At 37.5% G+C, this 72,089-nt stretch overlaps 1 protein-coding gene and 1 non-coding gene across 2 annotated transcripts; both read right to left on the bottom strand.

Annotated features, from left to right (window-relative positions):
* Positions 1-8,334: 8,334 nt before the first annotated feature.
* On the bottom strand, positions 8,335-23,354 carry LOC104118031 (general transcription and DNA repair factor IIH helicase/translocase subunit XPB1-like). Its single transcript, XM_070182843.1, has 20 exons — positions 23,199-23,354; positions 23,043-23,086; positions 22,878-22,950; positions 22,285-22,453; positions 21,969-22,191; positions 21,799-21,855; positions 21,511-21,654; positions 20,703-20,783; positions 14,755-14,842; positions 12,746-13,083; positions 11,980-12,055; positions 11,693-11,886; positions 10,580-10,743; positions 10,399-10,471; positions 9,866-9,979; positions 9,432-9,512; positions 9,259-9,318; positions 9,070-9,153; positions 8,821-8,963; positions 8,335-8,615 (listed from the first exon to the last, which is right to left on the bottom strand). Exons 1-20 carry the CDS (start codon positions 23,212-23,214, stop codon positions 8,528-8,530), a joined length of 2,310 nt encoding a protein of 769 aa, XP_070038944.1. The 5' UTR covers positions 23,215-23,354; the 3' UTR covers positions 8,335-8,527.
* A 23,166-nt stretch (positions 23,355-46,520) lies between these two features.
* On the bottom strand, positions 46,521-46,676 carry LOC117276914 (5.8S ribosomal RNA). Its single transcript, XR_004507179.1, has one exon. It is a non-coding gene; the product is annotated as a 5.8S ribosomal RNA (ribosomal RNA).
* Positions 46,677-72,089: the final 25,413 nt, after the last annotated feature.

Raw genomic sequence — 72,089 nt, 5'->3', positions numbered from 1 at the left:
AGTCTGCTCTTACTATCTAGCTTTATAGCCCGTTTGGTCATGCTACAAAAATCAGCTTATTTTGAAAAGTATTTTTTTTCAAAAGTACTTTTGGTGAGAAGCAGTTTGTGTTTGGCTAATTAATTTAAAAAATACTTCTGAGTAGCAATTAGTGTTTGACCAAGCTTTAAAAAACTGCTTTTAAGTGTATTTTTCTCAAAAGTATTTTTCAAAAAAGTAATTTTTGAGAGAAGCTACTTTTTTCTGCTTCTCCTCAGAATTACTTTTTTCCTTTCAAAAGCTTGACCAAACACCTTAATTTTAGAAGAAGAAAAAAACACTTTTGACTAAAAAAGAGCGCTTTTGCCTCAAAAGAAGCTTGGCCAAACAGGCTATTAGTCTTCTTGAATTTAAGTTCTATGCACTTACGATATATATAAACTCTATTTATGAAATCAGATCACTTATAATATAAATTATAATTTAATATATTTAAGATAATCATTAATTAGTATTTTCATAAAATAATAACTACCTGTTATCACCAATTAAAATTCATTTATCTATATTATTATAAAAGCACGAATAATTTATGTTAAATATTGAATGACTAAAACATCTCCGAAATATTGATTGACTTTTATGCCCTTAAATATTTATATAATTTAAGAATCTAATTGTAAATTACTTAATGATGGAATTCTTTTTTGATTTAAACTATACATATGTTGGCCCTAAAAATTTGATCCAACTTGGATTAGAAAGACACGTCCATAATTTTCTCTCTTTTTTAATTACGTAAGATGCTACATATGCATATAATCAAGTAGCATGGATGGAGTTTTAACCTCTTTTTGTATTTCGTGATTTATTTTATTTTTATCCTTGTAATATTTGATTGATTTGGCAAAAATTCTTAATTTTTATTTATTTGTTGGAGATTATCTAGCTATTGAAAAATTTCGGTCTTTGCTTGAAGAACAATAATTTTAGTTATTTTTTTTAGTTTCTCTCCCTATCTAACACACGGTACAAGATAATCATAACTATATTTGATTATTTGCATCACACAACATATTTAATTAGCAATGATGCTAAACCAATAGTAAAAAATATCATTGCTTTTTTTTTTTCCCTGAGGCTAACCAAGAAAAGATTTTTCGATTCCTATTGTAGGAACAATGCCAAATATATTTTTACGGTAAGTGGCCTCCTATCGATCTCTAATTCTTATTTTCTGTCATTAAATATTATCTTTTATTGACAATGGAACTCAATTTCGGTCTAAATTATTAAACTTATCTGCCAACTTATCTCAACCTTCACTTGCCAAAATATTCAAATTTCAATACCAGGATTTCAAATCACGATACCCAATCAAGAAGTGCAAATATTTTGAGATTGACGGGGACAAGAAAAAGAAAAAGAAAAGGGGAACCTCTCTTATTAAATAGCATGTGCAGCAAAATGCAAAATATATTTTTCCTCTTGTGTTTTTACGCTATTTTGATAATATGGCTATTTGGGATTATATGTTGCTCACTAGAGTCTCTTTCTGAATAAATATATGAATAAACTTTTGTGCATTATTGTTATGGAGATTAAATGAATATCTAAATTTTTTGTCATTTTGTTGTTGTCTGACAAAAATTGAGCCATTATATGCTGAAATAAGAAGGAAAAAAGCTAAACAAAAAACGTAAAACTTTGACTAATCATAATTGGATTATTCATCTTCAGCCTAAAAGCTTACATAGAACTAATTATTTAGAATTCAAAGGTCGTTACATGCAGTAGAGTTATGGAGTTTTATATCTTTTTTAAAAATAAATCATCCCCTCGAGTAAGTAATAGGTGAGTTTTTCATGTACAAGAGACTTATTATATGTAAGTCTTTTCGGAATTTATAGTAGAAATAACTAAAGAGACATACTTCTATTTTTACAAGTCTTTCTAAAAATCAGTCGTATTCGGCCGAGAACAAAAATAAAAAGATACAAAAATAACGAACTATACCAAGTAAGGGAGCAAGCACATGCCTTCTGGCATTAATTTCATGAATGAAAGCAAATTAAAATTAATGCAGTTAGATTTCTACTACTTCAATTTTTATATCATAGTTCAACTAAATATGTTCTGAATATTAATGCAGTTAACAATATTACTATTTCTTACGTAAAGTTTTCACTAAATGAAATTAATTCTATAGACGACGTGGCAACGCACGTCTATAGAGACTAGTACTATATTAAAAGCACGAAGGCCCTTAGCGAAATATCGTTCGTCTTTTTTGCCCTTTAAAAATAGAGTTCACATTGGATAAGATTGTAATTTAATAAAAAAATTCTAATATTTAGAATTTTGAAATCAAATAAATTTTTTCTTATTAAACTTTTCCTTATTTGATCTACGTAGAACTCCTAATATTTTGGGATTCAAAATCAAATATAATTAAGACGATGGTTCTTATAGTTGGTAAGTTTTTATGTTTTTTCTCAACGCTTTTTCCTTGAAATCAAACACGATTTTATTTTTCAAAAGTTTCGTTCCTACTTAATGCTAGAAGAATCATAATTTCAATCATATTTGATTAAAATTTTGTTCCTACTTAATGCTAGAAGAATTATAATTTCAATCTTAATTAATAAAAGTTTCGTTCCTACTTATTGCTAGAAGAATCATAATTTCAATCTTATTTTGTAAGAACAACCACATACAGGTTTATCTTGTATTAAAATTTCAAGTTTATTTGGTAAAAAACAAGCACATATAGGTTTTCCTTGTATTGCAATTAGCCATAACTTTTAATTCAAATATATGCGGAATGTGAATATCAACGAAAGACGAGGTTAAGTTGCAAGTTGCCAGTACATTCAAACCTTCATGATCCCAATCTTCTACTCAATCCATTTCAATTTATGTGAACTCATTTGAGTGGGCACGGAGTTTAAGAAAAAAAAGAAGACTTTTGAACTTGTGGTGTAAAATAAGGCACATATATTTTGTGTGACTATAAATTATTGCATAAAGGTAAATTGTTTCCAAATAGGGAAAGAAGTTATTCTTTTTTATACGAACTAAAAAAGAAATAGGTTCACATAAATTGAAACGGATGAAATATATCTTTTGACAAAGATGAGCTCCAAAATAGTTGCTTGGAGAGTTATGTGTAGCAATTTTTGAGAGGACCGGGCCATTAAAAGTCCACTCAAATGGGGTGAAAATGTAAAAATATCATGTCTTGAAAATTTACACGTAAGAACATTCTTTATATATAAATATTCTTACGCGAGTGTTTATTATATGTTTGATTCTTTGGGTATACAATAGTATGTCATTACCCTTTAACCAAAATACATTTTCTATAAAATTTATATACCAAAATATAGGTACAAATTCAAAAAATTATAATTAGATAAAAGTTACAACAATATTCATAATAATTATACTCTTTAACTTAATATTAAATTTTAGAAATATTTCCTGACATTTAATAATGGCACGCCAAGTATACATAATTTAATAACATTTATATGATTTTCTAAAGTACTATACTTATTAATATGGGGTACGTGCGCAACGCGCGTACCTATATATTTATATTTATATCTATATCTATACTATATTAAAAGAACAAATGCCCTTAGCGAAATATCGTTCGTCTTTTTTACTTTTTAAAAATAATTTTTACATTAGATAAAATCGTAATTAAATTATTATCCTAATATTTAAAAACTTGAAATCTACTAAAATTTTGATTATTAAATTCTTTCCTTATTTGAAGCCATAATTATTTTCAAGTCTTTGCCTTTTTTATTTTGTTAGAAATGATTTAATCATATATTATAATCATTCCCGGCTCTATGTTTCGTTTTTGTATTCAGCCAAACAAATGACAAAAGTCTTACTATATTCTTTTGCATATTAAGTTATTTGACGTATAATATTAATTCAACACCTCTCATTTTTAGAATTTACATTATTATCAATTTTTCTGAGGCATATGGCTAATCTTTTTATTTTCAAATCTCTAAAAAATCAAAATATTCAAATTTAAAATTTGGCAAATCTTTGAAGAATTGTGCTAAAAGTATTTTTGTGTTTATTTTCAGAAGTAGTTTACAAATATAACATGAATTTTTATTATTCCAACCTAACTCCTCATAATAAAATCTTCTGTTGGACAAATCTTTATTTATTGAGAAATGGGAACAATATTCATCATTTTAAGAAATTTCTCTTTAATTTTTACTGTCTTATAATTTTATATAACTCAAAAATATAGTCTAATAATATTTACATTATTTCTTAAAATTATATACTTACTAATATTGCTACACGCGCAAAGCGCGTACCCTAAGACTAGTATATAGTAAAGATCGTTAAGCTGCTAAATTATAGTACTAACTTAAGTCCTTTACGGAATAACTGCAAGTTGTTAAAAAGAATGTAAATTGGTACTGTATTCTGTATTAATCATACCTTCTAACTTCTAAGCCACCAATATTACTTTCTTTGGGAAAATGATTATGTTCTTTTGTGTGACAGGGACCTTATGTCCACTGCTTTCTGAGTTTGTAACTAGCAATATTCTTATTTTAGGTAAAGTCAAGGAAAGTTTGAGACATATTATAGGTATATAGGTATAATAACAACTAAACTTGCCTTTTCAAGTGTGAGATCAGACATTATATACTTTGGCCTTTCATTTATGTTATGGCTGCTAATGAAGATCCAATTACTGCATGTTTTATTTTTAGTTTAATTAATTGAATGGACGGCTATTTAGATTAATTCTTCATAGTATTTTCACACTGCTACTGCTACTGCTACTACTATTAGAGTTCAATCAGTTACTAAAAATTACTTGGCTTATTTTTTAAGTTACTAGTTCCACTTATGATAAGTAATTACTTATAATAATATTTTAAATGATAGCTTGAGAGCATGGGCGGAGCCAAGGGTGGAAGGAAACTAACCCTTTCGACGGAGAATTACATTGTATATATTAACTCAGAATTATTTTCTATGTATATATATTAAATGTAATTTTTTTTTGATTTCTTCGTATATTTTTTTTATTTTATTTTGACCACCTTACTAAAATTCATGGCTCCGCCACTACTTGACAGTATAACAACTTTTACTTCCTCTATAGAAGTTAAACTCCCAACTAAATATATGGGATTCATCAACATCTTAATTTGTTTTTTTTTCAATACCGTTAAGTGTAAGTGATTCTTGGAGATTTTTCAATTGGTATATCTTTGCAATTATTAGAATACATACATGAGGCAGTTAATTTGTTTCATAATTTTCTTCTATGTGTGCAAAGCTCTAATTATTAGAACCGTCCATTCTTGGAAGTTCCAAGAAGAAAACCTTAAAAGACTTCATTTTTCTAGTAAAACTTAGGTCCCTACAACTTTCGAAAACCAATTTTAACATGTAGAGTTTCCATTACGCAGGTCATTATCTGTCCCTATTTCTTCCTTTTTCAAACCCTATGGTCTATGGTCACAAAGTTGATCTAGCTATTTCCAACTTGTAGAGAAGCCATTCAACCATCACCTTTCTATTTTCCTTAAGAAGCTTTTCTAATATGCTAGTTGTGTGTTTGCATAATTGTAGAATATTCATCCACTAGTTCGAATCCTGAAAATAGAAAATTTCTCGGTCAAAAATATTTTATTCTTTAGTTAGTTTATCCCGCTCCTCTCGATCCGAGGGTCATTCAGAAACAACCTCTCTACCTTCGTAAGGTAAGGTTAAGGTCTACGTACACACTACCCTCTCCAAACCCTACTTGTAGAATTTCAATGAATTTATTTTTGTTGTTGTATTTGATCTATCACGCGCGAATCTAATTTAATCGAGCTAGTATGTCTCAAATAGCAGATGCGGAAAAGGGGAAAAAATGTTTGTGGAATCTTGTTTTAAGCTGTGCTCGGAGCTGATATTTTCATTATCGAGAATTTTGAACTAACTCCAAGTTGATAAAAAGTAAACAGTCCTGTCAATAGGCATTAATCACTTTAAGCAGTGTCTTCTTTGTGTAGCAGCGACATTTTTAAGTACATATTCGGATAACAAAGAAATGCAAAGGAGACAAGGACTACTTGACTGCGTATAGTTTTTACAAACCAAACTATCATTTTCAGATGATACTTGGGAATAGAAACTCTACTTTGAAGATTGCCTTACTTTTCTAGTCGCTGCCAAAAGAATTTTTATTATTCATTGACATAGCAATCCAGAGTAAGTAGTAAAGAGTTTATTTTTCTTTTACTTTGTCTAAGCTGTCCTAGCAAAAAATAAATAAATGATGCAGTTAAAATTAATAAATTTTGCTGTTCTTTTTTCTTTACAACAATGAGGAAAATAGGACCTGTAGCTAGAGTGTACAAACCAAATCGATAAACCGCACCAAATCGATAATCCGAGTCAAACCGGAAAAAAAAAATCGACTGTGGTTTGGTTTGATTTGGTTTGATATTGAAAAAGAAAACCCGACCATAATTGGTTTGGTTTGGTTTGAACTAAAAAAAGTCAAATCGAAACCAAATCAACCCAACAGTATATTTATACAATTTTTAAAAATATTTTATACATATAATTATTTATTGTAATGTAATTTTTAAAACTTTTTCACAATTTTATCTTTTAACGTATTATTTCAAGTTTGGACTTAACATTCTTGAATGGTAAATAAATTTTATATCCCATAAATATAGTAACTCTTACAAGTTCAAATCAATACTAATGCTAACAAAAGAAACTAATTCAGTACTAGGAATGATGATAGTGTTGGATATCTATTTTTTAATTTTACATTGGTTTATAATGAAAATGCTTAACTTAGTTTATCTTTTTCTTTATTGCTTAGTTATGTAATTAATAGTACTTATTAGCTATACTTAGTTTAGCGTGACATATATAGTATATTTAGATTATATTAATTTTTATTATGTTTATTAATTAACAATATTTATTTTATGTAATTTTATTATCTTTGCTATTGAATATTTTAGGATAATGCTATGACTTATTTCATATTATTATATTATTTTCTTGAAAAACACATTATATAGTTATATCTTAATAGGACTAAAAAAATATTTGGTACACAAGTTACATATTTTGTTCTATGTAGACTTGACCGAGAAAAAAATCCAAAAATCCGAGAATACCCGAAAAAAACCGAGATTGAAAAACCCGAGTTTATTGGTTTGGTTTGGTTTATAGATTTAAAAACCCGACACCATTAGTTTGGTTTGGTAATTAAAAATTCCGAACCATGTATACCCCTACGAAATTCAAAAATATCCAGATTTACAGGTGGTAATTGAAAAATAGTCACAATTTCAAAAGTAATCGAAATTTAGCCACTTTTCATGTAAAGATAAATATGAACGAAAACATTGTTCAAAATCCAGAAAATATTCCAGCATAATATACTGGAGTTTCAGTATAATATACCGGCCAGCATTATGTGCTGGAAGTTCATACACAGTTGCTCCAATCTCCAGTATATTATGCTGGAACTTTCCGCATGTTGGACTTCCAGCATAATATACTGGAAGTTCATACACACGTGCATCAATCTCCAGTATATTATGATGGACCGGTCCGTGTTGCAGCAAAATAGTGGCTATTTTTCAATGACTTTGCAAACGCTGGCTATTTTTGAATTACCAATCCGAAAACTGACTAGCCCGTGCTATTTTTAGCTACCTGTTGCGAAGATTAATACGGAAAATATCAACATACAAGTAAAGATAGGAAGGCATTCGTATTTCAATGGTATTTGCACCTCGACATTAACTGTAAAGCCTATAGGCTGAAAACTGCAGAAGAAATGCTCAATATCATTGCTAAAACAAATTGGATCTTGCATTCACCTTTGTTAAATTAAAATAAGAAAAGAAAAAGTTTTGTTTCTCATAAATTGGATATTTGCTTACAATTCAAACGGCTTAACAGTGAGCTATCATAGCCAGTAAAATTGCAGATAAACGAAACAGACAGGGTTACAACCAGGCAAAATAAGTCATGATACAAAACATCCAGCCAGGTGATTAATGAGGTGGAGCGACACAACGGGAAAGCAACGTCTAGATACAAAAAAGAGAGAGTTACTCAATACATGTACATGTGAGAGGATGCAGGTAGCCATTGAGTTATGCGCAAACTATCCACCATTATCAGGAGTTGGGACCGTTCTCTCCAATCACATGACCAGATGAAACGGAATGGGAATAGAGGACTCATTTCGACCACCCACTACTGGTTTGAGATTAAGGTGATTGATCTATGATCATATTATGGCTAGAGTCAAAAGCAGAATCTAAGAAATAACCAAACAAGAAGTGGTTTTTGAATTTAATTTTATAAATATTTGTATGTTTGTTACATTCATATCCATGTCTCATGTACCTACCCTTCTTCCCAAGTACTAAACAAGCAGTTGCCTGGTTACTTGGTGAACTGGTACACAAATAGATAACAAGTAAATGGAGAAAGTATATCCGAAAACCTCGTGGATGAATCAACCAAAGCGTTTTTTGAATAACTGATGCCTCTTGGCTGGATCTTTAGGCTTGCTTTTAATAAGGCCTCCCTGCTTCTTTCCAGTACTGCATTGGACATACAGGTAGTGTCAAAAGAATTTCACTTTCTATACGGAAATTTGTATTTAATAATTTGCATTTGTAGCAAATCTTTCCCACAAACCAATATGCAAAAAACATGTAAATAAAGCGTCCATTCCAGTGGAAAATGCCAAGAGGTTCATTTGGTATATTGAAAGAAGAATCTGCAAGGTTTGAATAGTAACCATACTTGTACTCCATATAAACCATCCCTTTAGCTCCTGACATTGCACTCATAGAACCCACGTAGCGACGGGCTTTTTGAAGAGCTATATCATCTGCATCTTCGTCTAGCTGCTCCAAACCGACTGCATCATCACCAGCATTCAGTACCTATAGGTGAAGGTAAAGAGCACATAAGTTGGTTAACATCTTAAAATAAATTACGGAAAGAAAAAACTCTTTACTTGATGTACAGAAAAAAAGAAAGTAGAAGAACCTTTCCAAGAAGTTGAAGCTGGTCATCAAGACGGTGATAGCTTAACTCAGGCCCAGAATCAGGAGGTGGCAAGCTTGTGATCACCTAATACAAGAACAGGTCAGAAGAGCCACTACGAACGATCACTGTATCCAGATGAAAAGGTAGAACAACATGTATGCTATCAATGGCTTTGCCAAGAGGCAATACCTTAAAGCTATAACCTTGATCAATCAAGAATTGCTGCCTTTTGGTTGAGTAGTACATTTCCTGCATTTGAACATTGCAAATAAGGTCATACTACAAAAATTGTCATCACCAAATAGAGTATAAGAAGATATCATACATCAACAGAAACTAGCAAACAGGAAAGGATTCTGCACCTGGGTATCTGTTGACACGAGGGAGTAAAAGAACGCATTATACTCCTCTTTACCTCCTGCCACCCTATCTTGATGGCGCCCCTGTCAACCGAACAATGAATTAAAGAATGGTTGATTGGAAACATCAGTCGCCGAGGTAGAAGGGGCCCCCTCGTAAAAAGTAAGGTGATAATAAATAATATGATGTCGTTACTGTATTTTTTCAATTGTTCACTTCTTTAATGTCGACATCGCTTATGAAAAATCCTGTGAAAACCATGAAGACGACTACCATCTTTTGGTCAAATACATAGGGAACGCAATGATAACCTTGTTATTTGTACAAAGGATTTACCTGGAGCATGACTCACTAGAAAGATTTTATCAGATATCATACTTTTAGCATTTGAAATAAGAATCAAAAGAGGCAATTCTGAACGAGAAAACAGACAAACCTTGGCCCTGAGAATACGCCCTAGACGTTGAGCTTCTTGTCGTCTTGAACCAGCATGTGACGAAATTTGTATTATAACATTCGCCTCAGGAATATCAATGGAGTTATCACCGACCTGTAAATAAAAGCAGAAATCACATCATATTCGGAAAAGAAGAACTTGGAATGTAACATTTTTTGTTAGAAGGTTAAGAATAACTTCGAATATAACACTTATGAATAGGTCGCAAGAGATTATGTTTTTAACTGAAAACAAACAAAATGCAAATGAAATATGGCATTACAAATTTGAGATTCATGGTTCTGCACAAGTACAGATGCAAACGTCTACAGATCTTGAAGAATACACACACAGACATGCATATAACATATATATGCACACGCACGCACGCATGCGTGCGTGTGTAAGAAAGACCGCGAGCAATATTTGGTCCCAACTCCATAATCAAGCCATTATCATCAAATCAAGTAGTCACAAATAATTTTGACACTCTGGCACAACTGGTGATATAAAAATCTGCTTGAATACAATACCTTGGATAGGAATACGGTGTTAACTTCCTTGCTTGTTTTAAATGCCTCAAGAATTTTTGTTCTTTCAACATGGCTGCATAACAAGATAAATTGCCCATTAAGACATCTTAAATGACAAAACAACAAAAAGGCATCTAAAATAGCAAAACAATAAATCTTTGATATAACATCTTGTGTAAACCTGGTAGCACCATAGATCATAGGTTTGCGAAGCTTCATCGCATACTCGGTAAGTGCAAAAAGATTGTCCGCAAATACAATTATCTTGTCCCCACGCTGCTGCTCATGAAAACGGATAAGAAACTCGCAAGCCCTGAACTTGTTTGGGTTCATCACATAAAGTGCCTGGAACATCACATGGTTATAAGAGTTAAAGAAAGAATAGTAACAATATGCCAAAAGGAATGGGGTGAACTCAAGAATATTACTGAAAAATTGTCTTATAGAAGTCAAACAAACATGAATTTACAAAAGAGAAATTATGAATGATAAAACCATCATATCACAATATCCACGTATGGAACATATTAGTAGCTGGAAATTGCAAGTCCCATTACACTCGGATTTCAAATCAAGACGTTGGTAGTTCAAGTCATCACAGGAGCAAACTGGAAAAGGATCATAGTTGCCTCCTGAGCAGGGGGGTTTTGAGGGTGGGCTTTACCAAATGGGAAAAAATGCTGGTGAGTAATTACGGCAGTTACCTGGTTCGAATCTATTACTTCTGACACTTGTCCCCACAGAGCAGCCATTCAATCTCTAATGTAACTCAGGAGACTTGTCTCTTTGGAGTACAACACTGAAATCTCTCATATAATTCACCTAACTACGAAAAACAGAAATAGAAACCGACAAATTTGGGTTCTAACAATATGGGCAATACAAGAAGTCAGGAGAGGATAGAACAAGAAGAAAATTTTGGTACTCATTCATCTTTTAGGTTCCTGCCAGTCGAGGTCATTTCATTGTTTTTATTCAAAGAATTTTTGACAGAACAATGTCATTCTGTCAGGACTAATTCGTCATACTTCACAGATTTGCACTCAATCACATAAATAGTGAAATTATGATGTTTTTTCAGCTGTAAGATCTCTCATTACACTGTCCTGCAAGTTGATATCCATTTTAACAGACCTGTCACAAGAACAAAAGCCAAAATCTACTATGTTCTAAGGTCCAAACTGTGCTCGTCAATGAGATAAATGAATATAAATAAAATAAGAGTCATATGTAAAGTCATCAAACATTGCATTCTAAGCATTAAGCATGGAACAGTTTCAAAAAAAAAACATACTTGCCGCTTCTTTGAATTTTCTTTTTTCAGATATTCAGCAAAGAACTCCTTAGTCATTGGACACCACACCTCAGCACATTGCACATTTGCAATAAATCCTCCTTTCACTAAATCCAACCAATTTGCTTCATACAACTTTGGACCAATAAGAAAGTTCAAATCTGTAATTCTCTCGTCTTCTCTGACAAGCGTAGCTGTTAAGTAAGCCAATAAGTTCATTAGATTTTGTGAGATACCAAAGAAAGTTATCATTGCAATTTGCAAGAACTCTCTTTTGAAATACGTACCCGTAAGCCCAAGTTTGCAGTGTGATTTTGTGATACTAATGACCTTTCGAAACATATGTGCAGGTACCACGTGCACCTACATTAATACCAAGAATCAAACACCTATATGTATGCCAATATAAATTCAAATTTTACCTTTAATATCTATCCACAGTTAAAGGAAAATTTGTTAAACAATTTGGTGACATGCATTTCCCACAAGATACTTGTACTGACCCAGATTTTTTTTTTTTAAAAACATTCTTGTGTTAAACATAGCATGAACATTCAAATATAACAGAGTGAGAATATATATCTGGAACATTCAAATAAATGTAGATATATCACATTAGAATAAAACAGTTTTGACATATCAGCAATTACTATTTAATTCCAATAAAAAGAAAACAGTGAGACAATATTGTCTATTACTTATAGGTAAGAACTGAGTACAAGAGTGACACGGAAATGGGAAACTAAACCAACAAATACTAAATTGTTAATCACTTCTGTGAATATACCACCCCACCCCCACCCCCACCCCCCACACAGTATATGTTTTTCCATAAACCACGACACAGACAGATATGATAATAAGGATAGCTTTCAAAATAAATGATTGTTTTACATCGACCTCAAAAGACATACGTAAGGCACTAAATTTTTTACACCTGTCCATCGTTTGCAACATGCTTAATTTGTTTCCATATGTGCGCAAAGCATGACTCATATATTAGATGCATATTTGGATGGCAAAACTTGAAACATTGCAAGACAAAGCATTTACCTCGTCCATGAGGAGCAAACCCCACTCTCTATTTCTTATTTCTTCAATGATCTTCTCAGATTCTTCAGAACGCTTGCCACCAAAAGCAACCATGTTATATGTTGTCACCACCACACCAGCATTTCCACGGAATCTTTCTTTGCTGTCAGAAGTGAAACGACATATATGCTCTTCTCGGATAGTAGACCACAACTTAAACTGGAAAGCCCATTGATCCACAGACACAGCATTTGTTGCTAAACAAAGGCAGCTCTTTTTTATTCTGCTTGCTGCAGAGACACCTACTAAAGACTTTCCAGCACCACAAGGTAGCACAATAATACCAGATCTTGCTCTTCCTGAAGCATTTAACATAAATTTAACCAATGAGGCAATTGGATTACATGTAATTCTTGGAACACCCAAAAATTATGAACATCTTAAAATCCCTCTCATCACAGAAATTTAGATATGGTTCCATTGGAAAAACCAATATCAAGAAAGATGTCCAACTTTCATTACCACTTACTACCCAGCCATCTCCCCCTCAGGAAACACATGCCAAACAAAAATAGCAAGAAAGCGACAAGGGCAATGGACCCTGTGCTAAGAATATCTACACAATGTTTTCCCTTCTGTTTGTAACTTTTTGTTAAATGAAGTTCTACTGTAAAACTAACAGTAGTACGCTAAACAAATGAAAATGACACCTTAATTCTCCCTATTATAACAATGCACACACTCGAACGAAACGATACCATCTTTGCAAGCACAAGGATGCAGCTTTCTCACATCTTTATACCTTTCTATTGAGCATTCTTTTATCATAACTGTGGCATGACTGTGTTTCTCACTGTGTGAAGCTGAAGACTCCAATATACTGTGGCAATAATCAATCATCCCCCAGAATCCATCTTTTGCCCTTTTAACAACTACATCTTCACTCCTAAATTATCCCACTCACTATATTTCCGTGTGTGCTTGTGCGTGAAAGTAGATATCACTGAAGTTGATGTACGACAAATTGGTTAGCACTAGCCTATAATTGGCCGTAGAAAAACTAGGAATTCCGGGACAGACCTATAGCTCAAAATGGGGGCTGGCTGGAGTTTTAGAAAACATTTAACTCCACATTAGAATATTGGTCAAGGAATCAGATTGAAACAAGAATTCATCCAAAACGCCAAACCAATTGTTTTAATGAAGAGTCACTTCTCACATCAAACTGCTTTCTACTTGAGGTTGGAGCAACCCTTTCGCTGAAACTTCTTTGTGTCAGTGAAGTGAACAAAATAAACTTTGCACCCCTTTTGTTGTTTTATGCAATAACCAATTTGACCAGCAAGAAACAACTAAAATAAACCCTCAACGAATCAAGGCCTCTCAAAGCTCAAATATTTCTGTCTTGATTTGACCAGTACTCCATTGCGACAATTTATCCTGATCCGTATATTTTTCATTTTTGACACCTTGAAGCGGTACGTAATTGGGATTAACACAACAACTTTGCACTAACATATTCCTGACGTCCTAGATGCTTTGCGAGAAATGTTTATATCTACTAACTCTGCACACAAATGTAATAATCATTGGAAATTCCCCGTCAATCTGCTGCTAAACATAGAAACTATTTATCTAGTGTCTGATACCAGCAGGATTGAGCTGATAACCCTGAAAAGTATATTACAATATAAAATTACATCATTCCAACCCCAACCTTCTATCTTTTATCAACTTAAAATCACTACCTATTTTGAGCAATCAACCTAAGTAATTAATTATTGAAAAGGACGAAACCCAAAAGGATAACAAATACACACAAGCATAATAACTACACTAAGTTAACAGTAAAAATACAGAAGAGCACATAAAAAGTTTTAGCAAAACAAAATTCATTGACTATGACATTCTTATCAAAAAATCCACTGACTATGACAGCCGACGTTCAAATAGAGAACAAAACAAGAAGGAAGCACCACGTGTAAAAACTAAGTCCTTTGCTTGGTAAAATTTGGTTTCCACATCCTTACCATTTCCAAACATCTTACTAAGACTCTTCTCTTGATAAGGCCGTGGCTGTGCTTGAGGCTTCAACTCCATGTCAAGATCAGGATTAACCTGCAGTGTTAAGTAGGTATTAAGCAGAATTACTTAGCCATTGGTGGAACCAACAAATCACACCCTCAAACACCAAAACATTGATGCAAGATAATTTTTACTCAAACTTCTCATACTCAAGACCAAATGTTTGATTGGCCTATATGGATCACAAAAATGGCTCTCTAATCACATGGAGAAAATACTAGTCACACACCATTTTAGTTACTACCCTCAAGCAACTTATTCATTTCACCTGTGAATTTAAATTCTTGAAAGTTGAATAAAACTAGAATCATCGTCATCAACAACAACGAGTGGGGTCTGGGGAGGGTAGTATATACGCAGTCCTTACCCCTTGTGAAGGTAGAGAGACTATTTTCGGGGGAAAAAAACAACTAGAATCGTGTCAAACAATTGGGAACGTGCCCAAACGAAAAGCATCTTATAAATTGTGTCAAACAGACCATGTCGACAGCATATACATATTGAATGCTGAAGGTGGAATCCCTCTAGAGGGCCCCTCCCACCAAGTTCAATTTTAGCCAAAATACCAGGTCCTTTTTATCAACCACGATCCTTCCATCAATGCAAGTTCCTTGTCTAGTTGAAAAACAGAAGTTTCTGTTGATATTTTAATTACTGCTTTCTTATTCTTCTAGGCATATTAGTACTCCTATGAATTGTTAATTTACAGCATGTATATAGTGTAGTATTGTCCCACATTGGTAGAGGAGTAGAATGTCCTTGTATAGTATAGCTATAAATAAGGACCTCTTGTGTAGTATTAATTATTCATCCAATATCAATAATATATTTTCTCCCGTGCCTTCTCACATGGTATCAGAGCAATTGTGAGAGACTTATCGCTGTGCATAAATTCCAGCGATTCCGGGAAAGAGAAATCAGTATTTTTTAAGGTTGTTTTCTATCTGCTTCATTTCTGTCAGTGTTGTGCAAAATCCAACACTACCACAAGAGTCGTCACTGTCCGGCGACCAAACCCGAACAACTCCGGCAGAAGCAGCCTCACGCGCCTCCACGCACCACCAGAAGCTCACGCGCCGGCGCGTACGACCACTTCCGGCCATTTTTTTTAAATCTTCCTTCAGAACAGTTGGGTCGCCTGGTAATTCCGATCCTACCCCTACTGTTTTCATTTCATTCCGACAACTTTTGAGTTTTTTCCGGTAGCTACAGTACTATTCCGACAGCTACAGTAGATTCCGGCAGCAACAGTATTTCAGTATTCTGTTTCTGTGTTTCCGTACACTGTTTTAGTGGATTACAGTTGATTCTTTCTCCTATTTGGTAATAATTTGCAACAATGTCTTTGGGATTTGATGCTTTTGGGTCTAGAAACATGAGTTTTGGAAACTCTAGTGCTATTATTACCTCGGAACCTTTAATGGGAGGTTCAAACTACTTAGCTTGGGCTTAATCTGTCGAGTTATGGTGTAGAGGTCAAGGTGTTCAAGATCATCTAATCAAACAGTCTAGCGATGGAGATGAAAAGACAATAGCACTTTGGGCAAAAATCGATGCTCAGTTATGTAGCATCTTGTGGCGATCTATTGATTCCAAGTTGATGCCCTTGTTTCGTCCATTCCAGACATGTTATTTGGTTTGGGCAAAGGCACGCACCTTATACACTAATGACATATCTCGCTTCTATGATGTGATATCACGGATGACAAACTTAAAGAAGCAGGAATTGGATATGTCTACTTACTTGGGTCAAGTACAGGCAGTCATGGAGGAATTTGAGAAGTTGATGCCAGTTTCGGCTAGTGTGGAAAAACAACAAGAGCAGCGACAGAAGATGTTTCTCGTTCTTACCCTCGCTGGACTTCCTAATGATCTTGATTCAGTACGCGACCAGATTTTGGCTAGTCCGTCTGTCCCGACAGTTGATGAATTATTCTCTCGATTACTCCGCCTTGCTGCAGCACCAAGTCCACCAGTGAGCTCATCACAGATACTTGATTCCTCTGTTCTTGCATCCCAGACAATGGATGTTCGGGCATCTCAAACTATGGAGCATAGACGAGGAGGAGGTCGTTTTGGAAGATCTAGACCCAAGTGTTCTTATTGTCACAAACTTGGACACACTCGTGAAATGTGTTATTCCTTACATGGTCGTCCACCCAAAAATGCTTACATTGCTCAGAACCGAGACTCCAGGTAACCAAGGATTTTCTTTATCTAAAGAAGAATATAATGAGCTCCTTCAGTATCGAGCAAGTAAGCAGACATCTCCACAAGTAGCCTCAGTTGCTCAGACTGATACTTCTGTTTCTGGTAATTCTTTTGCTTGTGTTTCCCCGTCTAGCACTCTTGGCCCATGGGTCATGGACTCCGGCGCTTCTGATCACATCTCTGGTAATATATCACTTTTGTCAAATATTGTATATTCACAGTCTCTTCCCACTGTTACTTTAGCCAATGGATGTCAAACTAAGGCAAAAGGAGTTGGACAAGCTAATCCCTTGTCTTCTATCACCCTAGATTCCGTTCTTTATGTCCCTGGCTGTCCTTTTAGTCTTGCATCTGTTAGTCGTTTGACTCGTGCCCTCCATTGTGGTATATACTTTATTGACGATTCTTTTATTATGCAGGACCGCAGTACGGGACAGACAATTGGTACAGGACGTGAATCAGAAGGCCTTTACTACCTTAACTCACTCAGTCCTTCTACAACATGTCTAGTTACAGATCCTCCAGATCTAATCCACAGACGTTTAGGACATCCGAGTTTATCCAAACTTCAGAAGATGGTGCCTAGTTTATCTAGTTTGTCTACATTAGATTGTGAGTCGTGTCAACTTGGGAAACATACCCGAGCCTCCTTTTCGCGTAGTGTTGAGAGTCATGCAGAGTCTGTCTTCTCCTTAGTTCATTCTGATATATGGGGTCCTAGTAGAGTCAGTTCATCCTTGGGATTTCGTTACTTTGTCAGTTTCATTGATGATTATTCAAGATGTACTTGGCTTTTCTTAATGAAAGATCGTTCTGAGTTATTTTCTATATTCCAGAGTTTCTGTGCTGAAATCAAAAACCAATTTGGTGTTTCTATTCGCATTTTTCGCAGTGATAATGCCTTAGAATATTTATCTTCTCAATTTCAGCAATTTATGACTTCTCAGGGAATTATTCATCAGACATCTTGTCCTTATACCCCTCAGCAAAATGGGGTTGCTGAGAGAAAGAATAGGCACCTTATTGAGACTGCTCGCACACTTCTAATTGAATCTCGTGTTCCGTTGCATTTTTGGGGCGATGCAGTTCTCACAGCTTGTTATTTGATTAATCGGATGCCTTCATCTCCCATCAAGAATCAGATTCCGCATTCAGTATTGTTTTCCCAGTCACCCTTATACTCTCTTCCACCTCGTGTTTTTGGGAGCACATGTTTTGTTCATAACTTAGCCCCTGGGAAAGATAAGTTAGCTCCCCGTGCTCTCAAGTGTGTCTTCCTTGGTTATTCTCGTGTTCAGAAGGGATATCGTCGTTATTCTCCAGATCTTCGTAGGTACCTTATGTCAGCTGACGTCACATTTTTTGAGTCTAAACCTTTCTTTACCTCTGCTGACCACCATGATATATCTGAGGTCTTACCTATACCGACCTTTGAGGAGTTTACTATAGCTCCTCCTCCACCTTCGACCACAGAGTTTTCATCCATACCAACCGTTGAGGAGTCTAGTGTTGTTCCCCCTAGTTCCCCGGCCACAGGAACACCACTCTTGACTTATCATCGTCGTTTGCGTCCTCCATCAGGCCCAACTGGTTCTCGTCCTGCACCTGACCCTGCTCCTGCTGCGGACCCTGCTCCTAGTACACCGATTGCACTTCGGAAAGGTATAAGGACCACACTTAACCCTAATCCTCATTATGTCGGTTTGAGCTATCATCGTCTGTCATCTCCCTATTATGCTTTTATATCTTCTTTGTCCTCAGTTTCCATCCCTAAGTCTACAGGTGAAGCGTTGTCTCATCCAGGATGGCGCCAGGCTATGAGTGACGAGATGTCTGCTTTACATACAAGTGGTACTTGGGAGCTTGTTCCTCTTCCCTCAGGTAAATCTACTGTTGGTTGTCGTTGGGTTTATGCAGTCAAAGTTGGTCCCGATGGACAGATTGATCGACTTAAGGCCCGTCTTGTTGCCAAAGGATATACTCAGATATTTGGGCTCGATTACAGTGATACCTTCTCTCCCGTGGCTAAAGTGGCTTCAGTCCGCCTTTTTCTATCCATGGTTGCGGTTCGTCATTGGCCCCTCTATCAGCTGGACATTAAAAATGCCTTTCTTCACGGTGATCTTGAGGATGAGGTTTATATGGAGCAACCACCTAGTTTTGTTGCTCAGGGGGAGTCTCGTGGCCTTGTATGTCACTTGCGTCGGTCACTTTATGGTCTAAAGCAGTCTCCTCGAGCCTGGTTTGGTAAGTTCAGCACGGTTATCCAGGAGTTTGGCATGATTCGTAGTGAAGCTGATCACTCTGTGTTTTATCGGCACTCTGCTTCAAGTCTCTGTATTTATCTGGTAGTCTATGTTGATGATATTGTTATTACTGGCAATGATCAGGATGGTATTACCAACCTGAAACAGCATCTCTTCCAGCACTTCCAAACTAAGGATCTAGGCAGATTGAAGTACTTTCTGGGTATTGAGGTTGCTCAGTCTAGCTCAGGTATTGTTATTTCTCAAAGAAAATATGCTTTAGACATTCTTGAGGAGACGGGGATGATAGGTTGCAGACCTGTTGACACTCCGATGGATCCGAATTCTAAACTTATGTCAGGACAGGGGGAGCCGCTTAGCGATCCTGCAAGCTATAGGCGGTTGGTTGGAAAATTAAATTATCTCACAGTGACTAGACCCGACATTTCCTATCCTGTGAGTGTGGTAAGTCAGTTTATGAATTCTCCCTGTGATAGTCATTGGGATGCAGTTGTCCGCATTATTTGATATATAAAATCGGCTCCAGGCAAAGGGTTACTCTTTGAGGATCGAGGTCATGAGCAGATCATTGGATACTCAGATGCTGATTGGGCAGGATCACCTTCTGATAGACGTTCTACGTCTGGATATTGTGTTTTAGTAGGAGGAAATTTGGTGTCCTGGAAGAGCAAGAAACAGAATGTAGTTGCTCGGTCTAGTGCAGAAGCAGAATATCGAGCAATGGCTATGGCAACATGTGAGCTAGTCTGGACCAAACAATTGCTCAAGGAGTTGAAATTTGGTGAAATCAGTCGGATGGAACTTGTGTGCGATAATCAAGCTGCCATTCATATTGCATCAAATCCGGTGTTCCACGAGAGAACTAAACACATTGAGATTGATTGTCACTTCGTCAGAGAAAAGATACTTTCAGGAGAGATTGCTACAAAGTTTGTGAGGTCAAATGATCAACTTGCAGATATCTTCACCAAGTCTCTCACTGGTCCTCGTATTAGTTATATATGTAACAAGCTCGGTACATATGATTTGTATGCACCGGCTTGAGGGGGAGTGTTAATTTACAGCATGTATATAGTGTAGTATTGTCCCACATTGGTAGAGGAGTAGTATGTCCTTGTATAGTATAGCTATAAATAAGGACCTCTTGTGTAGTATTATTCATTCATTCAATATATCAATAACATATTTTCTCCCGTGCCTTCTCACATGGTATCAGAGCAATTGTGAGAGACACAATGTGATCTAATGTTGTTACACGTATGCCAAAACAAAATGGTTCCTTCAGCCAAAACTACTCATTATTCAACTAAGGGGGTGTGATTCCTATTTTTACAGTAGGAACGATTCTCCCTCAGATAAATTACTCACTATCCACTGCTCCACACAGATGCCAAAAAAAGGGAGAAGCAACTCACTGTATCATTCCTGAAGTCATACTCCTCCATCATGGGATAATTCAAAGCATTTGGCAGACACCGCTGCTTCACATTTTCAACCTGTCCGTATACAAATAGGTAAACAGTCAATTTCTAAGTAAAGTTGAAGTGTATTCACGCACAAAGATGTTCCTTTCACCAGGAAGATAAGTCTCCACACAACGAGATACAGCAAATCCATTGGGCAATTGTAGCTCCCTAAGAAGATACTTGGATGATACTGAAGCACAAATGTCCGAGTGGAAAACACAATGCAAAAATGAGCACAGTTAAGGCATATGCCACATTTCTCTATTAGGAGGTCTTCAAGTAAATGTTACTAATAAATAGTGAAATGAACTGTTGCATTAGAGTTTGGTCCTAGATTTACTTTAACCAATTGCCTAGTCAAACCACCACTAATTCATATTGCTAGAGAATCAATATCTAACAGTATAAGAACTGGTGTCGACTCAGCTCATATCTAACAGTTAACAGCCACATACTAAGTAAAGGGTACAGCAAAAACGAGACAAGCGAATCATCATCCTTAATAGGTGAAAGGACAGCGGTGCTTACATCTGGATAGGTTTATTTGATATAAGAAATTTAAATGCCATAAGAAATCTGGAAACCTAAAGAATTCAAAGACCAAGTGAATTTGGAGAACTGATGCGAATATAATCAGTGGTTATTTGTTTCATAAATGCTGCAACTTATTTCAATGCAGCATACGACACCACAAACCCCCACCTCTGCCAAAAGAGTGTAAAACGAGACCATCTTGCCACAAAGCATTAATTATTACCTGAGCAGGGTCTATTTCAAATGCGTGAGTTTCTTTTTCTTCAGCTGCAGCTGCCAAATCTGCTTCATTTATCAACTCATCATGTCTACCTTCAATTTCATTCACGGATTTGCTTACAGTAAACCCATCCCTTACATGCATCCCCTATTTCAGAGATAACCAAAAAAGATTAATTTTCTCTTAGTAGTATCTACTTGTAACAGAAAACAAAGCATCAAAATGAAGTTACTGGGTTTGATAACCATTACAGACAACAAAACAAGCAACTCAATCACATTGAACACAGACCTCAGACGAAATTCTAGCTTTTGCAATGGCTTCATCGCTGAGCAATCTTTTCAACACCTAGAAATAATCACATCAAATGAATCAATTAATTATTAGCAATCCGCAGTGAATCTTAAAGTTCAAGAAGATATCTCAAATAAAATCATTGTTACTATAGCTAATTATCTTGCCTCTGGAAATGGAGATTCTACAAAATACCGATTCTTCTTAAGTACGAGCTTCACTTTCCCATAATTAGCAGTAGAAGCATGAATAAAATCAATCATCTCCTTGGGAAGCTTGGTCTTTGACAATTTGTTCAAAACAGCTATTATAGTTTCTGTCTCAAGACCAACTGACACAGCTGCATACAACGAGTGAGGCGTCAAGTTGTACTCATGCATCGACTCCGGCCTACAAAAATAAAAGCAATTCCGTTAATCCTCTCCAAACATCCACAAACAAACAAAAATGTAGAGTGTATATCATCGACCACACAAAAGGTACCTGCAAACAGGCTCAGCAATGGCAATGAGAAAATCATAGGCTTGTTTATATAACGGAGAGAAGGTTTCAAGGAAAATTCTTCCATCAGCACAAGCCCACAATGGGCGATTGGCGTGATCGGGTTTGAGTTCCAGTTTAGTGAAATCCATCTTCTTCCCTTCCCTCTCGCCTAAATATAACAAAGTCATTCAATATTTCCACATCAATTGAGTTGAAACATGACATAAATTTACCTTATTAAAGCATCACTGAGTGTAACACTATAACGCATCGCAAAAGCATGTTCAGCATTTAAAGGCAATGGGTGCAGCTCTTAAAATATACATAATTATTTTGGATTTAAGTTATATAGTGTAATGATTTTTAACACTATTAGAGAATTTAAACTGTAATACCAGGTTAGTTACCATTTCTATCAAATTACCAATTAACACTTTATAAGAGATTTACACGTAATTACCACTTTTTGCACAGTAAGTGCATAGAACACAAACTCATATTTTTTAAATGATTCTTTATATGTTCTTTACACATATATAGTCTAGTAAGTTTATATTGTGGATCCACCTCTATTAATAAATGTAGAGTAATACCATCTTGAAAATCATCACCGCCTTCTTCTGGGTAGTACTGATCATCATCGGCAGCTGAAGACCGATAATCCTCCTTCATCATCAAAAAAAAATTTAAAAAGTAATAAAAATACAATCTTTATTTATACAATAAAACGCATGAAACTAGCTGGGAAACTGAATAACCTTAGAAGAAAACTTGATCTTTTTGCTGGGTCGACCTTTATCGCCTGAATTCATTCAATAATATTTCATCAAACTGTTTTCCAAAAACGTTTACTGATTTTTCGGGATCTTTTTTTTTCGTTAATGATGTAAAAGAGTTATTTGAATGCAATATACCATGTCCGTGACCCATTTTGCGAGAGGGTTCAATCTGCTTATTGTATCCGAAAATATGAGCTCTTGAGAGTTTCTGTTTTCACTTTGCTTGTTACAGTCGGTCCGTTGAAATGGCGGTTTTGAGGCAAATTGGTAAAATAGTATATTCTGGTTTCTCCGATGGAATACTTATATATTTTCTACAAATTTTTAGCCCCTGAACTATTACAAAGTTACAGTTAAACCCTGAAAACCTAAAAAGTAAAGGACCGTTTGGCCATGAGTTTTGCCAAAATAAATTTAGAATTTATTTGGCAAACACATGTTTGGCCATAGATTTTGCTCACATTTTGATAAGATCCCAAATTCCAAATCTCAAATCCCAAAATCACCTCAATTGCTGATTTTGGGCCAAAACATGACCATTACATTTTTTAAATTTTTTAAATATTACCCCAAACTTTTATAGTTTATAAAAGAGCCTACATTTAAATAATCACCTCAATTTCTGCTCTTGTTCCTGCTTCTTTCTTTGTATCTGCTCTCGAAAGAAATTGAGATTGATATCTACTCTAAGGAAGCTATGACTACCCACTTGCAATTTGTCTTGCAAAAACATGGTTTAGCTGGCGAAAAATTTTCACCAGCAGTGCCTTTCTTGCTTAACCCCAACTTTCGCAAGATATTCGTTCATATGACCGAAAAAAATCAAGTCGAATGGTTTAACGACTTAAAGAAAAATTGAGCTAACTGTTATTTTTATTTTGTTATGTTGTACTCTAATGCATGAAACGCTGATGCTAATTATTTTAGTTGTACGTTGTGGTGTAGGCATGATTGTAATCTGAGTAATGACTTCCTATGTGTAATATGAGTAATGACTTCCTATGTGTAATCTCAGTAACGAAGGTTATGTATATACAAGATAGCAAGTTTGTTTGTTTGGTACTATTGGGTATTTGTGATAGTTTTTGGAACTTGTGGGTATAAATCATGTTTTATGTTTTTTCAAATAAAAATTGAAATATATTTTGAAAAATCATGTCCAAACACATTTTCATCTTCAAATCAAACTTCACCCAAATCAGAATTTTCAAAACAAATTTGGGAATCTATGGCTAAACGCTAGCTAAAAACATATACAGACGAAAACAAATTATGATGATAAAGAACTTAAATGACTTATTTGCCCATGGAGAAATTAAATAAGTAGTCAATATAATACAGTCAAACCTCTTTATAACAGCCTCGTTTGTTCCGAATATTTTTGGATGTTATAGCGAAGTGCTGTTACAGAGAACATATATTATAACATAACATAAAAATTGGTTTCGGAAAAGCTTGGCTTTTATAGTAAAGTGTTGTTATATAAAGATGTTATAGAGAGGTCTTACTGTAGCATGTTTGGCCAATCTTCAAAAAAATCTTCTTTTGAGAAGTAGTTTTTTAAAAGTGTTTTTCTCAAAAGTACTTTTGATGAGAGCCAGAATTAATGTTTGGTAAGATTTTAAAAAGTATTTCTAAGTATATTTTTCTTAGAATTCCTTTAAAAAAAATGCTTTTGGGGAGAAGCTATTTTTGTGCTTTCCCAAAATTGCTTTTGCTTCTACTCAAAAGTATTTTTTTTTCTTCCAAAAACTTGGTCAAATAATTCAATTTTGAAACAAATATTTTTTTGGCATTGGAAAAGCTTGGCCAAACACTTCAATTTTGAAAAAAATATTTTTTTTTTACTTTGGAATTGGCCAAGGCTATAAGTTTTATTTGGAATGTCTCATCTCCGGTATTTCTTTTTTTCTTTGGTAACAAAATAAAAAGATTAAATTCTTATAAGCTACATTGCTTGAATTTGCCAGGCAGAGGCGAATCTAGAAATTCGGGACGATGGGTGCACCATTACTTTCAAGATTAACGTTTAGTTTGATAATATAAAATTTTACAATCACAACAACTTAGCGAGCAAAAAAATAATTAGTTTCATTATCACAAAAACAAATATTATCAATTTACAATTGTACTCGGTGAGTTTTCATACTTTGAAAACGATCAATAATAGCATCTTTACTTACATTTGTAAATACCTATGCTCTATATTGCAAACTAAACAACCATTCAAAAACTCTTCACTAATGTTATTACGTAGATCATTTTTTATGAGCTTCATTGAGGAGAATGCCCTTTCCACGCTTGCAATAGCAACAGGTAGAATCAAAGTCAACTTCACAAGTAAATAAATATGACACCAAGTTTGATTCAATTTCGCCTTTGCCATCACTATAGCAAGATCCTTCATTCCCTTTTCAAGTTGATAATTTGCTATGAGGCATTTCGAGCATAGACAATGAAACTATCAAGCTGAAAGCTGAGATCTCGAAGCTTGTTGTCATCAAACTCACTTGGATAATACTCGGCCAACTTCATTATTCTATCTTTGTCAAAATTAGCAAATAAATCAATCGGATTCAAACAAGCCATACCAAGGAGTAAGTCACTAGTCACTATATCAAAACGACTATTTAGCTCATGAATTTGCAAATCAATAACTGCATAAAATACTTCCACACTAAATTGGTGTGCATATGAAACTCCCAACTTCTTTCATTTCGATCTTGGATAGTCTTCATCCATGTAACGATCCGGCCGGTCGTTTTGAGTATTACAGCTCTGTTCCCCCATTTACTGCTCTATTTGTTATTTATAGTTGTATTATGACCTATCGGATTAGATAGTTCGGGTCCAGAGATATTTCGGAATGAATTGAGACACCTAGTCTCGTAATAGAAAGCTTAAGTTGGTAAAGTCGAACGGATGTCGACTTATGTGTAAATGACCTCGGATTTGAATTTTTATGACTCCAATAGCTCGTATGGTGATTTTGGACTTAGGAACGTGTCCAGAAAATTATTTGGAGGTCCGTAGTGGAATTAGCCTTGAAATGACGATAGTTGAATTTTTGGAAAGTTTGACCGAGGGGTTGACTTTTTAATATCGGGGTCAGAATATGATTATGGAAATTGAAATAGGTCCATAATGTGAAATGTGACTTGTGTGCAAAATTTGAGTTCAATCGGACGTGATTTGATAGGTTTCGACATCGGTTGTGGAAGTTGAAGTTTCAAAGTTCATAGATTTTGATTTGATATGCGATTCGTGTTTTTAGTGTTGTTGGATGTGATTTGAAAACTCGACTAAGTTCATATGATATTTTAGGACTTGTTGGTATATTTGGTTGAGGTCCCGGGGGCCTCGGGTGAGTTTCGGATGATTAACTAATCAAATTTGGACTTAAAACCTGTAACGATCCAGCCAGTCGTTTTGAATATTATAACACTTTTTTCCCATTTACTGCTCAATTTAATCTTTACAGTTGATTTATAACTTATCGGGTTAGTTGGTTTGGGTGCGGAAGGAATTCGGAGTGAAATGAGACATTTAGTCTCATAATTAAAAATTTAAGTTAGAAAAGTCGATCAGATGGGAACTTATATGTAAACGACCTCGGATTTGAATTCTGATAATTTCAATAGCTCCGTATGGTAATTTTGGACTTAGAAACGTATCCGAAAAAGTTTTTGGAGGTTCATAGTGGAATTAAGCTTGAAATGGCGAAAGTCGAATTTTTGAAAAGTTTGACTGAGGGGGTTAACTTTTTGATATCGAGGTTGAAATCCGATTCTGAAAATTTGAATATGTTCGTTATGTCATTTATGACCTGCATGCAAAATTTGAGGTCAATCGGACGTGATTTGTTAGGTTTCGGAGTCGTTTGTAGAAAATGGAAATTTCAAAGTACATTAGGCTTGAATTGGGGTGTAATTCATGGTTTTAGCATTGTTTGAGGTGATTTGAGGGTTCGACTAAGTTCGCATGATGTTTTAGGACTTGTTGGTATATTTGGTTAAGGTCCTGAGGGGCTCGAGTGAGTTTCGGATGGTGAACAGATCAAAATTTGGAGTTAAACAACTGCTGGAATTTTCTGATATCTGTATCTGATTTCCTTATACGCGATCGTGTGAATGCGTCTGCGATCGTGTAGGCTTGGTTGGTCAGTGGAGGTTTTTGTTCTACACGATTGTGTGGAGATATCTGCGATCGCGTAGGATTAATTTGAGGCAGTGATATTTTGTGCTTCGCGATCGCGTGAGGCGGGACGCGATCGCGTAGCGATGTGAGTTTGTTATTCGTGAACACGTGAAGAAGTTCGCGTTCGCGTAGAGGAAATGGGCAAAAATGGAAATCACACGTTTTTGCTTCGCGATCGTGTGGTTAGGTCTGCGATCACGTATGTCTTTGATGTTGTGCATCGCGATCGCGTGGGAAAGTTCGCGATCACGTAGAGTTAAATTTGGGCTGTGGCAAACTGTTCTTCGTGATCACGTGGGAATGTTCGCGATCGCGTAGAGCAAATGTCTGTGCAGAGAGTTTAAGTTTTGAAAATAGGACTTCGTCCCATTTTCCATTTTTGACGGATTTGAGCTCGGGAAGAGGCGATGTTTGGGAGATTTTCAGAGGAAACAACGGGGTAAGTATTCTTAACTCAATATTGGTTAAATTACCTGAATCTATGGTTGTTTTTATCAGTTAATGGGTGAATTAAGTTAGAAAAATTTAGAAAACCGTCTAGGTTTAAATTGAAGATTTGAAAGTCGAGTTGAGGTCGGATTTTGGTAAAATTGGTATGGTTAGACTCGTGGTTGAATGAACTTTCGAATTTTGTAAATTTTGTCGGGTTCCGAGACGTGGGTTTGAGCTAATTTTTGGATTTTTATGAAAAATTAGTATTTTCTCACAGAATTAATTCCAATAAATTTTATTGACTGAAACGAATTATTTGTGGCTAGATTCGAGGCGTTTGGAGGCCAATTCACGTGGCAAAGGCTTAGCAGAATAAGAATTTCACGATTTGAGGTAAGTAACAGCTTTAAATTTGGTCCTCAGGGTATGAAACCCCGGATTATGTGTTATGTGAGTGGTTTTGAGGTGACGCACATAGTAGGTGACGACCTTGTGAGCGTGCACCGTAGGAATTATGACTTGGTCAAATTCCTTGGAACTATGAAATTGAGTTGTCTGTTCATATTCGTACATTCTCTACGTGATAGGGAAAAATTAAGCTAAGACTCGTATTAAAAATCATGTTTAGACATATGTTGTTATTACTGTTACTCATTGGGGGTCATTTATGTGGTTGAATAATATGTTCAAATTGTAATTTTTCACTCAGTCATGTTTATTCATTTTATATCATACCTCACTATTTTTGGGCTGCTTATCATGATTTCTAGGAGCCCGAGAGACTGGAGAGGTTGATGACTGAGTGAGGCCGGGGGCCTAATTGTGAGGATATTTATGGATCGGGTTGCACGCCGCAACATATTTATTTATTTATTCCATGATTGGCTTGAAATAACACTTAGGCTGAAGGAGCCCCTCTGGAGTCTGTGCACACCCCCAGTGAGCGCAGGTACCTACTGAGTGCGAGTGCCAAGTGTCGAGTGATGAGTGACTGTGAGAAAAGAGTGACTGTGAGGAAAAAGTGACTGTGAGGACTGAGTGACTGCTACTCTGAGAGGATGCATTGATTTCTTTATTTGGTCCTCAGGGTATGAAACCCAGGATTATGTGTTATGTGAGTGGTTTTGAGGTAACGCACATGCTAGGTGACGGGCGTGTGAGCATGCACTGTAGGAATTGTGACTTGGTCAAATTCCTTGGAACTGTGAAATTGAGTTATCTATTGATATACATACATTCTCTGCGTGATAGGGAAATATTGAGCTGAGACTCGTATTAAAAATCATGTTTAGACATATGTTGTTATTATTGGTACCCACTAGGATCATTTATATAGTTGAATAATATGTTCAAATTGTAATTTTCCACTCAGTCATGTTTATTCATTTTATATCATACCCAAGTCTCTCTTATTATTATTGATGCATCATATCACTATTTTTTGACTGCTTATCATGATTTCTGAGAGCTCGAGAGACTGGAGAGGTTGATGATTGAGTAAGGCCGAGGGCCTAATTGTGAGGATATTTATGGATTGGGCTACATGCCGCATCATGTTTATTTATTTATGCCATGATTGGCTTGAAATAGCGCTTGGGCTAAAGGAGCCCCTCCGGAGTCTGTACACAACCCCAGTGAGCGCAGGTGCCGAGTGTGAGTGCCGAGTGCCGAGTGATGAGTGATTGTGAGGAAAGAGTGACTGCGAGGTTGGAGTGAATGAGAGGATTGAGTGACTGTTACTCTGAGAGGATGAATTGATTTCATTATTTGCTGCATTTCAGCTGTCATATATCATTATTTGGGGAGTTTCGGAAAAATATTATTTTCTGTTTCGGTCAAACTTGATATGAAATTTCAGTGAAATCTTAAATGTTGAACTTGAGAGCATGCCTACTCTTTTATATTGGAAAGTATTGTATTTGGATCTAGCTGAGAAGCTCGTCACTACTTTCAGTTCTTTATTTATTATTGTTACTTACTTAGTTGGTTGTACTCATACTACACCCTGAAATTCGTGTGCAGATCCAGGTGTTCCCAAGCATAGCGGCTGTTGATTCTCTCACACGGTTGATTTTTCGGAGATTCAGAGGTAGCTGCCGTGTTTCGCAGACCTTGTCTCTCTTTCCCTATCTCCTTGTTTAATGTGATTGGTCTTAGATTGTTATAGACCGTATTTTCCAGACTTATATTCATACTAGATGCTCATGTGCTCAGTGACATCGGGTTTTGGGAGTGTTTATATATGTATTTGTGAGTTTTTCTTCCGCTAAATTTAGATATTATATTTTCAAACTTAAAAGATATGGTGGTTTACTGAGATTGTTGGCTTTCCTAGTATTTAGATAGGTGCTATCACGACGGGTGAGATTTTGGGTCGTGACAAGTTGGTATCAGAGCCCTAGGTTACATAGGTCTCATGAGTCATGAGCAGGTTTAGTAGAGTCTTGCAGATCGGTATGGAGACGTCTGTACTTATCTTCGAGCGGCTGCCTAACCCCTTAGAAAAATTTCACTTTCTTGTATTCTGTCGTGCGAATTTGTTGATTCCGGAAACTAAATTTTTGTTAATCTATTCTCTCACAAATGGTAAGGACACATACTACCGGATCAGACGGTCAGCCACCAGTGCCACCAGTTAGGTCCGCGAGAGGCGGGGACCGTAGTAGAGGCCAGGGCCGAGGTAGAGGTCGATCTATGGCTCATGCAGGGGTTGGAGCAGCACCTGTAGTACCGCCAGATGCTCCAGCTCATGCACCAGCTGTGCCCATTGTGATTCCAGGACTTCAGGAGACTTTGGCCCAGATATTGACAGCTTGCACTGGTCTTGCTCAGGTGGTTTCGCTTAGGCTGCACTTGCCACTTCTCAGGCTGGGGGAGGTACTAATACCCTTGTTGCCCGTACTCCAGACCAGGTAGCACAGGGACTTCAGATACCGGGGGCATTACCAGCCCAGCCGGCTGCAGCTGCTCAAGCCCAGGTATTCCCTGTTATGGCAGAAGATGAGCAAAGGAGACTCGAGAGGTTTGGGAGGCTTCGACCTCCATCATTTAGCGCTGCTGAGTCAGAGCATGCTTAGGGATTTTTGGATAAGTGCCAGCGGATGCTGCGAACAACGGGTATTCTGGAGACCAGTGGGGTCTTGTTCACTACTTTTCAGTTTTCTGGGGCTGCCTTCAGATGGTGGGAGGCTTATGAGAGGCACAAGCCAGTTGGTGCAGTACTACTTACATGCCAGGAATTCTTTGTTCTCTTTTTGGAAAAGTTCATGCCGCAGTCTCGCAGATAGGAGATGCGCAGACAGTTTGAGCAGTTATGTCAGGATGGCATGTCTGTGATGTAGTACGAGATGAGATTTTCTGAGTTGGCTCATCACGCAGTTTTGTTGGTTCTCACTGATAGGGAGAGGATTATGAGGTTCATTTATGGCCTCACATATCAGTTATGGTTACTTATGACTCAAGAGAGAGTATCGGCTGCTACGTTTAATGAGGTAGTTGACATTGCTCGACAGATAGAGATGGTCCGTAGTCAGGAACGTAGAGAGAGGGAGCTCGGGTGATTTCAGCTGTGTTCTTTCAGGGGGTCAGTTTTACCGCGGAAGGGGTCGTCTTTACAGACACGCTCAGACGGGTCGTCCAGCTCACCGTGTTTCATCATCTAGCCATGGTTCATACAGTTCTCATCAGGGTCAGCCATCCCTCAGCACCCTTCCACCCCAGAGATCGTCTCGTGCCCCTTCAGTTCAGGGTTCATTTGCACTGGGTGCTTCTAGCAGTTATCCTGTTCTCGGGGCCCGTTTCAGTCTGCACCACCATCAGTACCGGGGAGCTGCTTTGAGTGCGGGGAATTCGGGCATATGTGGAGATAGTGTCCTCGTCTCTCGGGAGGTCCAGTTCACCAGAGGAGTCAGACTACGACTTCAGCACCAGTTACTTCACCACCCGCCCAGCCAGCTCGGGGTGGGGGTCAGTCAGCTAGGGGTCGCCCAAGAGGGGGAGGCCGATCAGGTGGCGATCAGGCCCAATTCTATGCTTTTCCTGCCAGGCCAGATGTTGTTTCTTCAGATGCAGTGATCACAAGTATTGTTTCAGTGTGCCACAGGGAGGCTTCTATATTATTTGACCCTGGTTCCACTTATTCATATGTGTCTTCGTATTTTACTCATTATCTGGATATGCCCCATGAGTCCTTAGTTTCACTTGTTTTTGTATCTGCACCGGTGGGCGATATTATTACTGTGGACCGTGTGTATCGGTCGTGTGTGGTAACTATTAGGAAACTGGAGACTAGACTTGATCTCTTATTACTCGGTATGGTTGATTTCGATGTAATCCTGGGTATGGATTGGTTATCTCCATGTCATGCTATTCTGGACTGTCACGCAAAAATTGTGACGTTGACGATGCCGGGGTTGCCAAAGGTTGAATGGAGAGGTTCTCTAGATTTTGTGCCTAGCAGGGTAATTTCTTATTCGAAGGCTCAATGTATGGTTGGAAAGGGATGTTTGTCATATTTGGCCTTTGTGAGAGATGTTGATGTAGATACTCCTATTATTGATTCAGTACCGGTCGTACGAGACTTTCCAGATGTATTTCATATAGACCTGTCGGGTATTCCACCCGACAGGGTTATTGATTTCGGTATTGACTTGGTGCAGGGCACTCAACCCATTTCTATTCCTCTGTATCGTATGGCACCAGCTGAGTTAAAAGAATTGAAAGAGCAACTTCAGGAACTCCTTGAAAAGGTGTTTATTAGGCCTAGTCACCTTGGGATGCACCAGTTCTGTTTGTGAAAATAAAAGTTGGTACTATGCGAATGTGAATTGATTATATGCAGTTGAACAAAGTTACAATCAAGAATAAATATCCTTTACCGCGTATCGATGACTTATTTGACCAGCTTCATGGAGCGAGGGTGTTCTCCAAGATTGATTTGAGATCTGGGTATCACCAGTTGAAAATTTGGGATTCGGATATTCTAAAGACGGCATTCAGAACTCGTTATGGCCACTATGAATTTCTTGTGATGTCTTTTGGGCTAACCAATGCCCGAGCAACATTTATGCATTTGATGAATAGTGTATTCCAGCCATATCTTGATTTATTTGTAGTGGTATTTATTAATGATATCCTAGTGTATTCACGTAGCCAGGAGGAGCATGCACAACACTTGGGTATTGTATTACAGAGGCTGAGAGAGGAGAGACTTTATGCCAAATTTTCTAAGTGTGAGTTCTGGCTTAGTTTGATGGCATTCTTGGGACATATAGTGTCGAGTGAAGGAATTAAGGTGGATTCGAAGAAAATAGAGGCAGTTCAGAATTGGCCCAAGCCATCTTCAGTTACTGAGATTCGGAGTTTTCTCGGCTTGGCCGGTTATTATCATCACTTCATGGGGGGGTTTATCGTCTATTGCATCGCCTATGACTAAATTGACCTAGAAAGGTGCTCCGTTCAGGTGGTCGGATGAATGTGAAGAGAGCTTTCAGAAGCTCAAGACAGCTTTGACTACAACTCCAGTATTGGTATTGCCTATAGGGTCAAAGTCTTATACTGTGTATTATGACACGTTGCGTATTGGTCTCGGCGCAATGCTGATGCAAAACGGTAGGGTGATTGCCTATGCGTCGAGACAGTTAAAGGTACATGAGAAGAATTATCCAGTCCACGATCTTGAGTTAGCAGCTATTGTTCACGCCTTTACTTGTACGGTGTCTAGTGTGAGGTATATACCGATCATCGGAGTCTACAACATTTGTTTAAACAGAAGGATCTTAACTTGCGGCAGTAAAGGTGGTTGGAGTTGCTTAAGGATTATGATATCACAATTCTCTATCATCCCGGAAAGGCCAGTGTGGTGGCCGATGCCTTGAGTCGTAAGGTGGAGAGTTTGGGAAGCTTAGCATATTTACCGGTAGCAGAGAGGCCTTTAGCCTTGGATGTTCAGGCCTCAGCCAACCAGTTTGTTAGATTGGATATTTTCGAGCCGAATCGAGTTTTGGCTTGTGTGATTTCTCGGTCTTCTTTATATGATCGCATTAGGGAGCGCCAGTATGATGATCCCCATCTGCTTGTCCTTAAGGACACAGTTCAACACGGTGATGCCAATGAGGTCACTATTGGGGATGATGGTATATTACGGATGCAGGGCAGGCTATGTGTGCCTAATGTAGATGGTTTGCATGAGTTGATTCTCCAGGAAGCTCACAGTTCGCGGTACTCCATTCATTCAGTTGCCGCAAAGAAGTATCAGGATTTGAGGCAACACTATTGGTGGAGGCGAATGAAGAAAGCTATAGTTGGGTTTGTAACTCGGTGTCTAAACTGTCAACAGGTAAATTACGAGCATCAGAGACCGGGCGGATTACTACAGAGACTTGAAATTTCGGAGTGAAAGTGGGAGCATATTTCCATGGACTTCATAGTTGGACTCCCATGGACTTTGAGAAAGTTTGTTGTTTGGGTGATAGTAGATCAGTTGACCAAATCTGCGCATTTTGATTCCAGTTAGTACAAATTATTCTTCGGAGCGGTTGGCTGGGATTTATATTCACGAGATTGTTCGCCTACACGGTGTACCAGTGTCCATCATATCATATCGGGGCATACAGTTTACATCACATTTTTGGAAAGCAGTGCAGCGAGAATTGGGCACACAAATTTAGTTAAGTATAGCATTTCACCCTCAGACGGACGGACAGTCCGAGCGCACTATTCAGATATTGGAGGATATGTTATGCGCTTGTGTCATAGAATTTGGGGGTTCTTGGGATCAATTTCTGTCACTCACGGAGTTTGCTTATAATAACAGCTACCAGTCGAGTATTCAGATGGCTCCGTATGAGGCATTATATGGGAGATGGTGTCGGTCTCTTGTTGGTTGGTTTGAGCCGGGTGAGGCTAGGCTATTGGGTACTGACTTGGTTCAGGATGCTTTAGAGAAGGTCAAAGTGATTCAGGAACGGCTTTTGCACGACACAATCTAGAGAGAAGAGTTATGCCGACAGGAAGGTTCGTGATGTTGTTTACATGGTTGGGGAGAAGGGTCTGCTCAAGATTTCACCCATGAAGGGTGTGTTGAGGTTCGGGAGGAAGGGCAAGTTGAGCCCTCGGTATATTGGGCCTTTTGAGATACTTAAGAAAATTGGAGATGTGGCTTATGGACTTGCTTTGCCACCTAGTCCATCAGGTGTTCATCCAGTGTTCCATGTATCCATGCTCCGAAAGTATGTCGGGGATCCGTCTCATATTCTGGATTTCAGTACAGTGCAGCTGGACGGTAGTTTGACTTATGATGTGGAGCCGGTGGCTATTTTAGACCGGCAGGATCGAAAGCTGAGGTCAAAGAACATAACATCAATGAAGGTACAGTGGAGAGGCTAGCCAGTCGGAGAAGCTACTTGGTAGATTGAGCAGGAGATGCAGAGCAAATATCTACACCTATTTGAGACTCCAAGTAAGATTCTAAACCGGTTAGAGGACAAACGTTTGTTTAAGAGAAGGAGAATATAACGACCCGGCCGGTAGTTTTGAATATTATAACCCTGTTTTCCCATTTACTGCTCAATTTATGCTTTAAAATTGATTTATGACTTATCGGGTTAGTTGGTTCGGGTCTGGAAGGAATTCGGAGTGAAATGAGACACTTAATCTCAGAATTGAAAATTTAAGTTAGAAAAGTAGACCGGATGGGGACTTATGTGTAAACGACCTCATATTCGAATTCTGATAATTCCAATAGATCTTTTTATGATTTTGGACTTAGGAGCATGTTCGGAAATATTTGGGAGGTCCGTAGTGGAATTAAGCTTGAAATGGCGAAAGTCAAATTTTTGGGAAGTTTGACAAGGGGGTTGACTTTTTGATATAAGGGTCAAAATCCGATTCTGAAAATTTGAATAGGTCTGTTATGTCATTTATGACTTGCATGCAAAATTTGAGGTCAATCAGACGTTATTTGATAGGTTTCGTAGTCGTTTGTAGAAATTAGAAATTTCAAAGTTCATTAGGCTTGAATTGGGGTGTAATTCATGATTTTAGCATTGTTTGAGGTGATTTGAGGGTTCGACTAAGTTCGTATGACGTTTTAGGACTTGTTGGTATGTTTGGTTGAGGTCCCGAGGGGCTCGGGTGAGTTTCGGATGGTTAACGGATCAAAATTTGGACTTAAACAGCTGATGGAATTTTCTGATATCTGTATTTGATTTCCTTATACGCGATCGCGGAATGCATCTGCGATCATGTAGTCTTAGTTGGTCAGTGTAGGTTTTTGTTCTACGCGACCGTGTAAGGTTAATTTGAGGCAATGATATTTTGTGCTTCGCGATCGCGTGAGGCGGGACGCGATCGCGTAGCTATGTGAGTTTGTTATTCGCGAACGCGTGAAGAAGGTCGCGTTCGCTTAGAGAAAATGGGTAGAAATGGAAATCATGCGTTTGTGCTTTCCGATCACGCAGTTAGGTCCGCGATTGCGTAGATTTAAATTTGAGCTGTGGCAAACTGTTCTTCGTGATCGCGTGGGAATGTTCGCGATCGCATAGAGCAAATGTCTGTGCAGAGAGTTTAAGTTCTGAAAATGGGTTCCATTTTTGACGGATTTGAGCTCGGAAAAAGGCAATTTTTGGGAGATTTTCAGAGGAAACAATGGGGTAAGTGTTCTCAACTCAATATTGGTTAAATTACCCGAATCTATGGTTGTTTTTATCAATTAATGGGTGAATTAAGTTGGAAAATTTTAGAAAACCCTCTTGGTTTAAATTGAAGATTTGAAGGTCGAGTTGAGGTCGGATTTTGGTAAAATTGGTATAGTTAGACTCGTGGTTGAATGGGCTTTCAGATTTTATAACTTTTGTCGGGTTCCGAGACATGGGCCCTACGACAATTTTTGACCTAAATTTTGGAATTTTATGGAAAATTAGTATTTTCTCACGGAATTAATTCCAATAAATTTTATTGACTTAAACGAATTATTTATGGCTAGATTTGAGGCGTTTGGAGGCCAATTCACGAGGCAAAGGTTTAGCAGAATAAGAATTTCACGATTTGAGGTAAGTAACAGTTTTAAATTTGGTCCTGAGGGTATGAAACCCCGGATTATGTGTTATGTGAGTGGCTTTGAGGTGACACATATGCTAGGTGACAGGCGTGTGAGCGTGCACTTTAGGAATTGTGACTTGGTCAAATTCCTTGGAACTGTGAAATTGAGTTATCTGTTTATATCCATACATTCTCTACGTGATAGGGAAAGATTGAGCTGAGACTCGTATTAAAAATTATGTTTAGACTTATGTTGTTATTATTGGTACCCACTGGGGTCATTTATGTGGTTGAATAATATGTTCAAATTGTAATTTTCCACTCTGTCATGTTTATTCATTTTATATCATACCTCAGTCTCTCTTATTATTATTGATGCATCGTATCACTATTTTTTGGCTGCTTATCATGATTTCTGAGAGCCTGAGAGACTAGAGAGGTTGATGATTGAGTGGGGCCGAGGGCCTAATTGTGAGAATATTTATTGATCGGGCTACACGCCACATCATGTTTATTTATTTATGCCATGATTGGCTTGAAATAACGCTTGGGCTGAAGGAGCCCCTCCGGAGTCTGTACACAACCCCAGTGAGTGCAGGTGTCGAATGCGAGTGCCAAGTGCCGAGTGATGAGTGACTGTGAGGAATGAGTGACTGTGAGGAAAAAGTGACTGTGAGGTTGGAGTGAATGAGAGGTTGGAGTGAATGTGAGGACTGAATGACTATTACTCTGAGAGGATGTATTGATTTCATTATTTGCTGCATTTCAGGTGTCATATATCACTATTTGGGGAATTTCGGAAAAATATTATTTTCTGTTTCGGTCAAACTTGATATGAAATTTTAGTGAAATCTTAAATGTTGAACTTGAGAGCATGCCTACTCTTTTATATTGGAAAGTATTGTATTTGGACTTAGCTGAGAAGCTCGTCACTACTTTCAGTTCTTTATTTATTATTGTTACTTACTGAGTTGGTTGTACTCATACTACACCCTGCACTTCGTGTACAGATCCAGGTGTTCCCGAGCATAGCGGGTGTTAATTCTCTCGCACGGTTGATTTTCCAGAGATTCAGAGGTAGATGTTGTATTTCGCAGACCTTGTCTCTCTTTCCCTATCTCCTTGTTTAATGTATTTGGTCTTAGATTGTTATAGACCGTATTTTCCAGACTTGTATTCATACTAGATGCTCATGTGCTCAGTGACCCCGGGTTTTGGGAGTGTTTATATATGTATTTGTGAGTTTTTCTTCCGCTAAATTTAGATATCATGTTTTCAAACATAAAAGATATGGTGGTTTATTGACATTGTCAGTTTGCCTAGTATTGAGATAGGCGCCATCACGACGGGTGAGATTTTGGGTCGTGACAAAACCACTGCTGCAAATTCTGCTTTTGGTATTCTTGCACCTTCGGAGGTCTGATAGCAGGTGTGAATCCGCATGTGCGCGCAACCAATCGTAGAAGTGTCCTAGAGTTGAACTGGGCAGTGCTTGCAGGTGCGAGAAATTTGCCCGCATCTGCAAGGCCGCAGGTGAGAAGGAGAGGGCGCAGAAGCGGAAAATGGTGAGCCGGGCAGCGCATGTGTGACATTTTTGCCACATAATCGATGGTCGCAGGTGCAACCCCTTGTCCGTAGATGCGGAAGTCGCTGGGGCAGTGTTAAAAATGAGAGTTTCCGAGATTTTCTCATTTTGGACATTTTGGAGCTCGGCTTAGGCGATTGTGGAGAGTAATTTTTCCACACAACTTGGGGTAAGTGTTCTTGAATCCCTTGTGATTATATTTCATGAATTTATCTTCATTTTTAGTGTAAGATTATCGAATCTTCAAGAGAAATCGAAGGAAATTCCTAAATTTCATAAAAATGAATTTTTGAGTTTTGAACGTCAATTTGGAGTCGGAATTGAGTGAAATTAGTATGGTTGAACTTGTAATTGGATGGGTTGTCGGATTTTGTGAGTTTTGTCGAATTCCGAGACATGAGCCACACAGACAATTTTTGGAGTGTAATTTCGGAATTTGTGGGAAAATATTAGTATTTTGATATGGAATTAATTCTTATAAATTATGTGGACTGAATCAAATTTATTGTGGCTAGATTCAAGCCGTTCAGGAGTTGATACGTGTAGAATGGGATTTCTGGAGCATTTTGATCTTGCTCGGAATTGGATTCGTCTTGTTCGAGGTAAGTAACTCTTCTAATCTTAGAGATGGGGGTATGAACCCTGAATATACGTGTTATGTGTTTGGTGTTGAGGTGACGTGTATGCTAGGTGATGGGCATGCGAGCGTGCACCATGTGAACTGTGATTCCATTATTTTTGTGGTACTGTGTAATTACCTGAACTTATTTGAAATCATGAAATCTCTATGTACTAGAGTTATCAAACTATGATTCACGTTAGAAGCCATGTTTAGGCTATATACTTATTCTGTTTGGGACCCACTGAGGTCATTTCTGTTGTTGAGTTATCTGCTTTCATTGCATTACATACTCAGTCATATGCATCCATATGCATATCATATCTCAATCTCTATTGTTATTTATTGATGCATCATATCATTGTTTCCGGACTAATATCATGACATTGTGAGCCCGTGAGAGAGATACTGGAGAGATTGATGATTGAGTGAAGCCGAGGGACTGATTGATTATGATATTGATACTATGGCACGTGAGTTGTCCGTGCGGATTATATCGCTTGGGCTGAAGGAGCCCCTCCATAGTCTGCACACACCCCTAGTGAGCACGGTTGATATTATTGAGGGATGGATCTTCCATGGACATTGATCTTGTCCGAAGCATTTTATACCTCGAGATGGATCTTTTCCACGGGCTGGATTGGCCCTACTCGGTACTGAGTGAATGATGATCAGTTGATGTGTATATTCCAGGATGGATCTTCCCTGGGCCGGATTGGCCATATACAGTACCGAGTGATTGAGCATGATGAGTGGAATGTGTGAGAAAGTGAGATTGAGTACTCTGAGAGTGTGAGTACATGAGTTTATCTCTGAGATACATTGCATTGACATGCACACATGACATACAAGCATAGAGATGTATTTTCCTTATGATGTACGGTATCACGTCATTCATGACTTGTCACACATGTGGATATATGGGCATAGTGATGCATTGGTTTTACCCTGGCTAACTGGAAAGAAAATGAAACATCTTATTTATTATTGAAAGGATTTTTGGGAAAATTACTGCTTTCAACTTATTCATATTTTGGCAACTTCGGTAAACGACTTGGGATTTTCACTGATACACTTGAAAAGCAGAACTATTTTCAAAAGTCATGATTTAGCTGAGCATTTATTCTTTGAGTTACTTCTTTTATTACTTGCTCTATGTTGTTATGAATTGTTATTGGTTATTGGAGTTGGACTCTGACCATGGTACAAGCTCGTCACTACTTTCAACCTAAGGTTAGGTTTGTTAGTTATTGAGTACATGGAGTCGGTTGTACTCATACTACACTTCTGCACCTTGCGTGCAGATGTTGGCTGTTGATGTTGCTGTGTTCGTTGGGAGCTGGATTTGAAGATGTACCTACGTGTTGTTGCTACCTCTTGTTCATGGTATCCTTAGATTCATAAAACTCTGTTTATGTACTTTTCAAACAGATGATGTATTTACTTCATACTAGCTTTGTATACTCTATTCTTAGAAGCTCAAGATTTGTACTACCAGTTCTTGGGGAATGTATAAGATTCAGATTTTTCTTTACTTAAATTGCTTTAATAATTATTATTGGAATTAGATAGTTGATAATTGGCTTACCTATTGAGTTGGGTTAGGTGCCATCATGACTAGTTGGATTTTGGGTCGTGACAATCCATTTTCGGGATCATAATATCATGTTTACCACAGAACGAGTAAACTTCATTCATCAAGAACTCGAATTCACTTTCTCTCATAGTTTGTAATCTTATTTTTGCAAGGTCAAGCAACCTCATAGCATTGACTATTTCTTGATCTTTCTTTTGTAAAGCTTTGTTCAATTCATTTGTAAGAAGCAACATCTTGAACATCTAGTACAATAAAAATACAAATTCAAATTCTTGAATATTACCCAAAAGATTTTTTGCTGCAAATCTATCAAGAGAAAGAAGACTAACTTGTTGCATATCTTTAATCACGTTAACAATCGAAGAAAATATAATCAACAAATTTTCCAAGGTCTTAAAATGCGAACCCCAACGAGTATCACCTGGTCGTTGGAGGCCACGTTCTTAATTCAATCAACCAATATCCCAAAAAAGTCATCATCTAAATCTCTGATAATAGCTTTAATTGTTTTTTTAGCACAAGCATCCACAATATCCTTTTGAATTGTTGGACAAATCATCATATCATTGTTTGGAGCTTTATGTAATATTACCTTTCCCACATCGGAATGCTTATCCCCATAAAATTTCAAAAGTTCAAGAAAAGACCTTTGTATTCGGAATCTTCACTTTCATTATTACCTCGAAATGACAATCCATTTCTTAAGAGAAATAGTACCACATCAACCGAGGCTTTTAAGCGTATCCGATAATCACTTTTTGCTTTCTCACTTTGCTTGTGAAAAGAAGATTGAATCGATTGTTCTTGATTTATCAAATCTTGCATCCTATTAAAACATTTGTGATGGATACTACTTACTTTCCCGACATGCATTCTAAGTCTTTTCGTACCCTTGTTCCTACACTTAAAACCATCTTTTATAAATGCATCCCCCGCATTGCCACGACTTTCAAGCTCATTCTTAAACAAATAACAACACAAACAGAATGCAACATCACCTTTTATGGTATAATCCAACCATTGAGAATATGGACCCTTAAATCAATCGGGATTAAATTGACGCATTTTGTTCCCCAAAAAAATTATTTTAGGGAAAGCATGACCACTCGGTTGGTAAGCCCCTTTTTGAAATATAATGTCTCCTCACTTCATCTCGGATATTAGGGGCATACTGAAGAATCGGTATTCTTTCTTTGGGATCAGGATTGGGAGATCCTAACTTAAGAACACTATCAACATTTGAAGGAGGGGTAAGATTGTCCCTCTTTGGATTTCAGGAGCTATATTCGAACTAACAGAAGGCCGACACTACAATTGGAATTTGATTGGCCAATGTTTGACCTGATCACAAATTTATCCATTTTGATGTTCCTACAAATTCAAATATCTCCCATCATCAAAATACAAATTCATAATAAAACTAAGAGAATCACGCACTTTTAAATTCATAATAAACCGGAGGAATCACATCCCTTATGTATTTAAGAAAATAAGGGAATTACACCCTTTCAAACATAATAAAATAGAGGAATCACACCCCTTTCAAGTTTAATTAAAATAAAATGAAAACTTATTAGTTCTTCTGCAACTTTTGATAATTTTATCTTTGAGATCAAATGGAAGTGCTTGCCCACTACCCAGTTCCTCACTTGACATAACCCTGAAATTTTTATATTAAAAGAACCTTTGTTAAAATAAAATCACAAAAAAAAAACTTTGCTTCACTGAAGAGTCATTCGTCTGTGAGTGATAATATAGTACTTTTGCAATTTGCAGTAGAATCAACTTAAAGATGTTGTTTAGACTTTAGACTTTAGAGTTGCTTTATCTTTATTTATGAATAAGCTCTTAGGAGCACTTTATGTATTATGCATATTTTATTAGCTTCAATAGAGTAAATTTTATATGTTGTCATTCAATATCAATCAAAAAGGATAAGCTCAAGAAAAGTTATCAAAATAAATCTAAATAAAAAAAAATCTCCTTCATTCAATGGTTACAGAAAATAAATCCCAAAATCGGAATAAACCTACAAGAAAATTTATTAACTAGTTTAGAAAAAGATTGGACCTTACCTTCTAGGAACTAGAAAATAGCATTGCACAAGCAGTCACGCAGTAAATGGAGACAAGATGTCAAGATTAGCCTTTAGCTTTTAGAACAAAAGACAAGAACAAATCAAAATAAGAACTAGGGTTTAGCTTTTTTTTTTTTATATTTTATTTTATTTTATTTTATTTTAACTTTTGACCTTTTGGGATAAATTGAGATTAGGAATTAGGAAATAATTTTGATATTTGGGAATTCGGGAAGCGTGGGGCTGTGTAGAAGTTGGGCACTGATATATATAATAGGATAGAAGAAAAGCTTAAACGCTGCGTTAGAATAAATAGAAAGAGAAAAAAAAAGATTTAAGAAAAAAATAAAATAACCAAAAAGCCAAGCAGGGATTCGATCCCTTGCACTGAGGCAATTAAGCTCCTAGAAATTAGAAGACAAAACCAATGCACCACTTCACCTCTTTTGACTATGGATGCCATCAGATAGATATATATATATATATATATATATAAACTACTTTTTTGCGAATTATGTACATCATATACATATTTTAGCAGAGGGACCACGGGCTCAGGTGAACCACATTTTTTACAGTAGATCAGCCTCTGTTGCCAGGAGGAGAACTTTACTTCCCTGATGCATTCACATTTGTTTGCATCTATGTATTATACATATCTTAAGTACTGCAATTGACGTTCTTATCAATTAATTTTTTACAGCTCACCCGAAGCAAATAACCATAAAACTCTATGTTACAATATCCTGTCCGTCGTACAGACTATGATATCTTTACTGTTGCTACAGAAAAAGGAGGTTAGTTCTTGCTACAGAACTCGCTAGGCAAATTCCTGCTACAGAATTTGTTTGGTGAAGTGACAGGCAGATGCAAGTATACGTTCGCCGAGCAGAGCCAACAAGGAATCAAACAGTAACTTTGTTTCTAGTTGAGTTAGTAAAACGCATAGTAAATTTTATAGATTCTTGAAATAAGAGAAAAACTTCAAGTCAAAAGGGAGATCAGATTTATTGTTCAGTCTTCCCGCAACCAAATTTTACATCAGATGACTAATATGCTTTATTGGCTAGCAAAATACAAATGTACAAGCCATAAAGTTGCATAAACGCGCACTGTCCATCTTTTCTGCAATTTTTGAAACAAAAGGGATGTTAGTAATGTCAGAGGCGGATCCAGGATTCGAAGGTTGCGGGTGCCACCATATTATGCATACAATATACATGTCAATAGTTAGAAAGACAGATTAGTAATAATTGGTCGGTTCGGTTAGTTTTTGGTTAATTTGAATAGGCCTTTCATTCACAAAACAAATAAATTCGATTTTAGTTAAAATTTTTAGCGCTTAATTTAAACACATTCTAAATAAAAATGCAAAAGAAAAATAACATTTCATGAAAGAGCGCCTCCAATATAAATATTTGCTTAAAGTGTACCTTAACTACACTATATTCTTTGTTTGACTAGATTAATTTACTTGTATTGTTCTTTGTTTATTTTTTCATCTTAATTGTTGAGTTATATGACAATTATTTTCAAAGAAAAACCTTCAACATTCAACCTATTATATTCAACTCAAAACGACTATCAATCAAGCCATTTAATTTTTTTTCAAAACCCAATAGAAGATATTGCTCAAATTATATTCCAATATATAAATTAATATCGTTTCATTAAAAATAAAGAAATTATATTCTAATTAAAATCAATTAAAATTACTGTAGAAAATAATTGTTTATAAAGTAAAGTATAATGATAGAAACAAAATAAGGACTGAAAGTTAAAAAAATGAAAAACGAGACTTAACAAGTAATAAAAGGAGCGAAAGAACCGAAAAAGAAGAAAAAGATATGAGGCACTAAAGTTCAACTAAAAATAAAAGAAATCTTAATAAGTAGAAAAAAGGAAAAATCAAAGGAGCTGCTCCAACATGGAATCGAACTTGCATTCTTGAGGCAAAGAAAACCCTTCAAAGGGAAGGCTAAACCAATGACACTCACTTCCACTTTGTGACTTTTGGGTGTCATTCTATCTATTTATACGTTTTTTTACAGAAATATTATATACATGATAGAAATTTTAGCGAAGCGCGCGGGTGCCGTGGTATCTCTAACTTGCAACGCAGATCCGCCCCTGAGTAATGGCAAGTGGCAAAGTTTATTTGGTAACTTGAAATAGTGGCTGGCTATCAATTGCATTACCTTTGACACACAAGCATAGTGGCCATTAGAAGATGTATGTACAAGCAACTGATAGTCCAAAGCTTTTGCAGCTGCCCTTTTTGCAAAGAAGAAGATGTAGTTAGTAGACAAAAGTTTCATCAATGAAAATAGAACGGGATGCAATGTGCCCTTTTTTTTTATACCGGAAGTTTCTTCGAGTTATTTGTTCTTTATGTTAAAGAGTGTAATGAATTGAAAGCTGTTAGACTTTACTGCCGAAGAATGAAAAGTAGAGACAGAGTTTACGAACCTTCTTTTTTTCTTAGCAAGAGTTTCTGGTTCTGTTTGTTGCCTATTGGTAGATGAGCTACTTTCTTTACCTCTTTTGTGTCTGCAATATCTTTTATAGTAACACATGTGAACAACTGATTTTTTACCACACCTAAATACTATACTATTTTAGTGAAAATATTTTTTTTAGGTTTAATCTTAATATTTTAAACTTTTGTCTTACTCTCAATAATTTTTTTTTAAAATAATATATTTTGTATATTATATACAATAATTATACAAATTTTATACACTTTTTCGGCTATCAGATGTAAATAGTTTCTGACGCGAGCTAAAAATGATAATACCCCTTAATTTTGTGATCACAAAACTGAATTGGGCCTTTCATTTTGTAGAGAAAAATTATACTCATAAAGCTCTTAAAGAGGAAATAGAGAAAAAAATTAAACATGGACTTACAGATATTGAATTCTTATTTCTAGTTAAAACAATTACCCCTCAGGGGATCCCATCAATCAGCTTCTTTAAGCCTTACGGGTTTACTCGCCCGTTGACTCGCACACATGTCAGACTCCTTGGTCCGTGTTTCAAGACGGGTCGAATGGGGAGCCCACATGCCAGCGTCTGGAGGGCACAGATGCCGAAGCACGCTAGAGGCGCGCGCCTACCACAATCAAGGAGACGACGTTCCACGAGTGTATCAAAATCCCGGGCTTTGGCCGCCCCCAATCCACGCTGGTCCATGCTCCGAGTCGATCGGCGGACCGGCTCAGCACTGTTCCACATCCGACCGGGGCGCATCGCCGGCCCCCATCCGCTTCCCTCCCGATAATTTCAAGCACTCTTTGACTCCGTTTTCAAAGTCCTTTTCATCTTTCCCTTGTGGTACTTGTTCGCTATCGGTATCTCACCCGTACTTAGCCTTGGATGGACTTCACTGCCCGATTTGGGCTGCATTCCCAAACAACTCGAATCGTAGACAACGCCTCATGGTGCGACAGGGTCCGGGCACAACAAGGCTCTCACCTTTTCTGGCGCCCCCTTCTGGGGGACTTGGGCTCGGTCCGCCGTTGAGGACGCTTCTCCAGACTACAATTCGGATAACGGAGCCGCCCGATTCTAAGGCTTGGATATTTCAGGTTCGCTCGTCGTTACTAGGGGAATCCTTGTAAGTTTTTTTTCCTCCGCTTATTGATATGCTTAAACTCAGCGGGTAGTCCCGCCTGACCTGGGGTCGCGGTCGGAGCGCCTAAGCGCAATTAGCGTCGGGTAGCCCAAACATGCGACGGGTTGGAGCCGCGACATTACGAGAGTTGAGTTTCAACCACCACTTGTCGTGAAGTCTGTCGTAGTGGACTCATATTTAGGCCAACCGCACACTTGGAGCGCATGGGAGGCCAGTATCTGTCCCACAACACCACCACGACCATGAGTCTGGGCGCAGTGTGTGGAGGCAATGCGTGACGCCTAGGCAGACGTGCCTTCGGCCTAATGGCTTCGGGCGCAACTTGCGTTCAAAGACTCGATGGTTCACAGGATTCTGCAATTCACACCAAGTATCGCATTTCGCTACGTTCTTCATCAATGCGAGAGCCGAGATATCCGTTGTCGATAGTCATTTCTATTTCAAAAGAAGCACAAGTCCCCCGCGCGCACCGCGAACGGGGCGCGAGAGGGAGGCTTTCAATTTAGTATTCCTTGTGTATTTTTAGCAGAAAACATAGGGAGCATTAGGGTTTCCTTTAATTCAGATTTTGAGAGAGATTCTCAGATCTTCGTGCACAAATCTAGCTGCAGGTATGCTTTCAATCAATTTGCACATATCTTTTTTCTTCTTTTTCCTTCGTTCTTTTTCCATTTTGGGTTTCTTCTAGGTTCTCTTCATCATTGTTACTTTTGATTCTGAAGTTCAGTGATTGTTGTAGGTTCTTTCCCATGCTTTTCCTTTGATTTTCCCCCATATCCTTTTTCTCTTCTTTTAATTTCTGAATCTATCTTATTTTGGGTTCTCTATATGATTTTTAACTTTGAAATCTTATGGCAAGTGTCTGTTAAATCGAGTGGTAAAACTGTGTTTTTAAACTCAGCATGCTGAGTATTGGACTTCCGTGGTTTTCTATGTTCTATCAGCACTTTTTTTATTTTGTAATTCCATGGGTGATGTATGCTAAATAGAAGGCTACGACTCTTGTAGGTGCTAAATCGGAGGCTGATACTCAACAAGACTTAATTTAGGATTTTTTTATTTATGGAATTGTTTGTAGCTCAAATTTTATTTTGGCGAAGATGAATTGAAATCAAGAAAACAAATTCAGTGTCTTTGGACGAAATTGTTTTTTGTGTGACATTGTGTGGTTGTCTTTGTGGATGTAATTAGAGAGGGGAGCAAAGTTCACGGTGCTTGAAACCAAAGCATATATTTTGAAATTGTTTCCTACATCTGTATAAAAAAAAGTTTTCTTTGGTATTATTCGGGTTTCTTTAGCTTGGTACCACAAAACTATATTCTCTGTATAACTAAATTTGTAAAGGATAGGGTGAGCTGGCTGAATCCTTTATTCTTTTTTCCGCATAAGTGCCCTCTGTATGATGTCGTGATGGCACCTAGTCTTAGCGACTAGGTAAGCCTAACATTTACTGAAATAATAACAATATTTAACTAACATCTGACAAATACGAACTAGAAATCCCAATACGAATTTACAATCCCAAAATTCGATAGTACAAGTCATAAGCTCTACTGAGTTTGCTAGAAAATAAACCTCTAAATACAACTGTTTCGAAATGAAGATAAAACAGTGCAAGTACAATATCAGAATGAGACTCCGAAGCCTGCGAACGCAGCAGCAGGTTTGCTTTGAGTCTCCACAGCAGGATCCGTACATCTAGCTAGCGATTGACTAACTCCAAAATATTTGTATCTGCACAAAAATGTGCAGAAGTGTAGTATGAGTACACCACAGCGGTACCTAGTAAGTATCAAGACTAACCTCAGTGGAGTAGTGATGAGGGACAGTCAAGACACTTACTGGACTAAATAACTTGGACAAGTATAGGTGTAAAACTAACATAGTGTGATACCTCTACAAACTACGCATGATGACAACAATAACACTGTGCTTACAATAGGAAATAGAGGCAACAATTAACCGCGAGGCACAACAAGTAATAACACGGAAGAGTAAGCTGAATACAGTTTAAATTCGGTGAAAATAATTAAGGGAAAGACAAGTAGAAACTCGATAAGAATAACCTCTTATCACACCAGGTTTATCCACTAATCTCCACGAGGTACAAAACCTCAAAATAATCACAATTCATGGGTCCCAATTGGGAAACCCTAATCGCTTGGCACCCTCTGCCCTCATTTCAACTGGTAACTGCACGGATAACTCACCTACCAATATAACAATTCTCACATAGAAGACAAGTGGACGAGGGTATGTATGAATGATCAATAACATCAGGATCCATCTTCTTAAACAAATAAGGGTGATTAATTACGTGTATGCTTGTGCAAGTGTTCTATCACAATTCAGGCCAAAGAGTAAGAGTAGAGGAAATGTACGACACATAATAAAAAATCCCCACAAATTGCACAAGGTAAAGCTCACATAAGTTAGGCACATCACTACACAAATATCAACAACAATAATTCCCCTAGGCCATCTCAAGTCATCACCAATCCATCCCCGACATAGCCTACCTTGTCTCACTACGTGCATAATAATAAAGTAAATGCCCGCCTTGTCTCACCGCACGTGCATAATAGTATTCCTACCTTATCTCGCCACATGCACAAACCCACATATATAACCCGCCTTGTCACGCCGCATGTGCAAATATCTATAGTAATAATAGCACGACAAAAACCTCGTGCAAACACCCGACAAAACCTCCGAGCAATAACACGTGCCAAGATCACAACATCATAATAGCCCTCGACTCAACAAACTGAGTACACCATCAAAAATAACAACAATACACGGGAAATGACAAGTAAATCAACTCAATAGCTTTCGAACACAAAGAAACGGTAGAACGAGCTCACAAAGGATAAACACAATAGAGAATACTAGCCACAATGAGAATAGATCAACAAGGGAGAAATAATATGTAACCACGATTCCACAAAGTATAATTCGACAACAAAGAGGATAACGCGAGTCAATAATTCCAAATAAGGATGAGGCGGCTATGATAAAGGATAACTATTTTCATTTAGGGTGGAGCAATCACGAAAGGGATACACAAATTTCAATTAAGGATAAGCAATTAGGAAAAGATAGCATGGCAGTCGAAGAGGTTACAACTTCAGTTAAGGCACGTAAGAGTCAAATAGGCAATAAAAGTGGAACATGAAGTAATTAATTCCAATTAAGAAACGTAGGGGTGAAACTAGTAAATGGAAAATTTAACATATCAAAAACAACTTCATATCTAATGAACATAAGAACCTAAGAATCCTAAACGGTCAACTTTCCATAAATAAGCACGGGCAAGTACTCGTCACCTCGCGTACACTGGCTTCACATGACACAATTAGCATAAAAGGCTCAAATCCTAAGGGGTAATTCCCCCACACAAAGTTAGGCAAGATACTTACCTCAAATCTCGCTCAATCAATCGATAAGGATGACTTTCCCTCAATTTTCCAACTTCGAATGGACCAAATATAGCCAAAAGAATTTACATATCATGAATACAAATACAAGAAACTAAATTAAATCATAAATCTACGAATTTGGCAAAGAATCGAAAAATCGCCCCAAAAGGTCGACCCGAGTGTCACGACGCAAATCGATGGGCCGCGACGGGCACCCAGTACCTTACTCAACCGAATACCAACATAACATATCTTTTCATATCATACTATCATAGATAACTAAGCTGGAGAGTCTGCCGTGAGATAAGTAGAATACAACATGAAATACCAACTTATACTTAAGACATACGGGCCTATAAGGCAAAAATGAGCACTATTACACTGAACATAGGCCGACGAGGCCATACAATCTTTCATATACATGACACCTGTCTACAAGCCTCTAAGAGTACATAAACATCATAAAGGTCGGGACAGAGCCCCGCCATACTACTCAACACATGTTCTAATCATACTGACCAAATAGCAACTCCAGAGCAAATGGAACGCACCAACACCTTCCGCTGAGCTGATAGCCTACTTGGAGGAATCTCATCCTGTCTAACGGGACCTGCGGGCATGAAACACAGTGTCCCCATGCAAAAGGGATGTCACTACAAATAATATACCGAGTATGTAAGGAATGCAAATTAGTAAATAATAGACATGAGAGAAACATGGAGTAAAAGATTCGACACGTAAGTCTGAATAACTATGTGAATCATTTAATATTCTAATGTCAAGCATATGCGTATAAATGTCATACCATGCATAGTTATATGCGTTCATAACATCATCAAGCCTCTGAGGGCATCCCATCATATCATCTTGGCCACTATGGTCAAATCATCAACGTATACCAGTTGATCAGGTGGTGGTGCGTATATAACGCCGTAACCTTTTTTCATATCCCATATACATATAATATACGCGTATATAACGCCACCTGGTCATGGGTCAATGTACATGTATAAATGAATGAAATGCATATGAAATACGTCAATAAAATCTCTCGAAACGTCATAGGACCATTATGCCTTTGATTAATGTCATAAAATAAACTTATAAAGTAACATATTTTTTGAGACCCATGAATAGATGATAGAATAATAAGACACATGGGGAATCAAGAATATAGACACCCCTAGTATTTATATGAATAGAGTCATTTATGAAAGTTGTGCATTTGCTCGTTTCGTTCGTGTTATATAGATCATGCCAAAAAGAAAGAAGGGATAGCCTTAACATACCTGAGCCGATTCTCTTGACAATCCCTCTAACAAACGTCAATTGCGACAACACGTAATGACGGATAGAAGTAGGGAAAAATCTGTATGATATTCTTGAGAAAGATTGCACTGTACTCACTTAGAATCGCAAAATCTAGTTGCTATTACGCAGTGTAATTTCATATGAAATTTTTGCTGAAGTAAAATCATGTCAACCTATCTTACTTTGTAAAAGAGTCATATGAATTTTTGTTTTGAGACTTTCATCCGTAACTCACTTACAAGATATATGAAAGTCCTTAACCTTTAAGATTTGTGGGCCCCACGTTTAGGGATTATTTATCCAAAATTCCCCTAATCATGCCACCAAACTATAAAGACCAAGAGTCATTGCATCTTAAGTTCCTTGCTACCACGTGGGGATAGGGATTTTGTTAAACTTATCCATAAATTTAAATTAATTTGTTAACTTCCCACTCAAATCAATAATTAACCATTTACCCACATAATTAAGAATTATCTCAAATTACTTAAAATACTATCCGCTTTTAACATACCTTATACACATTACTATCGTGATCATGTGGTACCTTGTATAGCACTAGTCCATAAATATCGGGTATTTTAGCTCGGGCCGTATTTTATCCCAAAATATCAAACTTCGACGAAATTCATTTTCTTTGATTCGCTTACCCTCTCACCTTCACGAATTAACTTACCACTTGTTTGAAATAGCGTAATACTTATAATGCCAAAATAAATCTCTATCCCGAACTTACGTCGATTAATTTACGACGAAACTTCAACGTACGAAAATGCGGGATGTAGTATCTCATTTTCGAGTTTTCATCAATTTACTTATGGCGTACTTTTACATACGAAAACATGGGGTGTAACGTCATTCCCCCCTTTGGAACATTCGTGCTCGAATATTGACTGACGCACTTATCATTTTCATAACTTATGTCTTCCGAATACTTTAATATTCTCCTTGCCATTTTGGCAACTGTTCTTTGAATGAATCCCAAACGCAGGGCATTCCCCCCTTTACGCCTCTTTCTTACACCATGACTCGTGGTTGGAATCATTCCAATCTTGTAACTATTGCTATCTTTTATCATGCATCCTATACGACTCTGACTTTGTAAGTGCGCCTATGCGACTCTTCTCTCCTTTTTCCTCCAACTTTTAGCCAATCCCTAGGCCTTACTTTGTAAACATAAACAAATCTTGGCAAGATATCCCTCTGGCATCTATAGGTATACTGAAGTTCTTTGCTCGGTACTTTGTTGAACTTACGAATATTGTTATATCTTGTTTCATAGACCTGGTTATTCATCCGTATGACTTTACTAAATCTAGGTAGGTCATACTATACCATAACTCTTACCTTGGTTTTATTATTATCGGGGCCGGCTACCCAATTCCAGGTTATTCTCTCGCTTCTTATCATAGATGCATAAATCCAAGTCCCTCAATGCTTCCTTATTACTGTTCCTCTTAAGAATGACGACCTAATTTTACCTCATACTTTATGACTTTTGTCCATCCATTGTTGGTTCACCTTAATATTGATCTATCATCAACCACTGATAACTTGATCTCTTATGTAACATTGCCGCTAGGGCTCACGTCTCATCGGGGACCTCTGGAGTAATTAGATTGATCCACCTAGGGGCGATACTATACTTCCATAATCGTATTTTATAGCATCCCAATATGACCCACCTTACATGGGTATTTTAATCCCGTACAATTCATGAAATCTTCTTCAAGTCATTACTCAATCGAAGGCCCAAACATCATCCCTTATCTATCACAATCACACCCTCATTCCACTACCAGGGTAGCATTACATCTCTTCTAAATTCTATTAGTCTTAGACTCCTTTGAGTTCATTTAGGCTAGACTGAGCTTTCCATAACTTAGAGAAACTGTCAGCTCTCTTGTTTTCATGGGATTAATCCCAAGGACTTATTCATTCTCGTCACCTTCTCACTTGCCTTTCCTTATCCTTACTCATGTCTTCCTAAAACCTTGTCGTTTTATCATACTTTAGCTTGCGACATGCACATTTCTATTTATACTATTCGCAACCTTCCTTTAACTTGCTTGCACCATAGATTTCTTTATGTTATTCTGGAACATCAAGCGAGACATCACATCGTCTCTAACTCTTCTTTACTCTCTTGGTTAGATCTCTCGGTACCTAGAAACCATAGGCTGGAAGACATGCCACTGACGACGCCGCTATCATTCCTGGATATTCAATCCCCGCTCTTCTAGCCTTCTATCCGAAGTAAGGACTATTCACAACCTTCTACATTTGAGTATCTCGTACGTTGTCCACCTTTACCTTACTTATCTTAAAATCTTGCATCGTATCTTCTATTTCTTTCATGACCTCCCTTCCACATAGGTATAATTCACGTCCATAACTTAAAGCTTTATTATAATACTTGCACCTCTGATGCGTACACAATCTGGTAAGAGCTTCATACTGACTTCTTATAAGGCTGGTACTTTTCTGACTGGCTTTATCGTAAAGCTGTTATAGAATATGGCTATTGTACTATCTCTCTTGTACCTCTGATATTAAGAGTGATTCTACAATGTCCTCAATCACGATTTCTATAATTTTTTGGGTCTAATAGTCAGACTCCTGATTTGCTTCGTTGATGTAACTCTTTAGTTTCCTATTCCTTCTGATCAACCTTTGTGTAGGCTTAATCTATCTTCCGATCTGCGGCTCATGGTATTACTTTAGCCTTTCATGGACGCTATGGAAAATCATGATACAATCCTCTAATGATTCAATCCTTTGTCTATGACCTGGACCCAATTCCTTCTTTTAACTTATACCAGAGTCTTCTATGGCTGATCATTAATCGAATAATTCCTTTCGTTTCCTCTCATCTTTCTTCAAACGTAAACAATTACTTTTCCTGGTCTTTTTGCCCCCTTGTTGGGTGCATACTTAGCTTATCTGAGTTCTCACACATGCCAAAATTTTTGTGGAACTCATATGGTCTCGAATATTACTTTTGGTTTTATTCTCTGCTCATTAGCCATGGTAGGTGCCACTTTCTTCTGGAGTGCATACAATTTTGTAGTGAGACTGTTGTTACACGTCCATTTCCTCTTTAGGTCACTTTGCTTAGGTTGAAGCCTTCTTCCTTATTTTCTCAGCTAGTCTTTCATTGTAGTACTTAAGGAGGATCATCCTCTGACTCTTGTAAAGTTGCGAGCTTATCACATCGTATGCTTGACAGAATTTTTGATGTTTTTCCTCGCTTATAATTATCCGCAGTTACTTATCTCCACGCCCTTGTGCTTGTAGGGTTGCTTCTGAACTAATATTTTGACTGACTTCCCAGTGGTACTCTATTTTATTTCCGTAACACCCATACGGTGTCTTTATCTACGCCAACTACTATCTGAATATTTCTCAAGGTTTATAATGTCATATATGCGAGACTAAATTCCCCATGTTAGGGTTCACTATGTTTATCTTGCACGATCTATTGATTTGTCTGTATCCTCTTATCTAGCCATAACTAGGCTCTTCCTGAATCAACTACTAACTACTCGTTGGCCTATTCTCATATCAATATTCCGCGTAATCTTTCTTGGGTTATTTCCTTTGTCTTAACTTACCTTTCGCACTGGCTCCTTATTTATTAATAACATCTCGGGCAGGAACCCTTACTTCCTCTTCTTGACGTCGTTCTGGCATAATATTCTGGAATCGTAGCACATCTGTAGGATTTTGAATAAGTGCAATCTCGTCCCCTTTTCATTTTTGTCGCACTCTTCCTTTACCATTCCGTAGTTACTAGAATTACTTAATTCTGACTTAATGCCACATCACACCATATCCCCCCTTTAGGGGAGCACTAAGATTTAGTGCTACGATGATCTACGTATTAATGTTTTACCTTCTCAACTTTGGCATCTTTTCACATCATCGATGATCCTTACTTGCCTCACGATAATCCTTATGTTCCAAGGATAATGAAATTCCTCACTCGCGAGGGTGACACTTAGTGTAACTAGCACATACAGTCCCTTAAGCTTAACTTTACTCACCTTGCTTGCTTTAGGGAAGCGTCTTCCTGAATGCCCTTTAAAGGGTATTCTTCTGTCGTCCATTCTATTATCGCCGGGACGCAATCTCTGAAATTCTCATGATGTCGACTATTACTCAGTCCCTAGTTCATGTTTAGTTTATCTTGTTCACCAGCCCATACTGATTTCTGTTACTTTGGGGTTTAACTTTTCCTTCTGTTAGTCGCACTGGAGTCACGAACTTATTTATCGAAATGAGGATATGACTTTATGGTCTATACTCTTTTGTTGTCTCAAGTCCTGTCACCTCTCATTTTTTCCTTCACTTGACTATAGACTCTATAACACTGTCATCTTTTTTATCTACCGTCATCATCCATGTATCACATCTTACTAATAATGCTTCATTAACTCTCTTCTTATTTCCCGCTAACATCTCTGTCTATCACTTTATTCTGAAAACTTCAACAAGATATTCTTTTACTCTTAGCTCCCCTTGCTCCATCCACTGGCTCTTAAGGTTGCCTAACATTATCTCTCTACTAGGGACGGGAGCCACAATAAGGTAATATTTATCCTTTCCAGGATTCCAGTGCTTATCCTTGTAGTACTCATATCTGACTGTACTATTTTAGGTTGTACCATCTAGGTGTCTCACAAGGAGATCTATTAGCACCTTTGCAATACCCTTCGGAAATGTCAACTAACGCAAATAATCCATCCACCATTTGGGTTACTCTAACCCCAGTCGGATCCTGATATCCCGTTCTTCTCTTAAACCATATATGTTAGTTCCCATAGGGAATAATTGAGATCGGTGTGGCCAATTGTACATACCTCCGTCACTATTGAAGTAACTCAAAATGATTATATTTCTCTGCCTGAATTGTAAATACTGATAATTTTCATTAACTGGGCGCCTCGTACCCTTCTTCACCTTACTTCTTTTACTTGTTGAAACTTGTATCTATCTTCTGAATCTCTCATTTCCCTTCACCATAGGGGTGGATAGACATTCTTGCCTTAAGGCTCCTTATCAAGAAGCTTACACGTCTTAATACACACAAGATCTGATGAAGACTTCACATTTACTCATCATAAGTACAATGCAAAATCGAGTTTCTCTGACTCAACTCTTCCACAGCCGCATTCAATCCCTTACCAACCGTTTTCTAGATGTAGGCATCGTCATATTATGAATAAGATAGAGGTTAGGACGTTGAGTTCTTACAACTGAGCTCTACCACACGATCTAGAGTAAGACGAAAGAGTAATAGTCCTAAATACCCCTTAGCCTCCTGCTTATAAGTGTGGTGCACAACACACCCATAAACAAGACTTTATTAGACACGGCTTGTAGACATCCCTAGGACAGAACTACTCTGATACTACTTTTGTCACGACCTAAACCGATGGGTCGCGACAGGCACCCGGTACCTTACTCAACCGAGTATCAACATAACGTATCTTTTCGTATCATATTATCATAGATAACTGAGCCAAAGAGGCTACTACGAGATATGTAGAATACAACATGAAATATCAACTTATACTTAAGACATACGGGCCTATAAGACCAAAATGGGCACTCTTACACTAAACATAGGCCGACGAGGCCATATAATCTTTCATATACATGACATCTGTCTACAAGCCTCTAAGAATACATAAATATCATAAAGGTCGGGATAGAGCCCCGCCATACCAATCAACACATGTTCTAATCATACTGATCAAATAGCAACTCCGGAGCAAACAGAGCGCACCAATACCTTCCGTTGAGCTGATAGCCTACTTGGAGGACTCTCATCCTATCTAACAAGACCTGCGGGCATGACGTCAGTACAAATAATGAACCGAGTATGTAGGGAATGAAAATCAGTAAATAATAAACATGAGAGAAACATGGAGTAAAAGACTCGACATGTAAGTATGAATAGCTCTGTGAATCATTTAATATTATAATGTCATGTATATGCATATAAATGTCATACCATGCATAGGTATATGCGTTCATAATATCATCAAGCCTCTAAGGGCATCCAATCATATCATCTTGGCCACTATGGTCAAATCATCAACGTATACCAGCTGATCAGGTGGTGGTGCGTATATAACACCGTAACCTTTTCTCATATCCCATATACATATAATATATGCGTATATAATTCCATCTGGTCATAGGTCAATGTACATGTATAAATGAATGAAATGCATATGAAATACGTCAATAAAATCTCTCGGAACGTCATAGTACCAAGCCTTTGATTAATGTCATAAAATAAACTTATCAACTTACTAATTTTCTGAGACCCATAAACAGATGATAGAATAATAAGACACATGGGGAATCAAGAATATAGACACCCCTAGTATTTATATGAATAGAGTCATTTATGAAAGTTATGCATTTGCTCTTTTCGTTCGTATCGTATAGATCATGCCAAAAAGAAAGAAGGGATAGCCTTAACATACCTGAGCCGATTCTCTTGACAATCCCTCTAACAAACGTCAATTGCGACAACACGTAACGACAGATCGAAGTAGGAAAAAATCTGTATGATATTCTTGAGAAAGATTGCACCGTACTCACTTAGAATCGCAAAATCCCGTTGCTATTACGCAGTGTAATTTCATATGAACTTTTTGCTGAAGTAAAATCATGTCAACCTATCTTACTTTGTAAAAGAGTCATATTAATTCTTGTTTTGAGACTTTTATCCGTAACTCACTTACAAGATATATGAAAGTCCTTAACCTTTAAGATTTGTGGGCCCCACGTTTGGGGATTATTTATCCAAAATTTCCCTAATCATGCCACCAAACTATAAAGACCAAGAGTCATTGCACCTTAAGTTCCTTGCTGCCATGTGAGGATAGGGATTTTATTAAACTTATCCATAAATTTAAATTAATTTGTTAACTTCCCACTCAAATCAATAATTAACCATTTACCCACATAATTAAGAATTATCTCAAATTACTTAAAATACTACCCGTTTTTAACATACCTTATATACCTTACTATCATGGTCATGTGGTACCTTGTATGGCACTATTCCATAAATATAGGGTATTTTAGCTCGGGCCGTATTTTATCCCAAAATATCAAACGTCGACGAAATTCATTTTCTTTGATTCGCTTACCCTCTTACCTTCACGAATTAACTTATCACTTGTTTGAAATAGCGTAATACTTATAATCCCAAAATAAATCTCATTCCCGAACTTTCGTCGATTAACTTACGACGAAACTTCAACGTACGAAAATGCGAGATGTAATATCTCATTTCCGAGTTTTTATCAATTTACTTATGGCGTACTTTTACGTACGAAAACATGGGGTGTAATATCGGGCATACGTCTTGAATCGGGTAAAAGTCACAAATACGAACACTCATTCGATATCGAGTTCACCCATACCAAAATTACCAAAATCCAACACCAAGTCACCACTCAAATCCCCAAATTAAACTCTCCAAATCCCTAGCCTCAAACTCCCAATTTTCACCTTAAACGCACACAATCTAGGTAAAAAAATCAATGGGGAACCAAGATTATTGTAATGACCCAACTTGTAGTTTTAAGAAATTATGCCCCGTCTAGTGACTTAAGGTCTCGAGAAGCTTCACAATATGTATTATGACCTGCGTGTGTGGTCGAGTTTGGTTTTCGAAAGATTCGGAATTTAATTAAAGAACAATTCTCATTTTGAAGCTTAAATGGAAATAGTTGATCGGGGAGTTGACTTTTGAGAAAACGATCCCGGAATAAAATTTTGATGATGGCAATAGATTCGTATGATGTTTTCGGACTTAGGCGTATTTTCAGATTCGAATTTGGAAGTCCGTAGGACAATTCGACGCATTTTGGCGAAAGTTAAAAAATAGAAGATTTTTGGAAAGTCCGACCGAAGGGTGAATTTTTGAATACGAGGTCGTATCTCCATTACGTAAATTATAACTTGTGTGCAAAATTTGAAGTCATTCCGGATTGATTTGATACGTTTCAGCACAAAATATAGAAGTTGGAGGATTTGAAAAACTTATAATTCGATTCGATGCGCGATTCATAATTTTGGCATTGTTTGATGTGGTTTGAAGCCTCGACTAAATTAGTATTGTATTTTGAGACATGTTGGTATAATTGATTGAGGTCCCGGAGGCTCGGGTGGATTTCGGAAGGTTAACAGAGCAATTCGGACTTGGAAGAAGCTGCTGGAAAATGGCAGGGGCTGTTGGAATCGCACATGCAGAATTTTGGGCGTAGGTGCGACCACGCAGAAGAGAGGGAGCAATCGCAGAAGCGAAGATGAAAGGGCATGGCAGTAGTCGCAGGTTCAAAGAAAATCCCACACATGCGGAAGCGCAGAAGCGGGAAAGGAAGGCACAAAAGCGGCTGTTTGCGCATATGCGCATGTTGCATCGCACCTGCGAATGCGTAGAAGCGGAAAGGATTCCGCATGTGCAATGTGTTTGTTGGCAGTGGCCTTCGCAGAAGCAAGATTTCGCTCGCTGTCCGCAGGTGCGAAACTGGGCAGAATGTTAAGGACCAAAAATGGTCATTTCGCCATCTTTCGATTGAGATTTTGGAGCTCGGTTTTTGGGCGATTTTGGAAAAGTTCTTCAAGACTTTGACTTGAGTAAGTGTTCTATATCTTAAAGTGATTATATTTCATGAATCTATGATTATATTCATTATTTAGTTCGGATTTAAATGGAAGAAATCAAAAATTTTAGAAATCTTCCAAAAACAAAAAATTTAAGATTTGGAGGTCGAGTTGTTATTGGAATTAAATAAAATAGGTATAGTTGAACTCGTATCAGAATGGGCGTTCGGATTTTATAAAAATTATATCGGGTTTCGAGAGGCGGGTCCCGCGTTGACTTTTGTTGATTTTTTGGAATAAATTTTTATGTCGACGTATTACTATCCAGAATTGTTTTCGATGAATTTTAATAAAGTTATACAATTAATTTGGATTGATTTGAGAGGTCCGGAGGTCAATTCAAGCAAGAAAATGATTTTTGAAATATCGGCATAACTTCAAAAAGGTAAGTGTCTTACTTAACCTCGAGTGGAGGAATTACCCCTTAGGCATTGAGTCTTATGTGCCAGTTGTGAAATGTGAAAAGCCTTGTACGCGAGGTGACGAGTACGTACTCGGGCTTATACATGCAAAATTTATTGAATTAAAGTCTTAGGCATTATTGTGCAGTAAATTGAAAAATTGTGGAAAATTATTAAATCATCTGTTTGCCATGCCTAAATACTTATTGTTAAATTTATTTTTATATGACAATTTGATGTGATTTTTACTTGATTATTTATGTAATTCCGTGAATTTGCTAGTTTGATAATTATTGGAATTTAATTTTATTATGGATTTTTCCCTTTGTAAATAATTAATTAAATGAGCTTAAGAAGAGGTATTTATATAATCATTAAAAATTTGGAGCTAATGAAGACTTTGCTTTATGTTTAGTAATTTTTATCTTTGTTGATTGTTTTGGGGTGTTGTACATATTGTGTGGAGCCTTCGGCTATTTGTTGTGAAATTAATTGACTTGGTTGTATCTTTGGAATTTTGGTTGTAGCCATTGGGAAAATTGTGATATAAATTGATTTTATTATGTTGCCGTGATAATTTTCCGTGTAAATTATTGTGTTGTGTTAATTATTATTTTGAAGATATAAGGGTGACATTTCACCGTTGATATTATGTGGGTATAAGGGTGGTATTTCACTGTTGTTGTGTTTGTTGGAATATTATCTGGGCAGAGCGATAAGGGTGGCAATAGGAGCGATAAGGGTGGCAATAAGAGCGATAAAGGTGGTTATTGATATTGTTTGGACGGAGCGATAAGGGTGGCTATAGGAGTGATAAGGGTGGCAATAGGAGCGATAAGGGTGGCTATTGTCAGGGACGATATGTGATGATGTGGGATTGTGGTGTTGATAATTTTCATGTGATGTTGTGATTTGCTTGTGTTTATTTTTATACCTTGTATAATTTATCTTGTTGTTGGTAAATTGATAAAAATTTAATTTATGTTGAAATTAGGAGAATGTGGCTATGTCCAGGCGGATTATAAAATAAAATGTGGGCACGAGGTGCCGTGAGTAAATAATGAGGATATTTGGCACGTGAATTGTCCGTGCAGTTGAGATATGAAATGTGGGCACGTGGTGCTGTGATGAAATATTAATGATATTTGGCACGTGAGTTGTCCGTGCAGTTGTGATATGAAATGAGGGCACGAGGTGCCGGAAAAAATATGATGATTTAATTATGGGCACGAGGTGCCGTGGAAACATGAAAAATGGGCCGAGACCCGTGTTTACGAAAAAAAATATGAAAATGAGCTGAGACCCGTATTTTTATGATTTTTAAATGAGGTGTCACATGGTGACTTTAATCGAAAGAATTATATTCAAAATATTTATTTGAAAGGATTTTTATTCAAGAAGAATTTTATGAAAGAATTATATTTGAAAGATATTTATTCGACGAAAATATATTTGAAAAAGAATTTTATTCGTAAGAATTATATATGAAAGATATTTAATTGAAGAATTTGATGTAACTGGGTGTAATTATATTTATTAATTATTGAGTGATGTTAAATGGTGATTTTATTGTCTTACTGTGCATATCATTGGTTGTTTTATGTTGCCCTTATTATTATTTATTTTCTATTATTTTGTATATTATATTGCACATGTTATTAGACTAGTGAGTGTCTTGACTGTACCTCGTCTCTACTCCATTGAGGTTAGAATTGATACTTACTGGTTACCGACCGTGGTGTACTCATACTACACTTCTGCACATTTTTGTGCAGAGTTAGGTATTGGAGATATCGGACTTGAACAGAGTTAAAGTGGGATCGTAAGGATTCAAGGTAGAGCTGCTTGGCCGTCGCAGTCCCTTGGAATCTTTTCATTTCATTGTACTATTAATTTGTAATCAAATAGTATTGTATATTCGGTTCTCGTGATCATTCCATGTATTCAGTTAGAGTTCGTGACTCAGTACTACCAGTCTCAGAAGGTTGTATATTGTAATTATTTCCGCTATTAGTTTTAAAAAAAAAGGTTTCAAAAGGTAATAAAAATCAGCTACCTAGTCTTAGAGACTAGGTGCTATCACGACGCCTGTGGTGGAATTTTGGGTCGTGACAATTATTGATAAAAAATAAACACAAGGGACTTACCTCAAGAAATCACGCGAAAATGCTCTAAACAATCGCCAAGACCCGTGCTCAAAATGTCCAAAAATGATAAAATCACGAACCCTCGGTTTAATATAGTCTACCCAGGCTTTTCGCTTATGCGAAAACTTAACTGCTTCTGCGGCGTCGCAAAAGCGACCACTTACCCGCATCTGCGGCTTCTTCTGCTTCTGCATCACCTCACTCCGCATATGCGGACTCACTTCTGCGAGCCTCCAAGCCGCTTCTGCGGTCCTAGCTCCCTTGCCAAATTCCTCTTTTGCGGTGCCCTTGCTCGCTTCTGCGGGGGCACAACCGCATCTGCGGTCTCAGTTGGGCACTCCCAATTACGCTTCTGCGGATTGATGGATGCTTCTGCGGTGCCGCACCTGCTGCCCAAAATGCGCAGGTGCGATCATACCAGACACAACAAAGCTCAGCTATGCTCCAAGTCCAATTTTGTCTGTTAACCACCCAGAATCCATCTGAGGCCCCTGGGACCTCAACCAAAAAGTCCAACCAGTCCTAAAATATTATACGGATTTAGTCGGGCCTTTAAATCACATCAAACAACGCTAAAAATATGAATTGCGCATCGATTTAAGCCTAATGAACTTTAAAACTTTAAACTTCTGCATCCGACGTCGAAACCTATCAAAACAAGTTCGATTGACCTCAAATTTTGTACACAAGTCATAATTGATATTACGGACCTATTTCAACTTTCGGAATCGGAATCTGACCCCGATATCAAAAAGTCTATTCCAGGTCAAACTTTTCAAAAATCATCCAACTTTCGCCAATTGACGGTAAAATGACATACAGACCTCCAATTCAACATCTGAACATGCTCCTAAGACCAAAATCACCATACGAAATTGTTGGAATATTCAAAATACCATGTTGGAGTCATTTTCTCAAAGTCAAAACTCCAGTCGACTCTTACCACTTAAGCTTCCAAAACTAGGGTCCTTCTTCCGAATTGATCCTGAATCTTCCGAAGACCGAACTCAATCACACACGCAGGTCATAACACATAATGCGGAGCTGCTCGGGACCTTATTCCACCAAACGGGACGTACTTTCTCAAAACGACCGGTCGGATCGTTACAATCTATAATTAACACATGTAGCCATTTGAACAATGAGGGAGATTTATAGTACTATAAATATAGAAAGAGGGAAAAAGAAGAAAGAAATGGCAATTTTTCATGTTCTAACTTTATATATTTGTTCTCTATTTTGGTTGGAGTTATCTATAAAAAATGATAATTTTCATGTTCTAACTTTATATCTTTGTTCTCTATTTTGGTTGGAGTTATAAATTATTGATACTATTTTTCCCTAGTTCATTCTCAAATCATGCATTTGGTTTTGACAATAGGCTAATGTCTTTTTACATTATCAAAACATTTGATCACATTAAGTTCATGTCACGACCCCAAATTCCTTCCATAGGATGTCGTGATGGCACCTAGTCTCTAAGACTAGCTAAGCCTATCAATGTGGAATAATAATAAATATCTAAAATAAATAAACTATAATTCAAAAAATTTCAACTCCCAAAACCCGGTAGAAATAAGTCACAAGCTTCTAAGAATTTATTCTCAATGTCTCTATATGTCAAGGTCTAAATAAAATATAAGGAAGCAACATAAAATGATAGAAGGGGACTCCAGAGTCTGCGGACGCTGGCAGATATACCTCGAAGTCTCCGTGCGCAAGTAACTCACTGACGTCTAGGTTGGTAAAATGTACCTGGATCTGCACAAAAAGATGTGCAGAAGCGTAGTATGAGTACACCATAGTGGTACCCAGTAAGTTCCAAGCCTAACCTCGGTAGAGTAGTGACAAGGTCAGGTGAGGCCCTACTGGAATATAATAATGGCATGGTAAAATGTTTATCAATGTAGTAAAATAAAATGATATTGAAAATGAATCAAATAGTATGTCATATTTAATGACACTAAATAATTGCAAATAATATCTTGTGGAAATCAAAACAGAATTTCCTTCAACTTTATGAAAATCACAATAATAATCAAAGGCAACTACGGTCATAAATCAATATCAACAAGGGCACTCCCGAGGTACTACCTCGTAGTTCCAAATCATAAATAAATTCACAATATCTCATTTCCTTATATCACCGCGGGAGCCTTCACAATTTATTTAAAGAAAACATTTTTTCCGAAATAGCATCCCGCGTTTTAGCCACCCTTATCACACCGCATGACTTCTAGTAGTTCCCCTACTAGCCACGCGTATCAAGCCACCCTTATCTCACCGCATGCGTTTCAACACCCAGACCTTATACCACCGCATGCGTATCAATATCACAATATATCACAATTTGCACCTCAAGTGCTCAAATAATTTAACTTGCCAAAATAATTCAACAACAATATTTTTCCACAATAAAGAGCTCACGGCTCATGCCAAAATAAATCATCACGGATCATGCCAAAATAAATCATCAATAATAGTTTTCCACAATAAAGAGCTCACAGCTCATGTCAAAATAATTCATCAATAATATTCTTCCACAATAAAGAGCTCACGGCTCCCTCACAATGAGTATAAAAATATTCAGGAGTAAATAATTTAGGAAAATAATATTTCAAAATCTTTACTACGTTGCTTCAATATCAAGTTTAAAAATGTCAAATACTTCATATTAATAATATTTAATTTAAAGAAAATCAACCTTCAAATAATGCACAGAATAAAAGAAACCAAGTTTCAACTAAACAGGTAAAACAATTAGTAAGAAAAGATCAAACAAATTTGAAGTATATATCTCACATCAATGATGAAGAATATAACAAGATAAAATAATTTAATAAATGCGCAACAGTGATCTACACAATTTAAAAATATAATCTTTCGCAATTTAACCCGTGTACACACTCGTCACCTCGTGCACACGACTTTCAACATATTTTAATAATCACATCAATACCAATCCTAGGGGAAATTTCTCCCACACAAGGTTAGACAAGTCACTTACCTCGACTTGCTCCAATTTAACCAAGTATTATGCTTTTTCCTCGAATTTCTGACTCCGATCGACTCGTATCTAGTCATAATTAATTCGATACAGTCAACAAAAATTATAGTAATCAATTTCATAAGAAAATATTACATTTTCATTAAAATCCGAAATTTGCTCAAAATTTGCCCGTGGGGCCCACATCTCGGAATCCGGCGAAACTTATAAAATCCGATAACCCATTCAACTATGAGTCCACCCATACCAATTTTACCAAAATCCGATAACAACTCGACCTCCAAATCTTAAATTTTCGTTTTTGGAAGATTTTGCAAAAATCTTGATTTTTCTTCCATAAATTCACGGATTCATGATGTAAATGAGTATGGAATCATGAAATATAATCAATATAGGATAAGGAACACTTACCCCAATGTTTTTCTGTGAAAATTGCCCAAAAATCGCCCAAGAACCATGCTCCAAAAATCCAAAACGAAATGAATTAAATGACCATTTGTGGTCCTTAAGTTTCTGCCAATTCGTCACTAAAAGTCCATTTTTCGTCACTAAAAGTCCACAAGAAACAGCTCTACCAGTCTTACTTCAATCCATCATAATTTTCTGTACAAATGTCCAAATAATAAATGGTTTAACTTTCTGGAATCTAGAATCCACCGACTACAACTTTCATATTTTGCAATTATTCTGATTCCTTATGCATTGCGAGATATAAGCTCCCAAAGTCGGCTGCATGCATCCGAATTTCTGGCGAAACTGCTCTACCAGCCTTCATTCAATCAGTCATAAGGTTCTGTACAAATATCCAAATAATGAATGGTTTAACTTTCTGGAAATTATAATCAAACGACTACATCTTTCATGTTTTGCAAATGTAATGATTCCTTATGAATTGCGAGATATAAGCTTCCAAAGTTGGCTCTGTGATTGCACCGGTTGCTGTCCAAAAATAGCTTCTGCAGCAGAAATATTCCAGCAGTTCCTTTTTGTCCGAAATCCATTCTGTTAACCTTCCGAAATTCACCCGAGGCCCTCGGGCACTTAACCAAATATACCAACATGTCCCAAAATATAATATGAACTTAGTTGAGGCTTCAAACCATGCCAAACAACGCCGAAATTACGAATCGCGCATCGAATCGAATTATGAGTTTTCAAATCTTCCAACTTCTATATTTTACGCCGAAACATATCAAATCAATTCCGATTGACCTCAAATTTTGCACACAAGTCATAAATGATATAATGGATTTATGAAAATTTTCAGAATCGGATTTCGACCTCGATATCAAAAAGTCAACCCCTCGGTCAAACTTCCCAAAAATTCAACTTTCGGCATTTCAAGCCTAATTCCACTACGGACTTCCAAATAAAATTCCGATCATGCTCTTAAGTCCAAAATCACGATACAGAGCTATTGGAATCATCAAAATTCTATTCCGGGATCGTTTGCACATAATTTGACATCTGGTCACTATTTGAACTTAAACTTTTAATTTTTTATCAAAATTCCATATCTCGGGCTAGGGACCTCGGAATTTGATTCCGGACATACGCCTAACTCCCAAATCACGATACGGACCTACCAAAATTATCAAAACACTGATCTGAGTCCGTTTGCTCAAAATGTTGACCAAAGTCAACTCAGTTGAGTTTTAAAGCTCTAATTCACATTTTAATTCATTTTTCACCTAAAAACTTTCCGAAAATTTTTTACGGACTGCACACGCAAGTCGAGTAATGATAAATAATACTTTTTGAGGTCTTAGAACACATTAATTATTAAATTTAAAAATGACATTTTGGGTCATCACATTCTCCACCTCTAAAACAAACGTTCGTCCTCGAACGAAGTTAGAAAAAGTACCTGAGCTTGTGAATAAGTGTGGATAACGGCTACGTATATCATGCTCGGTCTCCCAAGTCGCCTCATCGACCGGATGACCCCTCCACTGAACCTTCACGGAAGCAATGTTCTTTGACCTCAGCTTTCGAACATGCCTATCTAAAATAGCCACTGGTTCCTCAATATAAGATAGATCATTGTCCAACTGAACCGAACTAAAGTCTAACACATGAGACGGATCCCCGTGATATTTTCGAAGCATAGAAACATGGAATACCGGATGAACTACAGAGAGACTAGGTGGTAGCGCAAGTCTGTAAGCCACCTCTCCAACTCTTTGAAGAATCTCTAAAGGCCCAATATACCTAGGGCTCAAATTGTCCTTCTTCCCGAACCTTATCACACCCTTCATAGGCGAAACCCGGAGCAATACCCGCTCACCAACCATGAATGCAACATCATGAACCTTCCGATTTGCATAACTTTTCTGTCTAGATTGGGCTGTACGAAGTCAATCCTAAATCAACTTAACCTTTTCCAAGGCATCCTGAACCAAGTCTGTACCCAATAGCCTAGCCTCGCCCGGTTCGAACCAACCCACTGGGGACTGGCACCACCTACCATACAAGGCCTCATACGGAGCCATCTGAATGCTTAACTGACAATTGTTGTTGTAAGCAAGCTACGCAAGTGGTAAGAACTGATCCCAAGCACCCCCAAAATCTATCACACACGCACAAAGCATATCCTCTAGTATTTGAATAGTGTGTTCGGACTACCCGTCCGTCTGAGGGTGAAATATTGTACTCAACTCCACACGAGTACCTAACCCTCTATGTAAAGCCCTCCAAAACCGTGAGGTAAACTGTGTACCCCGGTCAGAGATTATGGATACCGGTACACCGTGAAGTCTGACAATCTCGCGAATATATACCTGAGCCAGCTGCTCTGAAGAGTAAGTAGTAATCACAGGAATAAAATGAGCTGATTTAGTCAATCTATCCACAATCACCCAAACTGCATTGAACTTCCTCCGAGTCCGTAGGAGCCCAACAACGAAATCCGTAGTGATCTGCTCCCATTTCCATTCTGGAATTTCCAACTTCTGAAGTAATCCACTCGGTCGTTGATGCTCATATTTCACCTGCTGATAATTTAGGCACTGAGATACATATTCCACTATGTCTTTCTTCATCTGCCTCCACCAATAGTGTTGTCTCAAGTCTTGATACATCTTTGCAGCACCTGGATGAATGGAGTACCACGAACTATGAGCCTCCTGAAAAATCAAGTGGCGCAAACCATCTACATTTGGCACGCATAGCCTTCCCTGCATCCGTAATACATTTTCATCTCCAATAGTGATTTCCTTGGCATCGTCGTGCTGAATTGTGTCCTTAAGGACAAGCAGATGTGGGTCATCATACTAACACTCCCTGATACGGTCATAAATAGAAGATTGAGAAATCACACAAGCCAAAACTCAGCTCGACTCGAAAACATCTAGTCTAACAAACTGGTTGGCCAAGGCCTGAACATCCAAGGTTAAAGGCCTCTCTGCTACCGGTAAATATGCTAAGCTGCCCAAACTCTCCGCTTTACGACTCAAGACATCGACCACTACATTGGCCTTCCCAAGATGATAGAGAATGGTGATATCATAATCCTTAAGCAACTCCAACCATCTTCGCTGCCGCAAATTAAGATCCTTCTGCTTAAACAGATGTTGTAGACTTCGGTGATCGATGTAGACCTCACAATGGACACCGTACAAATAATGCCGCCAAATTCTTCAAGGCACGAACAATAGCTGCTAGCTCAAGGCCGTGGACCAAAATTATTATTATTATTTTTTCTATGTACCTTTAACTGTCTGGACGCGTAGGCAATCACCCTACCGTCTTGCATAAACATCGCGCCGACACCAATACGCGACGCGTCACAATACACAGTATAAGACCTTGAATATGTAAGTAATACCAATGCATGTGTCGGAGTCAAAGTGATCTTGGGCTTCTAAAAGCTTAACTCACACTCGTCTGACCCTGTAAATGGGGCACCCTCTTGGATCAATTTGGTCTTAATAGTTGTTCATAATCAATTACAGAATCGTCATTTAACCTCATGTTAACAAAAATCTCGTTGCAAACCTTCACAATACTGATAACTAGATGCGAGGCATGAAGACTTCATAATTATTTACCCGAATTAACGAGTCACATTTAATGCTACCTAGGCGGGCACCTACCTCGTAGGTTAAAAATTAATAATTACAATACGAATTTGACAACTATGCACAGAGAATTTCATATAAGAATTTTCAAATAAGCCTAGCAGGCATGACTCCCTCTTAGTACTATAGTATAAATTTAATTTCACAAGAGAGAACTTAAACACAAGAATTTTTCTCACAAGGATCTCGTCCTTATATAACTTCCACCGCAGCTCGTAGCCCGGTTTAAACATATCAATTTATATAAAAATATGAGGATCTCGTCCTTAGTTCTGAATCACAAGTAATATGCACATCGTGCCAATTGAAAATTTCTATTTTCTCCTTTTAAATAATTTTGGTTACACCAAATCACAACACATAATGAACCCCACACCGGTAGGGCATATAATTCATAATTTGCAATTAATTATTCGGAATTTACATCAAAATTTACCGAAATGAGTAACAGAAAGCCACATTTAGCCTCGCAGCTCTTATTAGTGACCAACACGAAATGATAGGCGTAGTTATCTCCATAAAATCTCCCAACAGGAGTAAACACATAAGTAAATTATAGAATTATGAAGCTCACTCATAAGTGGAGCACAATAGGAAGACTCGTTTCGATATTGAGAACTGAATCAACTTAAGGAAATTATTCCTTTATATTAAATTGTGGTTGTACCTGTAACGACACCATCTGATGTAGCGACCTATGCCATACCGTAAAATAAATATATCAACGGCTGGGTCTCCACCTCTAGGACGCCTTTTACCCGTCTGTCCTCCACCCCTAACTAGTCGTGTGGGTGGTGTAGTAACTACAATGGAACACGTAGCCTGAGTGCTTTGATGAAATAAGTCTCTCCCAAGTTTTTGATAATTTTTCTCATGATGAGCCTAGTATCACCGTATTCATAACAACCCTTTTTGCAGATTAGGCTGCACATATTGAGTCTGTGCAGATAACTGGAATAACCATTGTAGGAACTCATGTCGGTGGTATATTAAAAGAACTTACTGGAGAACCCCGAGTAATCCGATGTGCGGACTGGGCTGGCCGACTGCCCGAGCCCCCTCCATAATGATTTATACTTGCACAGTAGAATCCACTGAATCCCCCAAAACCTTGAGACGTCTTGGTCTCCTTAGTTTCCTTTTTTTCCCACCCCGAACACATTCTAATATCTTGGCAATTTGTACAACTAGCATAAATGAAGTATCAGCTTGTAGCTCCCGAGTCGTACAAAATTTTACGATCATAATTAAGTCCTTTAATGAGTCTGCGGACTCGCCCTCTAGTTGTAGGAAGCAAAGTAGGAGTATGACGGGCTAACTTATTGAACTTTATGGCATATTTTGACATCGTCAATGATGATATGATGCAACCGTTCAAACCCTATGCGCCACGCATTACGGAGAGTCCAGAAAACAAACTCTTTCAAAAGCGTTTCTGAGAACTGAGCCAAGTGGGTGGTGTTGCATTGGCTGGTCTTCTCTCTTCATAGGCTTGCCACAAACACCGGTGGAGAATTATCTCTCCCAAGGCGAATTTCTTCTTTTGTTATACTGACTCTACACTGTTGAGCTGACCAATTTCTTAACATACTCTTCGACTCTTCTTTGGGGTAACCCTTACCCTATTTATACACAACGATCACAAAAGTAGAGCTCCATACAGACAAATCTTGTCATGAACCACATAGTCCAGACTCTCGTCAACAAGTGTACTTACTCCGAAGCACCCCAAAATCCACAACAATGACGTCCACGCTGAGTAGACCTTCTACAAATTTAGAGTTGTTTCTATAACTCCTTTGATATTGAAGTATAGGATTATTAAGGAGGCGTACATACCGCAAGTCCTAACCTTATCCTCTACAAAATCTCAGGTCTTAAACATGTGTAAATTATAGGGAATCTTTCAGTACCACATATATACATTTCAGGCCAAAACTGATATAATATATGACCCCGCAATCCACCCATTGGTAGTGGACTCCCCTCACTCGGCGCGAAGTCATAGGTCACAACGTCCAATGATCCTCAATAATAACCTTCATAGCTTGTATAAATAAACCAGACGCTAACGTCCGTTGCACCCCCACATGATTCACTAGGTGATCTCTCAATACGTCTGCATCTTCAGTCCGAACCACACGTTGAGGCAATATTTGAGCATCTCTGGCTCCCTCATAGTCCATATACGACATTATGAACCGTCGACGCACAACTGATACCGAGTGCGCAATGTCATACATGAGTGGATACAAAGGAATATAAGCTATATGTTTCAAGCTAAATCAATGTCGCACGATAAGGAGTCAAAGAAGTGAATATTTCCTAACAGTTCCATAGCCTCTCGAAGATAAGTACAGACGTCTCTGTACTGATCCACAAGACTCTACTAAACCTGCTTGTGACTCATAACACCTATGAACCTAGTGCTTTGATACCAACTTGTCACGACCCCAAATTCCCTCCGTAGGATGTCGTGATGACACCTAATCTCTAAGACTAAGTAAGCCTATCAATGCGGGATAATAATAAATATCTAAAATAAATAAACTACAATTCAAACAATTTCAACTCCCAAAACCTGGTAGAAATAAGTCACAAGCTTCTAAGAATTTATTCTCAATGTCTCTATATGTCAAGGTCTAAATAAAATATAAGGAAGCAACATAAAATGATAGAAGGGGACTCCGGAGTCTGCGGACGCTGGCAGATATACCTCGAAGTCTCCGTGCGCAAGTAACTCACTGACGTCTAGGCTGGTAAAATGTACCTGGATCTGCACAAA

Source organism: Nicotiana tomentosiformis, chromosome 8 (assembly GCF_000390325.3).
Source record: "Nicotiana tomentosiformis chromosome 8, ASM39032v3, whole genome shotgun sequence".
NCBI classification, from domain to species: domain Eukaryota; kingdom Viridiplantae; phylum Streptophyta; class Magnoliopsida; order Solanales; family Solanaceae; genus Nicotiana; species Nicotiana tomentosiformis.
The sequence above is the reverse complement of the archived record's forward strand: the minus strand, read 5'-3'. Positions and strand labels throughout refer to the sequence as shown.

Coding starts and splice junctions, on each gene's coding strand:
- LOC104118031 (XM_070182843.1), bottom strand. Junction 22,951..23,042: donor AGATCAAGTTTTCTTCTAAG/GTTATTCAGTTT, acceptor TTGATGATGAAG/GAGGATTATCGGTCTTCAGC. Junction 9,980..10,398: donor ACACCGTATTCCTATCCAAG/GTATTGTATTCA, acceptor TTTTATTTACAG/GTCGGTGATAACTCCATTGA.